This window comes from Pteronotus mesoamericanus, unplaced genomic scaffold (assembly GCF_021234165.1).
Source record: "Pteronotus mesoamericanus isolate MK-2021 breed Mesoamerican mustached bat unplaced genomic scaffold, CSHL_Meso_final contig_436, whole genome shotgun sequence".
Classification (NCBI taxonomy): Eukaryota; Metazoa; Chordata; class Mammalia; order Chiroptera; family Mormoopidae; genus Pteronotus; species Pteronotus mesoamericanus.
Genome location: NW_026555164.1, coordinates 747,071 through 812,001, shown reverse-complemented (window position 1 = coordinate 812,001; position 64,931 = coordinate 747,071). Strand labels below are relative to the sequence as shown.

General features: G+C 67.3%; 5 protein-coding genes across 8 annotated transcripts in view; 4 read left to right on the top strand and 1 right to left on the bottom strand.

Annotated features, from left to right (window-relative positions):
* The window catches only part of NTSR1 (neurotensin receptor 1), an 18,008-nt gene extending 15,228 nt beyond the window's left edge, over positions 1 to 2,780 (top strand). Inside the window, exons 3-4 of the mRNA XM_054577499.1 lie at positions 1,588 to 1,678; positions 2,531 to 2,780. Coding sequence (XP_054433474.1) covers positions 1,588 to 1,678; positions 2,531 to 2,780 — 341 coding nt within the window. The remainder of the gene's footprint in view (positions 1 to 1,587; positions 1,679 to 2,530) is intronic.
* An 11,366-nt stretch (positions 2,781 to 14,146) lies between these two features.
* On the top strand, positions 14,147 to 17,672 carry MRGBP (MRG domain binding protein). Of its 2 annotated transcripts, none has more exons than XM_054577498.1 (5): positions 14,147 to 14,350; positions 14,711 to 14,832; positions 15,534 to 15,615; positions 15,891 to 15,965; positions 16,546 to 17,672. In XM_054577498.1, exons 1-5 carry the CDS (start codon positions 14,203 to 14,205, stop codon positions 16,731 to 16,733), a joined length of 615 nt encoding a protein of 204 aa, XP_054433473.1. In that variant the 5' UTR covers positions 14,147 to 14,202; the 3' UTR covers positions 16,734 to 17,672. The 2 variants fall into 2 exon arrangements, with proteins under 2 accessions (XP_054433473.1, XP_054433472.1); XM_054577497.1 differs by lacking the exon at positions 16,546 to 17,672 and adding an exon at positions 16,143 to 16,517 and having other exon boundaries at positions 14,203 to 14,350.
* Positions 17,673 to 19,884: 2,212 nt separating this feature from the next.
* Positions 19,885 to 27,825, top strand: OGFR (opioid growth factor receptor). Of its 2 annotated transcripts, none has more exons than XM_054577496.1 (7): positions 19,885 to 20,250; positions 23,408 to 23,476; positions 23,959 to 24,037; positions 24,791 to 24,869; positions 25,443 to 25,509; positions 25,933 to 26,081; positions 26,600 to 27,825. In XM_054577496.1, the coding sequence occupies exons 1-7, from the start codon at positions 20,194 to 20,196 to the stop codon at positions 27,597 to 27,599; spliced, it is 1,500 nt and encodes a 499-aa protein (XP_054433471.1). In that variant the 5' UTR covers positions 19,885 to 20,193; the 3' UTR covers positions 27,600 to 27,825. The 2 variants fall into 2 exon arrangements, with proteins under 2 accessions (XP_054433471.1, XP_054433470.1); XM_054577495.1 differs by lacking the exon at positions 19,885 to 20,250 and adding an exon at positions 21,229 to 21,431.
* Positions 27,826 to 30,092: 2,267 nt separating this feature from the next.
* COL9A3 (collagen type IX alpha 3 chain) lies at positions 30,093 to 45,093 on the top strand. Its single transcript, XM_054577556.1, has 27 exons — positions 30,093 to 30,167; positions 30,608 to 30,676; positions 32,069 to 32,140; positions 32,727 to 32,780; positions 34,168 to 34,221; positions 35,770 to 35,826; positions 36,138 to 36,191; positions 36,700 to 36,753; positions 36,972 to 37,025; positions 37,393 to 37,446; positions 37,896 to 37,949; positions 38,443 to 38,496; positions 39,215 to 39,268; positions 39,364 to 39,417; positions 39,554 to 39,598; positions 39,706 to 39,759; positions 39,838 to 39,891; positions 40,368 to 40,421; positions 40,534 to 40,605; positions 41,298 to 41,333; positions 41,649 to 41,693; positions 41,967 to 41,999; positions 42,150 to 42,296; positions 42,393 to 42,447; positions 42,879 to 43,061; positions 44,220 to 44,297; positions 44,906 to 45,093. The coding sequence occupies exons 1-27, from the start codon at positions 30,093 to 30,095 to the stop codon at positions 45,091 to 45,093; spliced, it is 1,857 nt and encodes a 618-aa protein (XP_054433531.1).
* Positions 45,094 to 45,809: 716 nt separating this feature from the next.
* On the bottom strand, positions 45,810 to 57,010 carry TCFL5 (transcription factor like 5). 2 transcript variants are annotated; one of them, XM_054577493.1, is made up of 6 exons: positions 56,346 to 57,010; positions 55,667 to 55,853; positions 55,024 to 55,186; positions 53,243 to 53,486; positions 51,412 to 51,553; positions 45,810 to 46,444 (listed from the first exon to the last, which is right to left on the bottom strand). In XM_054577493.1, exons 1-6 carry the CDS (start codon positions 57,008 to 57,010, stop codon positions 46,322 to 46,324), a joined length of 1,524 nt encoding a protein of 507 aa, XP_054433468.1. In that variant the 3' UTR covers positions 45,810 to 46,321. The 2 variants fall into 2 exon arrangements, with proteins under 2 accessions (XP_054433468.1, XP_054433469.1); XM_054577494.1 differs by having other exon boundaries at positions 53,243 to 53,483.
* Between the last annotated feature and the right edge of the window lie 7,921 nt (positions 57,011 to 64,931).

Here is a 64,931-nt window from a genome sequence, read left to right as displayed (position 1 = left end):
CGGCCATTCACTCTCTCCCTTGCTCACCGCTTCATGCACCCGCTCAGCGGTCTCCTGAGCGCCGACTCTGGGTCAGACAGCGGCTCCAGAGCCGGGGTGGCAGAGGCGGGGTCACCCAACATTCCAGCGGGAGCCCGGGCTCCACCAGAGGAAGCGAACCCACGTCGCGCGTGTGCAGACAGGGGCGCGCCTGAAGGAGAAGAGGAGGCCGCGCGCTGGCAGCCGGGCAGCGGGGGCGGGGCTCTCGGAGGGAGTGACCCCCGGCTGAGAGCAGCAGGACAGGAGCCGCGGGCTGAGGGCGCGGCCGGGCACAGGTCCTGGGCTGGCGCTGGGCGTGCAGTCATGTGCTCGTGCTCTGGGGCTGGCTGGTGTCACAGGTGCGTCCGCGGGGGCTGTGTTCGCCGCGGGCTGGCTGGGGCCGCCCTGGTTCCAGCGCTGGGAAGAACCACCGCGCTGGTTCCCAGAGTGGCCCCGGCGCGGTCCGTTCCCACCGGCAGGGGACAGAGTGTTCTCTGTGTCGTAGCCAAAAATCGCCGCTTCTCCGGCTGGTCTGTTTCTCTTCGCAGCAGCCGCCTTGGCGGGGGGCGGGGGCGGGGGCGGGGGAGGCCGTGTCTCCCTGCGGCTTGGATTCACGTTTCCCTGATGATCGGTGACTCTAGTCGTCTTTTCCTGGGCTTGTGGCTACGGGTGTGTCTTCTATTGTCTATCCCCGCCCTTTGTGGCCCATTTTTGAAGCGGGTTTTTGTTGCTGTTGTTTTGTTCTGGAGTTTCAGAAGCCCTCCAGGTATTCTGAGTAGGGACCCCTTGTCAACACGCGGCCCGCGAGCGCCCTCCCGCTCTGCGCTGCCGTGTCACTCTGGGCTGTGCCCTCTGCCCCACGGTTCTTCATGTCAATCCACAAAATACCTGTTTTTTTTCCTGTATCGCCCGGGCCTTCAGTGTCAAGGGCGGTGTTGCCAAGGGCGAAGCTGTGAAGCGTTGGTCCTGTGTTTTCTCCGGGGAGTTTCGCAGCGTTACGTCTCACATTTAGGTCCTTGATCCGCTTCGAGTTAATTTTTGTGCGCTTTGTATATTTTGGGATAACCTGCGTGTGAGGTCAGGGCCCAGCTTCATGCTTCTGCGCGTGGGGGCCCAGGCTCCGCAGCCCCGATCCTGCAAAGCCCGTCCTCTCCCCGCTGAACGCGCTCGGCATGGCCACGAGTCACGTGCCCCTCTGCGCGCCGGGTCCTTCCGGGGCTCTCTGCTCTGTCCTGCCGGCCTGCGTGGCTGTCTTTCTGGTGGGTCGCTTCGTCTGGCTTTCTCAGCCTTTGTGGGTACGTTCTGAAACCAGAAGCTCAGTCCTCCAGCTTTGTCCTTCTTTCTCAGGATCCTTTTGGCTCTTGGGGGCCCCTGCAAATTCCACAGGGATTTCAGGATGGGCTGTTTTCTCTTTCTACAAGAAACGCCGTCAGGATCCCAACAGAGGTGGTGTTGCACCTGTGCGTCTCCATGGGCGGCGCTGACGTCTTCACGGCGCTCTGGCTGCCGGCCCGTGACCGCGGACGCCTGCCTGCCGCCCCCTGAGGCCTGTGTCTCTGTCCCTCTCAGGCGCTGTGGTTGTCGCCTTTGTGGTCTGCTGGCTGCCCTACCACGTGCGGCGCCTCATGTTCTGCTACATTTCCGAGGAGCAGTGGACCCCGTGAGTACCGGGAAGCTGGGGCGGGAGTGTGTTCCCCAGAACAGGTGAGGGTCGCTGAGAGGGGCAGCTCAGGTCAGGGGTGTGGGTGGGTGTCCCCCAGCGGGCCCTCGGGCACAGCTGTGACCGGGCCGGGGAGGGATGGGAGGCCGCGGGGAAGGAGGGCGGGTCCCAGGGGCTCCCGCGCTGAGACAGGGTGAGAAATGTCCGTGGAGGAATGGGGAAGGGCCGGCTCCCCTGGGTGAGGGCAGAGGGGCGGCCCCTGGCCGGAGGAGGCCAGGGACTCAGAGAGAGCCTTGCCCTTTGAGACGCAGCTGCAGGCCCCATGTGGGCGTCTTTCTGCTGAGCAGGCGGCCAGGCCGGGGGCGCCGGTTCTTCCCAGTGGAGGGGAACTGTCAGGAGGACAAATGAGGAGTCCCAGGGACCCCCAAATGAAGGGCTCCTGAAACTCGGGGCATCCTGTGGTGAAGTGGGCGGGTTGGTGAGGGAGTGAGGACCCTGCGGGCGGAGGCAAGCAAGCGAAGGGCGAGGGCCCGCTGCCCCGGAGGCCTGGAGGGGTCCCTGCCCTCGCTGTCTGGTTGAGGCCGGGACCCACAGCTGCAGGGCCTGGGATTCTGCTCACAGAGGGGCAGGCGGGGGCGGGGGCGACCCAGCAGAGTGGCCACGCCCGGCTCGGGGCTCAGCGCACCTGACAGGTGCCAGCGGCGCTTCCCGCCTCTCGCGAGAAGCCAGAACCTGGAATTTATTAGGAAAGGCCCTCACGCCCAAGAACCACAGCTGCGGTCTCGGGGACGCTCCCAGGCCGCGGCTCTGCCGCCGGCTGCGGGCCGCGCCTTCAGCGTCCCATCCCCGCAGGTTCCTCTACGACTTCTACCACTACTTCTACATGCTGACCAACGCCCTCTTCTACGTGAGCTCCGCCGTCAACCCCGTCTTGTACAACCTCGTCTCCGCCAGCTTCCGCCAGACCTTCCTGGCCACGCTGGCCTGCCTGTGTCCTCTGGGGCGGCGCCGCAGGAGGGGGCCCGCCTTCTCCCGCAAGACCAACAGCGTGTCCAGCAACCACACGTTCTCCAGCAACGTCACCAGGGAGACGCTGTACTAGGGCTCGGGAGGGCGGGGGACGGCCGCGCCAGGGCGGGGACAGGGCGGGGGCTGGCCTGCCGCGTGGCCTCCACCTCCACCTCCACCCCGCTGCCCGGCGCCGGAACGAGGGTCAGCTGGAGGCCCGCGCGGGGGCGCGCGAGGCCTGGGGCTGCGCCCACGCCCACGACCCCTCTCTCCCTGCGGCCCCACCCCTGCCCTCCCCCGCCCTTCCCACCCCTCCCTTCTGGCCTCTTTCGAGGAGGCCGGAGATCGATTCTCTCCCAGACCCAAAAAGAACCTTTAATGAGAAGTTGGTGTTCGGCGAAAGGCGGCCTTATCCCCACGCTGAGGGACATTCACGGAGCAGAGCGGAGCCGAAGGCCTGGGGGCAGCTGGGCGGGGCCCTGGGGAGGCTGTGACCCCCAGATGGGCCGGGGGGGCCAGGCTGGCAGGGTGTCCGTGTGCCTCCCCCCTCGCCTCCAGTCCAGCTCAGGAGCAAGTCAGCCCCTGGGGCAGTGGCCCCCCCGGGGACCCCGCCTCTCCTGGTGATTCCTGCAGAGCTTGCATGTGCCCTAAGGGAGAGCCGAGGTCAGGCTGGCATCGCGGGGCGGCGGGTCCGGTCCCTCCTCCTCCTCCCCCTCCCCCTCGCCAAGGCTGCGGCGAGGCTCTGCAGAGATACCACATGGAGGTGGAAGGGAGGACCGGCGGGCAGCCCCTGACGCTGGCCTCTCGGTGGGCCGGCGGGCCCTGGCCCCCCCCGCACCTGCCCGGGCGGCCCGGCCAGGCCAGGGACGTGCTCTCTCTCCAGTGGCGCAAGTGAGCCCCAGCGGGCCGGCGGGAGTGGACGGCCCAGCCCCAGGCTCGCGACTCCCAGCAGAGTGGGCGCCTCCTCAGCCTGTGGGAGCCGGTCTCCAAACAGAATGAGAGAGCCTGGCCCCGAGAAGGGCCCCCGTCCTCCGAGCAGGACCAGGCGGGTCTGGGGGGAGCTGTCCTAGGGCGGCCGGGGCCCCGAGGGGCAGGCAGGGCCCAGAAAACAAGACGCAGGCATTTTTGTAGAACTTTCTCCCTGGGCGGGTATGGGGAGCCTGTTTGCCCAGAAGGGAGGCGGGCAGGCAGCACGGACTCGGGCTTTGGGGGGACGTCGTCCTAGCCCGGGGCCCCAGGCGCAGTCTCCCCGTCCGTAAGCTCAGCGAGCAGGGCGCCCCTGTGGCCACGGCCACTGCCGACCTGGCCTCTCGGCTGTGCTCCAGTGTGTGACTTGTGCCCCATGAGGTCCTTCTCTGAGCCAGAAGGCCCTTCCGGAACAGGGCCAGGGAGGTGGGCCCACAGGCCGGTCCTGGGCCAGGGCTGCGTGCCTCTGTCCCCAAGGACCCAGCCCGGGACGGACAGAGGGCTTCCCCGAGGCAGGGCGCCGCGGACTCAGGGCGGAGACGCCCTGCCGCCCCACACCCTCCCGGCGCAGCCTGCGTGCGCCTGCAGCCGCAGCCCCGAGTGCGCTTTACTGTCCCCGTCTGTAGCCCGGTCCGCGCACACGTGTACGTACGGCCACGGCCAAGCGCCGTGTGCAGCTTCCGTGTTCCACGTTGGCCCCCAGCCTCGTCACGGTGTCAGTCCCGCAGCCAGTTCCATGTGCCGTACACGGGTCCGGTCTTGCAGTCCAGTGTCCCCTGTGACGGGTCAGTAGCTCTGTCATTTCACCGCGCCCCCCCCGCCCGCCACCGCAACGTACGGCCGGCGAGAGGACCCCTGCGTCTCTCCATAAAGGAGACGGCAGAGCCCGTGGCTGGGCTCCCGCGTGGAGGGGCCGTGGCCTGCGCGCCTCCCCCCGCTCACCCATCGTTCACTCGTTCAGTCAACAGAGAGTCCCGGGCCTCGTCCCCTGGGGCCACCCGCACACCTCAGATCCGGGGCCATGGGCGCCGCCCGCGGCCCTCCCTCTGGGCAGTGGGCGCCCCCGCCCTGGTCGCCGATGTGGCCGAGCACGCGTGGAGCCCCTGGCCAGTGTCCCTGCGAGTGGATGAGGGACCCCGCCCCGCCCCCAGGGACGCGCAGGCTGCCAAGATGCGCGACGCAGGCGGCATCTTGTGTCATCCTGCCGCTCGGCCGGACGGCGAGCTTCTCCCCGGGGGCCGTGCCGGCTGGTGCCCACGGCCCTCCCGCCCCTGCCTGCCCTCACCCTGCGGGGGTGCGCGCTCCTCCTCTGGGCTGGGGAAGGCTTGGGCCCAGGGAGCGGAGGGGGAGCGGGCCCGGGCTGGGCCAGGCTGCCGCGCACCCTGGCTCTGGGCCCCAAGCCAGTGCCCCTGCCCGGCCAGCTTGCTGTGTGCCCATGACCTTTCGAGATAAAACCTTTGTCTTTCATTTTAGAAGCGATTCATTTTCTCGTGAAAATCTAAGTAGCACGCAGTGGTGTGTGGCGCAAAGCGAGGTCTCCACGGGTCCCGCCCGGAGACAGTCGCGCTGGCAGATGGGCCGGCATCCGGGCGACCACCTGCTGCCGTCGGGACACAGCGGTTCCCGCCTGACGCGCGCACGTGCACACGCAGGCTCGCACGCATGCGCGTGTGTGCACAGAGACACACAGGCACATGCACCGTGGGGCCACGTCAGCGCCCCTCCTTCCTTTGTGTGCACACTCACAAAGCCCTTTTTTTCAAGATTTTATTTATTTATTTTTAGAGAGAAGGGGAGGGAGGGAGGAAGAGAAAGACATGTCAGTGTGTGGTTGCCTCTCACCTGCCCCCTACTGGGGACCTGGCCCGCAGCCCAGGCCTGTGCCTTGACTGGGAATCGAACCCGCGACCCTTCGGTTCACAGGCCGGCGCTCAGTCCACGGAGCCCCACCGGATGGGGTGCAAAGCCATTTGTTTTAAGCACAGAATTAAATGCCTGACATTCCGATGCTGCCAACACCCACCTGGCCCACCCTGTGCAGCCTGGAGGGTGCTGTCCCCAGGGCGCCCAAGCGGAGGAGGGGCGGGTCTCCACTGGCCTCGGCTGCCCCCGGGAGCTCGGGGACAGGACACCATGCAGGGCACGGAGCCGAGCCCCCGCCTGGCGCCCAGGCCGGCCGTGGCTGTTAATCCACAGAGGCCACTTTGAGGAGGGAGCGGGGGGCACCTTGACCTTGCTCCCGAGGCCCCCCCAGCAGGTGGAGTCTCGTGGACAGAGTTACCCGGGCTCCCGCTGGGTGCCAGACCCTGCCGTGCGGCGGGGCCCGTGGCAAGCAGGGAGGACCCTGGGGTGCTCGTGGGGTGTGGGTGGCGACAAAGGGAATCAGGAGGGAAGACAAGGACCAGAGACCGTCAGGGCGAGGGCAGAGGGCGTGGCAGGAGGTCACGCCTCCCTCAGGGGACGCTGCTGAGGCCGGAGCTGAGCCGACTCGGCGGGAGGCAGAGGGCTCCTGGGGACCCCGGGAGACCCCCCACCGCATCCCGGAGCCGGCCCAGCCCTGCCCACGGGGCCCTGGCGTCCGACTGGGCCGGCGGCCGGGCCACGTCTGCCCCCACCCTGCTCGGGCCCGCTCCCCTGTAATCACGTAATTGCTTCCCCTCCCGGCAGCCGGGCTCCAGCCAGCGGCCCTGTCGTTCATCTCTGTTACAAAGCGACACGTCCAGCGAGCAGTGAGCTCCCTGACCACAGAGCCACGTCCCGCCCCCGGTCCCGGGGGCGGGCCCCCCCGATGGCGCGGCCCCCGGCCTACCAGCGGCGACCCCAGAGCGGGGTCCCTAAGCCCCCGGCACCCGACCACCGTGTCCCGGGGCCGCTGCCCCGCCCGCCGGCTCACCCCGCCGGCCTGTGCCCGTCTCCTTCTCCCAGCACAGTCGGCGAGCACCTGCGGCGTGTGCCCAGCCCGGGAGGAGCAGCGCTTGGGGGTCCGGGTGGGACGGCCCGGCGGCCGCCGTTCAACCCCCTCCCCACAAACATCAGGCTGTCTCTCTGGGTCTCAGGCCCCCGGGGCCGGGCCCGGGAGGGAGCCTTGGAGGCTGCCCTTGCCCCGTGGCCCTGGGGCCCTGGCTGGGCTGGCCCCACCAGGAGGTCCTCCCCGCCCCCCCCATTGCCCTCAGTTTACAAATGGGCGGGGCCGAGGCAGGTCAGTGTCCCCCTGCTCCTGTGGGAATCCAGTCCCGGCGGGGGCTGCTGGGAAGGGAATTTTAAGGTCCACCGTCCATCCTGGGGTCCTGACCCCCTCCCCGTAGGCGGCGTGGCCCCTCGGAGCACCGAGAAGCGTACGAGGCAGGCTGTCCCATGGCCAGGCAGCAACTGTCCCTCTGGGTCACCGCACAGGGTGACCCCAGTGGACCCCGGGATGTCCTGTCCTGCTGCTCCCCGAACCTGCCACAGCACCCTCCCCCGCCCCACCCCTCTGCGTGGCACCGGCCCCCCCGCAGCCCCCCCCCCCCCCCCCCCCCGTGCCCAGCTTCCCCTTAAGTGTGCGCTAGGGCTCGGCCCCGCCCACGGACCTCGCAGTGGTGACCAGCAGCCGCATTTCTGGGGTGTGCCCTCCGCTCTCCGGCCTCCTGCAGCTCCGCCCTCGCTGCAGACAGGGAGGGAGCCGTCCCCACGGCCGTTTCACCGGGCTCCCTGGCGAGGCTCCAGGGCGGCAGGCAGCCCGGCGGGGCCCCGGCCACCCTGGGCCCTGAGCCCACCCTCCCGGCGGCACCCGTCCCACCCGTGTGGGTGCTCAGCGCCGGGGCACCAAGGCAGCAGCTGGGCTGGCGGGTGCCGCGCTGCCGACCCCACCAGGAGGACAGGCGTCGGGAGGGGAAGGCGTGAACCCTCCCCGGTGCGGGAGCAAAGCGCCTGCCTCCCCTTAGCTTTCAGCGTCTACTTTGGAGAACACGTAATTGCACAATTTTCCTCAAAGGAGAACTGCACATTCCCCCGAGAGGGGCGTAAATCTTGTTAAAAGGTAAATAAGCTCCTCGGCAGCTGCCGGCCGCGGACCTGCTCTCTCCAGGGCTTGTCTGCGGAGGATCACCCGCGGGGCTGGGGGGCCTCTCCCAGCCCCACGCCCCTGGGGGCCTCGCTGCGAACCACCTCCTGTGCTACGGCGACGAGGGTCCGTTTTTGCTTCTGCTAAAGCCAATTAGCTGACACAGAGGGTCGCCCCAGCGACCAGGGTTAGGGTGGGGCGTGCGAGCGGCGGTGCCGGGAAGCCCCCGCGCAAGGCGCGCTGCTTTTCAGCTGGACGGCAGCGGTCCAGGCTGCCTCTTCCGGGCTCTGGAAACGGCAGGGCTTCCCCCCCGCGTCGGGTCCCCCGCGGGGTGCTGGGGTGCACATCGCGCCCGCTCTGACGCTCACTCGACAATAGACTCCTCTCCCTCCTCTCCCTGTGGGCAGGTTTTGCCTTGCGTTAGAGCTCCCCGACGCCTCGACCTCACACGCGTGCCGGGCACTCTGTCGCCTGCGTGTTCTCCAGCCTGAAGCTGCTAAATCGCCCGGTCTGGACTTTTTCTCGCATCCGTGGGCACGGCGCCTTCTCGGAGGAGCCCCACAAGCCGCCGAGGGGTGCCGTCCTGAGATGCGGTCGCTCCTGAAAAGACCAGCCCACCCCGGAGGCCGGCCACGCAGGCAGCTCCGGGAGCCAGGCACCCGCGGCCGGCCGCCCGCAAACGCCAGGCTGAGCGTGGGCGCTGGGGAGGCGGGCGCCCCGGGCGACTTCGAATGACTTTCCATTCATCCCTTCGCAGGCGGCCCCAAATAGCTCCCCCGTCTGCAAGGCTGTGTGGGCCCCGCCAGGCTCGCTTCCAAGTCTTGTCTTTTCATTTTCTGTGTTTTGAAAATGTGTCATTTTCTAATATATGTAGTTTTCAGAGAAGGAAAATGTACACATGGCACAACATAGCAGGTGAAGCTGACACTGGGAAGCGTCCCTGTCCCGCCCCCTGCTCAAACCCTCCCCGAGGCAGCCCCGGGGGGCCGCCCTGTCCTGGGGAGGGACAGGCAGCAAGCACAGAGACGGGGGGGGGGGGGAAGGGCAGGGGGGCGGGGGGGAACGGCAGCCCTCCGGCCGGCCCGGCTTCTGTCAGCCTCCAGCTGCCGCTCCCCGGGAGCGGCTCAGCGTCTGTGGGGGCAGCTGCTCATGCCCCAGTCCCCAGGGCCTGGGACGCATGTTGTGTGAAGTGACAGGGCAAAGGAGTCGTACCGACATGCTCAAGGCCACACGCATCAGGATCGGAAGGGTGTCCTGATTACCCGGGGGGCCCCGCAAAGCCACATGAGCAGCTGAAAGCAGAGCACTCGCTCCAGCGTCCCCGGAGCCGGAGGGGAGTCGGAGAGCCTGGGTGGGGGGCCCACCTGCCTTCGCAGGTGGAGGAAGGGCCGAGCCCGGCGGGGATGAGCCAGCGGCGGTGGCTTCTCCGGGCGCTCTTGGCCGACACTGCGGTGTCCGCGTGGGACCCTGAGCGGAGGGCGCAGCCACACCGGCCCCCCACTGAGCTGCACAATGAGGCGGCACAGCTCTGGGGTCTGAATCTGCTACATTTGTGGCCATCGGTGGCGCGGTGGCAGGAAATCGATCCGGAGCAACTGCTCTGTGGCTCTCCGTGCCTACGCCGCGCGCACGCAGGCCCACGCGCTTTTGAGTCTTTCGTCGTCAAGAAAGCTTGGCGCTGCTGCCCCCGCGTGTGTCTGTGCCCAGTGACACTTGGTCACCATCCGCGGGGCGGGAGCTGGCTCGGCCAGTGCCAGGAACGCCCAGGGTCCCCTGCAGGTGCCGTCTGATGCTGGGAGTTCCGCGGCCACCCCGTGCAGCGCCCCGAGCAGGCGGCGCCCCGGCTCTGAGTGCCAGGCCACCACATGGTCTGCAGGGAGTGGACAGGTCTGCGCTCCTGAGCCAGCGTGGCCCGCACCCTGTGGGCTCCTCCAAAGCGCAGGGAAGCAGTTGGGCCGACATCCTGCTGGGGCCTGTGTGCCCGCCAGGCTGGGGGTGGGAGCCCGCCCCCGGCCCGGTCCGGTCTCCTGGGCTCGCCGCTCGAGGCTGCTGCCCCCTTCGGCGGTCGGCGGGGCCCCAGACCCCCCGGAGGCAGCGGCAGAGCTAGGACAGGGAAGCGCGTGGGGGGGAGACTAAATGGCAGCTCTTACAGGAAACAGTTCTCTGCGGCGGGGGGTCGGGCGGGGGAGGAAACCGTGGCACGCAGACGGGGCTGTGGGTGCCGTTCCCCACCACGCTGCGGGGAGCTGAGCAAACTGGGTCCACCTGGCTGTCCGGCCCAGCCGGGAGAAGCAGCTCTCGGGCGTGCGGAGGCGTGAGCACAGCAACCAGCCGCCGCTGGGCCGTGGGGACTCCCACCGACTGACCGCCCCTGCGGCCTGACTGCGTTTGTCTGCCACCCGGGCTTGATCTGTTCTCTTATCACTTTGCCCCCCGCCAACGGGAGCCATCAGGCTGTGCTCGCTCCTCGGAGCCAGGCACACAGAGAGCGGGAGCCCGGCAAATGCCAGTGGGCTGGAGAGGTGGATGGGGGCGGGTAGTGGGTGAACAGAGAGAGAGAGTTGGATGGACGGGTGGGTGGGTGGAGGGATGGCGGGAGGGGTGGATGGGCAGTGAAGGAGGCAGGCAGCGCCCCACAGGTGGGTGTCGGGGGCGGGGCGCAGGGCAGAGCGAACTTTATTTCAGGGAGACCTTCCCTGCCTGCAGAGAGAATGCCCGCCCTTTACAAAGAGGGGACCTGCTGCTCCCCCCGGGACCCGGAGAGCTGTTTCCTCCGGTCGCGCATGCACAAGGAAGCAGAGTGGCCTTTGGAAGCTGATTAACAGGGCAAGAGTCTGTCTTTTCAAAAATAGATTCAGCCCTTGTCAGCGTCCTTGAAACTGACGAGAGAGCTGAGGCGATCAGCGGCCAGGCACAGCGCCCGCGGCTGCCGCAGCCCCGTCCTGCGGCATTTGAAGCGGTCCCTGTCCCGGGGCTCCACGAGGCCCGAGGAGGAGCGAACGCAGCGGGACGCGTGCGCGGCACCCACCCGCCTCCCACGGGGGGGGTGACAGCCGTCATCTGTTAAAACGGAGTGGACAGGGCAGGGCGGCAACAGGGCAGAGGCCATGCTGGGTTGGCTCTGAGTCCCCTGGGGGGAGCGGGGCGGGGGGTGTTCAAGCCGACATCAATGAAGTGCCAGCCTCTGGAGACCGAGGGGGCCGGGCCACACCGAGCCGGAAGCTGCAACTGGGTCCCCATCGCTGTGGCCGCGTGGCCTGCACAGCCACCCCCCGAGAGCTGCTCTCCCACTGAGGACAGCGCACCCGGCCCCCAGTGAGGCCCCTCGCCGGGCAGGCTCCTGCCCCTCGCCCCCTGCAGGGACGCCCCGCCGGAGGAAGGGCTCCCTGCAAACCAGCCCGCAGGCTCCCTGGGGCCCGCGGGGCGGGGGGCGGGCAGCGCGGCTGGGTCAGTGCGTGACAGCAGGGAAAAATGAGTGGTACCCAGGGGACCCCCACTCTCAAGGGAGACAAGAGAGCGGGGGGGCGCCTGGGTAGAGTGCAAAGCCTGGCACTCCACTAGGCACAGTGAGCCAGTTATGCAGCGGTCCTGTGCCTCGGTTTCCCCAAGGCGAAGGGAATAATAATGACCCTCCTCTCGGCTTGGCCCCTGCAGTCACAGGCGAGGCAATCAGGTCTCGCAGTCACCGTTCGCCTGCTGGACAAAGGTCCTTCCCGCAGGCCCAGCCCTAACGTTAGAGGCCATGCATCCCACAGCAGGCCGGCCTCCCCCAAGAAACTGGATAATAAAAAGACCACCAAAAGCGGCTCAGCCCACCCCTCCCCTGCCCCCTGGGAGACAACTCCAGAGTCGCCGTGAAGGCAGCTGGGCGGCATCTCGCCCTGTGCCCCTACCGCTGGCTGGCTTGGCAGGGCCGGGACTGCGTGCGTGTGCTGACATACGTGTGCCCACACGGACCCATGTGCCGCAGCTGGTGTGGGGGCTGCAGGCAAGGCCAGAACCTGCGCCTGGTCCTCTCCTTGGCCCGTCCCAAGCCCCCAGGACACGCGGTGCCCACGTGGACGCGATCCCAGCACAGCGTGGCTTTTCACGGCAGAAGCGCATCCATCGACACAGCAGGTGGCGAAGTCGATTCATGTGCGCCCTTCCCCGAGGGTCTTCTGCACCCACAAAAATCATCCCAGGGCAGCCAGGGCCTGAGGTCACCCCTGGCCCATCACAGCTGGGTCACTCGCTTCCTCTGCAAATCCCAGGGCCACCTGTGCCTCACTCACACGGCTCACCCCAGTGAGAGGCAGGCAGGACACTGCCCGCCTCCCAGGCCCCGTGTCTCGGGACAAATCAAGCTGCCGACCAGGAGGTAATCCGGCAAATCTAGGAGTAGGGTCGTCAGATGGAATGCAGGGTGCCCAGTTAGATCTAACTTTAGAGTAATTTTTGACAGAAGCATATCCTATGACATATCTGGGACTGCAAAGTTATTCATTGCTTATTTGAAATTCAAATTTAACTGATGTTAAAGCTGGCAACCCCAGAGAGAAGCTGACCCCCCACACCGGTCGGGGTGGCCAGCAGCTGAGCCCAGCATCCCGGGGCTCCCCACGTCCCCTGGGCGCGGCCTAGCCTTGCAGGGGCTGTGGCAAGAGCCGTAACAGGACCAGGACAGGGGGCTGTGAGGATCCGTGGAGCTGGCTGCACGGCGGCGTTCCCCCTGCGGGTCAGACGTCCCCAAGGCCATCACAGTGATCCCGCGTATGTCCCTTCTAAAGAACTGGACTTCCTTTTCAAATGCCACGACCGGTAGCCTCTGGGTGAGCCGGGTTGCCAGGGAACAAGCCTGCCTTTGGTTCCTGCAGGTCCGTTTCTGAGCAGCCTTAGTTTGGGTCCAGTGGGCGGGAGACGCCCCCTGGAGGTGGGTGTGTGGACTGCAGGTCCCAGCTGGTGCCGGAGCAGAAATCTTGTCGCCCTAGCTGGTGGTGCCTGGTGGGTCCCCAGGCGCCTGGGAGAGGTTTTCCACTGGGAAAAGGCAAGGATGGGGTGAAAGTGGCCGAGGAGCAGGGACCCGAGGGCGTCCAGGCGCAGTAAGGAGACTAACAACAGAGAGGGCCGCCCTCCGCGGAGCACTGGCAGCGTGAGGAGCCTGGGGTACGTGGCCGAGCTTCACTCCGCCCTTGCAGCCTCCGCTGAGCCAAGTCCCCCTCTGGGTCAGGGCAGAGCACAGGCCCGTCAGAACGCCCAGCCACCTCGGGCTACCATGACAGCTAGTGGCCCTGCACCACTGCAGTATCCTCTCTGGGCCGCCTGTACCCCCGGAATTGAGGGGGCTGGCATCACCGGCAGCCCCCCCGCACAGATGGGAGGTGGAGATTCGGGCCCCAGGCAGTTGACTCCGCTTTGCGTGCACCTGGCCGTCCCAGCAGGAGAGGCTGACCAGCGCCTGCGCCGGCCAGGCAGCAGCGCTCAGCTGTGTGGCTCCAGCTGTTTACTTTGCAGCCCGGCTGTGTGCGGGGCAACGAGCAGACGCTGGCGGGACAGCCCACCCGCACAATGCCCCTGGGGATGCGCCCTGCTAGGTCCCATGCACGGAGAGGAAACTGAGGCCTAAAGGGGTTCCGCGCCTTGCCGACTCACACTGCTTTCGGGCCGCGGAGATGCGCACCCTGAGCCCGAGTCTACACCCGGGGGAAGGCGAACCACTCGCAGGGCCAAGCTAGGGGACCGCGGGGGGCGTGGCCCCGCGGGGGTGGGCGGAGCGGGGAGGGACCGGAGGCTGGGCGGCCGTGATTGGATGCGGCTTGGAGCTCGTCACTGGGCTGCCTCCTAGTCGGCGGCCCTGCCTTGGCCCCGCCCCACCGCGCGCCGGGCGTAGACCTGCCGGGAACCTCCGTCTGGCCCCGCCCCGGCCCTGCCCCGGCCACGCCCCGCTGAGGACTGCAGTTAAACCGCGCGGGGCCCTGCCTGCGCCGCAGCCCAGCTTAACCTCCCAGGGGATCCCCAGTAGGTCGCCCGGAGGCCCGCGGTCCCGGCGTCTGGACCCGGGTCCTGCCCCGGTGCGCAGGAGCCCCTCTGCGGAGCGCTCAGGCCAGAAGTTAGCGAGAGGCCGACGAAGACCTTTAACGCACACAGTCGCAGAATTGACTGCGGCTTGTGCTTGCTCTTCTGAATCGGTTTACTGACGTGTAACGTGCAATTCCGCCACTTATATCCAAGGGGGGTTTACCCAGAGTGGTGCAGCGATCGCCACGACCTAATTCAGAGAGTCTCCATCCCCCTCCCCACAGCTGCTCCACTTCCGGAGGTCCGCGGGATCTGACCGCGCTGCGCTGCGAAGCGGACCGCCAGGGGGCGCTGCGGGCGCGCTCCGGGACCGACCCTCAGCTGCGCCTGCGCCGGCGCCGCGCGCGAACCCGAGCGCAAGCCCGCCGAGCGCGCTCCCCCGCGACTGCGCCTGCGCGGAGCCCGTGGCCCCGCCGCTCCCGCCGGGGGCTCGTCGCTGGGCGGCTGGGCCATGGGGGAGGCCGAGGTGGGCGGCGGGGGCGCGGCGGGCGACAAGGGGCCGGGGGAGGCGGCCACCAGCCCAGCAGAGGAGACAGTGGTTTGGAGCCCCGAGGTGGAGGTGTGCCTGTTCCACGCCATGCTGGGCCACAAACCCGTCGGTGAGCGGAGCGCCGCGGACCCGCGTGGGGGCGGGGCGAGCTGGCAACGGCCGGGAGCGCGCGGCCGGGGCGCGCGGCCGAGCGGAGGCCTCCTACACTGCATCCCGCCGACCCTGCACCATCTGCACCCCGCACCCTGCCTCCACGTGCACCTGCCCCCTCTGCACCCCCGCCCCCTGCCACCGCATGCACCTGCCCCCTCTGCACCCCCACCCTCTGCCACCGCCATCCCCACCTCCGCCCCCTCTTTACCACTTACCCACCGACGCCTGCCTCATTCTCCCCTCACCTTTGCCCCCCCACACCCCACGGACTCCTGACCCCTTTTGCACCCCCTCAACAGATCCCTTCCTCCCGCAGGTGTGAACCGGCACTTCCACATGATCTGTATCAGGGACAAGTTCAGCCAGAACATCGGCCGGCAGGTGCCATCCAAAGTTATCTGGGACCACCTGAGCACCATGTATGACATGCAGGCGCTGGTGAGCTGGACCCCGCCCTCCCCGGGCCCCAGACCAGTTGGCAGCAGTGTCCCCCCTGTGCCTCCTCCAGTCAGTGCAGGTCCCGCCCTCTGAGAACCTGCCATCCCCGTGGGGCCAGTCACAAAACGAGGTAGCTCCGGACGGGTTTCCAGAAGGCACAGAGCTACTGATGGCAGCAGGTCACTCGTGCTGAACCTGCCTAAGGCGGCCAGGGAAGGTCTCTCCGGGGAGGTAACCCAGGAGCCCAGGCTGGAGCAAGGGGGCCCTTGCGCCACCATCGTTCTTACGGGGGAAGCCCCAGAGTGCTCTAGGCAGGCAGGTGACTGTGTCCCCATCAGGCTAAGGTGAACGGGATGCCCACGAGAGCCTGGCAGGCGGGGCCCCAGGTTTCATGGGCTTGCCAGCCCTGACTCCCAGGTTTCTCAGCCACTGAGCTGTGAGGGCCCTCTGAGCGTGAGACAGCCCTTGCCGCTCTGCCCCTGCAGGCAAGTGCCACGAACCCAGCGTTCCTCCCCTCCTGGGGTCTGTTGGCTGCGCCCGCAGGGGAACACAGGAGGGAGCCATCCTCGCCCCTCCGAGTCCACCGTGGCAACCCTGGGGCAGCTCTGAGGGTGCTCCCGAGCCGGATCTCATACACGTGGAGTCACTTGCTAAAGTCACGCTTTTTTCTTAAAATAATAAAACTCTCTCTTGGCCACCAGCACGAGTCTGAGATTCTTCCTTTTCCGAATCCAGAGAGGAACTTCGTCCTTCCGGAAGAGATCATTCAGGAAGTCCGTGAAGGTGAGACTCGGGCGAGTTCGGGGTAGGGGTTAGGAAAGGCCCGCGGAGCGGGGCTGGGGGTGGTGGTGTTGGGGTGAGGTCATGAGGGTCAGGGAGGAGCGGCAGTCGCAGGCCTGTGATGCTCAGCCCACCGGGATGGGAGACATGTGTTCAGGAACAGGCAGCAGCTGGCAGCGGCCGGGGCCGACGTGTGCTGCCCGCATGGGTAGCAGGCCCGGCCTGGGCCGCCCGCCGGCGTGGGCTTCCAGTAAATGCCCACTGTCTCTCCCCCACAGGAAAAGTGGTCATTGAAGAGGAAATGAAGGAGGAAATGAAGGAAGACATGGACCCCCATAATGGGTCCGATGACGGTAAGTGTGGAGCTCGCCCCGTCCCTCGGCTGGGGCCCCGGGGGACGCAGCACCCCGCCCCGGCAGGGCCTCCCCGCAGGGCGCCACGCAGGCCCCCGCCTGCATCTCAGCCCGCTGCAGCCACAGCCGCTCTGTCTGGTCCAGCAGCTGAGAGGCAGCTTCCCTCTGCTCGGGCAGGAGCCTCACCGGGCGTGGACGTCGTGCGCGCGGCCAACACCACGAACGGACCACGGGGCAGCCTCGGGCACCGGGCGGGCCCAGTCAGGTGGACCCAGTGTGCAGTGCCGGAGGTCTCAGTGCAGGACAGACCCTGAGTAGCAAAGCCGGCTCCACCTTGCGGGACAGGCGTGAGTGGCGGCCGGGGCGGGTCCTGCAGCCGAGCGCGCGGTGCCCGAGGCCCCCGCGGCGGGCACGCTCTCAGAAGGACCAGGCGCTCTGCGGGCCGGGCGGGCGCCCCCAGCTCAGGAGCCGCTCGGGGGTTCAGAGCGTCATACGTGTAGATGGAGAATTTTTAACGGAACAGGAAGATGAAATAAAACTCTGGATATTCTGTTTTCAGCCAAATGATTTTGTCTCCCAGTTTTTTCATCTTCAGGAAGCTTGGGGAAAGCAGCCGAAAAGTCCGGCAAAGACAGAGACAAGAACTCCTCAGACTTGGGGGCCAAGGAAGGGGCGGACAAGCGCAAGCGCAGCCGAGCCGCCGACAAGGTCCTGACGGCCAACAGCAACCCCTCCAGCCCCAGCGCCGCCAAGCGGCGCCGCACATAGGCACCCGCGAGGAGGGCCGCGGCCGTGGGCGCCAGGCCGTCGCGGTCAGGGGTCCGGCCCCTGCTGTCAGCCAGGACCAGGGGCTCTGCGGCGCCCACTCACTGCCTGGAGCTGGACGGCCCAAGAAGCCAGGACCGCCGGCTCAGGCTGAGGGCGCGCCCTGTGGCCGGCTCAGCGGCTCACTGCCTCGGCGGCACCCGAGCCACCGCCTGCGTGGGACGCCTGGCGCAAGGAGCAATAAAGCCCACCATCCCCGCCCTGCTGGAAGCACCAGCTTCCCGTCGGCCTGTCCGTCTGTCCACCTGTCCGCCCGCCGCTCTTCGCTCTTGCTCAAGCGACTGTGACCTCCAGAGAAAGGCCACCAAGCCACAGACGGCGGCCCCTCCGTGCTGAGAAACTGAGAACTGGATATTTGGCCTCATTCACTTGTACTGTAACGATGTATATAATTTGGTTGATATTTCACTATTTAATTTCTAAGAAGCCTATTTTACTAGTGTTTTATATGAAAAAAGCACTGCAGAAGTTAAAAACCTGTGTTGTATTTTTTCCGAGATGTTTTGTTTTAAGGTAATGACCGCTGAGATACTTTTGGCTCAGTTTTTATATGCCAGACACAGAGAATTTGTGGTTATTTTTGTATTACCGAGTAACTCGCAAACAGACCAAACGCGTGAGTGGAGGGCGGCCCGATGGGGCTGTCGGCTGGGCCAGGGACTACGCAGCATTAAAGCGCAGAAAGCCACCTGGACTTGTGTGATTTTCATACCAAAGTCAGTCACCTTTTGCTACAGTGGGAAGCTTTTATTTTTCCAAGATTGCTAACTGAAACGTACACTCAGATGTACCTGACTCACTCGATACAATGTAGGTACAGACTGGTGACGGCCGGCGGGGAGACAGGCCCTCGGATCCAGGCCGGGAGACCGAATGAGGCCAGCGGCACCTCCTTCCCGCCGGACAGCTGCGTGTGCCCGGGGCCGCGCCTGCGCAGGCCTGCCGAGCGAACCGAGGCTGGCGCGCCCCCTCCTGGCCCGCCGCCGTGCGACCTCCTCATTGGGACCAGCGGGAGGACATCGCATTCCTGTCCCCTGCCCAGCGTCCGGGCCAAGGCGGGCCAGCACCCACCCGCTCACATCAGGGCCTTGAAGACATCGCCAGCCCCACTGCCCCAGCAGGCCGATGGCACTCGGCACAGCGTCGTGGGCCAGGGCCTGCCAACCCTGAGCGGCGGGTCTCGGTGTCCGCCCCGCACAGGAACCCGCAGCTGAAGCCTGCCGTCCGGGCTTGGGGCCCTGTGGGGCGTGTCTCCAGGGGAAGACACCCCCACCCCCCGTCAGGTCAGAGCACCCTGTTGCTGGGAGCAGGAATCCAACGCAGCCCCTCCCCGCACGCCTGCCACTGGCCTTCCCCTTCTGAGGTGAGGTCCCATGAGGTCCACGTCCAAGCACAGGACACACCACGCGCCCCCAGCTGCCCAGACACACGGGGTCTGTCGCCGTCCCTTGCAGCAGAGCGGTGATGGCCCGTCAAGGCAGGAGAGCAGCGAGCGGCCTGCCTTCCTGAGAGTTCTAGAACCGACAAGGGGAGGACACATGCCCCTGCCTGCCTCTCACTCGCTGTGTCCACTACCCTCACGCAGTGCCCACTCTGCCGGGTCCCGGAATCAAGGCACATGAGAGAGACCTGGCCCTGGGAGAGCCCGCCCACAGCACACAGCCCTGGGGGGCACACAGGGTGGCTCCCTCCACCAGGCTCCCTGGGAGATCATGTCCGGGGACCTGGGGACCTGCTGGAAAAGCCTAGTTAATAAACCAAACCTGCCTCGTTTCTGTTGTTCAGCATCTTACAGGACTTGCAGGAGGGCAGGAGGGCGGCAGGGGAGCAGGCGCCCCGCCCCGCAGGCCTCCCGGGATCCTCGGCTGCATGGGGTCTGTGCAGGTCACACGTGCCACGGGGTGTCTGCAGCCTAAGGGGCCAACCTGTGATGCAGGGGTCTTGGGTGTGCCCACCACGTCACGGGCACACTGTGTCTGAACAAGGACACAGGACACGGAGTGAGTTTGGGACTGGGGTGGAGGGTGGGGCCTAGAGACTCCAGCACACACACCCAAAGCTGCAGAACAGAAAAAAGAAACGCAGTCTGCGTGCAACTGAGACTGGAAACCGCGCGCGTGTCTGTGCCAAGGACGCAGGGGCCTGACACCCGCCTGCACTGTGGGGGGCGGGGGGAGCTGGGAGGGTGTAGTCTCAGCGCTCCCTGCTCTGACCCGGCCGCCCGAGGGGGGTCTGGAGGGACTCCTGAGAACTGTCGAGCGTACGCTGCGTGGCAGCGGTGTGCAGCCGGCCCCCCACCTGGCTGGTGCAGTGGGGATGGGCAGACTTTGGCCGAATAACGTGGCCACCGCTAGTTCTGCCTGAGGAAAGCGTTAGGGCAGGTCTGACCTGAGCCGCCTCAGCCAGAGCCCTCCCAGGAGCTGCACCCCCTCTGGGCGCGGCTGACCGTGGGGGCGCATGGCCGCCTGTGCGAGGGCCTGTGGGTGCAAGGCTGGTGCGGCGTGCGGGGCCGCCCCGTGCACCCTGGGCAGCATGCCACCCAGGGTGCGGAGCCCCCAGCGGCCGGCCCCCAGGCGCAGCTTGTTCCTGCAGCCGAGCCCGGGGTCCAGGGTCACCCGCCCATGGATGTGAGCTCCATGCAAACCACACGCAAAACTGCTCAAGGGGCAACCGGGTGTGATCGCGGTTCACAGAGCAGCAGCTGGGCAGCGTCCTGAGAACTGGCTGGGAAGGCGGGCTGCCCTCGCGGCCCAGCTCTGGGTCAGGCTGGGCGGGGAGGCCAGGTGTCTGTCCTCCATGGGCTCTGGGGGGGTGGGGGCGGGGCTTCCCCCTGCCCCCGGGAGCTCCCACATCAGCCAAACCCAACGCCCCTCCCACCGAGGTTCCCACCTACCCAGTGTCACAGCCAGGGTTTCCGAAGCCCGCCACAAACCAGCTGGCGAGGCCAGGCCTGTGGCCGCGCTCCCCGGGCAAGCCACCCCGGCCGTTTCTGGCAGACGACTTGCAGAGCTGCCCGCAGCTCCGTGCCTTTGGGGGAGTCGCCGCTGCCCTGGAAAGTGAGCTGCGTGTGCGCAGGTTCCAGCCAGGCGAGACCGGGCCCAGAGCTGGCGAAGGCTGGCGCGTCTGCCAGCCCCCAGCACTGGCCCCAAGGCCAGCCCTCCGCTGTGCTCGGTCCCGCTGTCCCCCGCTGCACAGCACAGGGAGCGTCACCATCCCCAGGCACAGGCAGCCGGAAGCCTGCCAGCTGGCATGCAGGGCCAGGAGGCGCCAGCGTCCCTTGCAGGGCTGGGCTGCGGCCCTCCCCATCGGCCTGGTCACCCACGGGCGGGCAGCTCTCCCCGTGGCCAAACCTAACAGCCGGGCTTGGGTCTCAGCTGCGTGCCCGCAGCAAGACCACGGACGCATGGTGACAGCAGGCGGTTTTGCCTGGCGTGGGACCCCCCAGTTTTCACTTCGAAGGGTGAGTCACCCGCTTTGCTGGAGCTCTGTATCTCACAGTGGAGTTGGGGGCAGAGGATGAGTAAGGGACCCAGCGTGGCCGGGAACTTCAGAGCGGCAGGCGATCTCAGCTGTCCGAAATCGGCCACCGCCCAGCCCCCAGAGGAACCCCCCAGGGGCGCCTAACTGGCATGGGTCTGGGCCGAACACCCGCGGGGACCCCCAGTCACTTTGGCTGCCTGGGGCCCGGGCCACGTTGGCTGCCCCCGCGCGGCAGGCACGCTCCGCTGGCCGGGGTGTGGGGGGCCCCCGCTGCCCGTCCTTCTGCCGCGAGGCCGCGACCTCTGTCCAGAGTCTGAGGGAGCTGGGAGGCAGGTGGCTGTCCAAACAAGCCCCTGACAGGTCGTAGCCCAGCTGACGGCGGGAGGACATCCTGAGGGGACCATGCTGGAGGGGTCGCCTCCGGGGGGTATTCATCTGGAGGGACAACTTCCAGGCGGCCCCCTCCTGGGGGCGTCCTCCAAGGACTTCTCCCAGGGCCGCTGTGCTGGGGGCATCTCGGGGCGGGTCTCTAGGGGGTGGGCGTCCTTCAGGGCAGGGCGTTCTCAGAGGGGAGAGCCCTGGGGGGGACCCTGGGGTGAGGGGGAACCCTCGGGGTGGGGGGACTCTCGGGGTGGGGGGACTCTCGGGGTGGGGGTCCTGGGGGCCGGGGACCCTCGGGGTGAGGAGGGCTAGGGGGGCTCTGGGGACACGGCCCGGGGGCTATGCTCGCTTCAGGGGCAGCCTCCCTGCGAGGGACCCCCGGGCGGCCTTTGGGGTCGCGGGGGGTCCCGCGGGGCCGCGTTCCGGGCGAGGGGAGAGAGATCCTCGGGTCGGCGGCCGCGCGCGCCCGCAGCCTCCGGCCACATCCTTCCGGGAGGGCGCCGCGGGCGGGCGGGGTCGGCGGCCCCGGGGACGCTGGACGCCCCGCCCCCGCGCTTCCTCCCGGGTTCGCGGTCGCTTCCGGCGGAGCGCGGGCCCCGCCGCCGCTCGAGCATGGACGACCCGGACCGCGACTCGACCTGGGAGGACGACGAGGAGGAAGGCGAGGGCCCGAGCGCCGCGGGCGACGGCGATGACGAGGCGGGCGCCCCGGGGGATGCGGAGGACGCGGACGAGGAGGAGGAGGAGGAGGAGGAGGAGGTGCGGCCCGGCGCCTCGCAGGTGCGGCCCCCGCGCCCCTGGGAGGCGGGCCCGGCCGCCGCGGCTCCCGGGGCAAACCGTCCCTTTTCTCGGGGCCGGAGACGGAGGCAACCCCTGGGCATGCGGCTCGGGGCCCAGCCCCCGCTCCGGCGGCCCCACCCCGGCCTTTGGCCCCCTGGAGCGCCCCCTCTGTCCGCGCGACGCCCTGAGGTCGCGCCGGCTCGGCGCCCCGGGACGGGATCCGCGCGGTGCCGGCGTTTCCTCCCAGGGAAGTCCCCGCGCCGCCGTGACCGCCCTGCCTCCGTCACGTCCGCCTCCAGGGCTGCGGCTCTGGGCTCTGGGTCCCGCATCTCAACCTCCTGGCGCCCCGCAAGGAGCGCCTCGCCCTGCTCCCCCTTTCCCAGGACTCCACTCTTCGCCCAGGCGGCCAGCCCCCGTCTGCGGTGCCCCTGCTGTTCCTCCCGGGGTGCGGCGGCCGCTTCCCCCTCGGCCCGGGGCTGGCCTTGCGCCCCCGTGCAGGTAGCCTTGGAGGCTGCATTAGGTGACCTGCCTGAGCCCCGGCCTGCCCACGGGTTGCCTCTGGTTACCGCTGGTTACTTGTTAGACCACTGGTTACTTTGTTGCCACCCGTTACTTGTCTTGCCCCTGGGTACTTGTTAGCAGGGATTACTTGCTGGCACTCAGGGGGCTGTGGGTGCCATTGTCCCAGCTGGGGCCCCAGGAGTTTTGGGGGCCTGGGACCCAGAATAGTGGCCGTCACACTGGGTCCCGGCCGCTTCTGGACCGTGTAGCGCTGACAGCACGTCTGGAGGACCGGGAGTGCGCCTGTGTGCTCTCCCGGGCGGGTTCCCCCGAGCAGGTGAGAGCGCTGGTTTTCAGGGCTCTCCCTCAGGGGCAGGACGGGGAGGGACCCCGAGAGGCTCCGGCGGGTGCGGCGAGGGGCAGGCGAGAGGACGCTGTCCTGCCGCAGGTGCCCGAGCACCCCGTGTCCGCTGCCACCCAGGGCGGGGGCGCCCTGACCTGCGGCCCCTTGCCCCGCCCCCAGGACCCCGTGCTGCTCCCAGCACCCGCTGGCCCAGGGGCAGGAGAAATAGAAACCGAGGGAGAAGTGGGACCGGCTTCTGCTGAGTTTCGGTTTTGCTCCCTGGCCCTTGGCCAGAAGGGGAAGGCGGAGCGGCCGGCCCCGGCGTGGAGGCCGGCAGAGGGCAGTTGCGGGCCCAGCCTGCCGCTCAGACAGGGGCCTGCGGTTGGGGACGGGTCGAGCCAGGGGACACAGCCAGAGGGTGCAGCCTTCTGACCTTCCCGCAGTGTGCTCCTCCCAGCTGCCCCCTCCGCGCGCCCCAGAGCTGCCTCTGTCTCGGCCCCTCGTCCTCACCCAGCCTCCAGCTCGGTCAGACGTGGGGCTCGGCCCCCCACCCCCTTCTCGGGACCCCAGCGTGCTTGGCCTGTGGATGCTTGGCCACAGGGCTACCGGGGATGGGGGGCAGCGAGGGGTCTCTGCCTTGGTGCGGGGAAGCTCCCAGCCCCACTCTGAAGGGGCTGTTGGCCCAGAAACACGGGGTCTGGTCACTGAACAGTGGGTTCGGGCCGGAAGGGACTGGAAGGGACCGGCTCCTGGGGCCTTGGACATTCATTCCTTCATCAGCCCCTGCGACAGGTGTTTGGGGCCCCTACCAGGGCCATAAGTGGGGACACAAGCCTGGTGACCGCTCAGAGCACAGCGCGAGGAGGAAGTACCAGGGGAGGGGGGCCCGCGAGCACGGGAGGAGGAAGGGAGGCTGGAGCTGGAGGCCCGCACCCGGGAGGGTTCGTGTGCGCCGGGGCGTCCTGAGGGGGGCCTCGCTCCAGCCACTCGGGGCCCCCCCAGCTTTGCTGACCTGGGGCACATGTCCCACCGCCCCTCCAGAATGCGGGCGCACGGGGTGGGTCCTGCCTGGTGGCCTCAGGGAGAGCGAGGGTCTCCCGGGGGGATCTCACGCCCCGCCTTCTCTCCCCAGTCTAGGACGACCGGGTTCCGGAACTGGCGAGCCATGCGGGACACACGCAGGTACCGCCACCACTACCCGGTACGTAGCCACCCCGGCGGGCGCCCTCGCACCTTTGAGCCCACCCGGGACCACCTCGGCACCCGGCCTCTGCGGGCCTCAGCGTCCTTGCCTTCCCAGGTGGCCACGGGGCCGGCTCTCGGCACATCCCCCGGCCCACACCGCCTGCCCCCCACAGCGGTCCCCTGTTGTCCGTGGCCCCTGCCCTCTGCACCCGAGTCTCAGGCGGCGGCAGCCCTGGGGCCGCCTCTGGGTGCAGATGAGGGGGCGTCCCAGCGCGGGCCCGCATTGGCGGGGAGGGGAGGAGGGGGTCAGAGGCGGATGCGGGCCCCACGGCCAGCGGCCGCTTGGCAGCCTTCAGGGCGGCGGGAGGTCTGTGGCCGAGAGCAGGCACCCGCCCGCCGCCCCCAGGACCGTCCAGTCAGGGGGCTCGGGAGGCGGCAGCAGGCGGCCTGTTTCTGCTTCCGACGACGTCCTGACCGGGATGCGCTCTGGCTCCTCAGGATCTGATCGAGCGGGACAGCAACGGCGACATGCCAAACCTGAGCTTCTACAGGAACGAGATCCCGTTCCTGCCCAATGGTGCGTGCCGCCTGCCCTTCCCCTCCCCCGCCGCAGGGACCTGGGCGGGGACTGAAGGCAGGGCCTGTGGCTCTCGGGCAGCCCCACAGCACCCCCTGGGGACCGCTGAGGGGACACCAGGGCCCAAGGTCTCCCGTCACAAGCTCTTGGTGCTCCTGCGGTAGCGGGAAAGCCACACGTGACTGCTAGGTGTGGATTTTACATTTTTAAATGGTGGGGGGAGATTTAAGGAAGAATAATGTTTTGTGACTTGAAAACGATATGAAATTCCAATTTCTGCGTCCGTGACTGGAGCGTTACGGGGACCCACGGTCTGCGGCTGTTGTCCCCGGGACGCAGCGGACGTGCCACGGGGCCGCCCAGCCTCAAACATTCGCTGCCTGGCCCTTTGCGAGGCAGCGGGCGCCCGGCGGGGGTGCAGGTGGCGGGCGGGGGGGGGGGGTGCTCCACCGCATGTTCTGTGTGAGGGTAGGGTTTTGCTCACAAGGCGCGGTGCGGGGAGCAGTGAGGACCCCTCCTGCAACGACGGGCAAGACCAGGAACACGGGCCCCGTCCTTGAGGGGCGTAGTTGTCTCTGGAGTCCCCCTGCGGTCAGCAGGGGGTCCCCGCTCCCAGACCGCAGGGGGGCTCGGGGGTGGAAATGCCACGAGAGGTGCAGCTCCCAGCTGCGCCGCCCTGAGGTCCTCAGCAGGGCGGGGGGAGCTCGGGGCTCCGAGGGGCTCCGCGCTGACGTGTCTCCACGGGGCTCCTAGGCTGTCTCATTGACACCATCCTTCAGGACTGGAAGGGCAACTATGACGTCCTGGAGGACAACCACTCCTACATCCAGTGGTGAGTGGGGGGCGGGGCCCCCGCAGCAGACGCATCAGGTCCTTTCCAAGGTGCTCACTGCAGGGCCCTGCCGGCCAGGGGCTGCGGGCGGCAGGCGTGGGCTCTTCAGCCCCGAGCAGGCTTGCTGCGGGCAGCCCCGTGAGCCCGAGGACGCCGGGCGCCGGCCTGTCCTGCGTGGCGGGGGGCGAGGCGTGGCTGGAGGCAGCCCCTTGGTGTTGCCCAGCAGACATCGCATCTGCGAGGACAGCTTGCAGAGGCCCCTCCTGGGCGCGGGAGCATCTGTGACCAGAGAAAAAGAACTGAGGACAAAAGGGGCAGCTGGCTGCCCTGGGTGGAAAGGCCGGTGCTGACCCTGGCCGCCGAGCACGCTTGCTGAGGCCCCGGGACCGCACGTGTGCCCGTCCTGGGCCCCGGTCTGTGACGCCCTCCCGGAGCTGTGCCCTCGCGCTCGGCTTTCCCGTGAGAGCCCGCGGCGTGTGCGCGTCCAGCCCTGGCCCGGGTTGAGTGGTGTGCCCGGCGGCGGGGGTCAGCCGCCCGGCCCGCCTGCGCCTGAGCAGCCTCTCCCCCCCGCAGGCTGTTCCCTCTGCGGGAGCCGGGGGTGAACTGGCACGCCAAGCCCCTCACGCTGCGGGAGATCCAGGTGAGCCTCGTGGGGGCGGTAGGCGGAAGCCCCCACACGCCCCGCCCCAGCTGCCTTCCCTCTGCGGTGGCCCTCGGCTCCACCCCCGGCACCCCCTGGGGCTGCCGGGGAGTTGGGCTCCGCTGCGGAGTCGGGGCAGGAGTGAGCCTTTCTCTCCCCGCCTGGGGCTGGCAGTGGGGCCGCAGCATCCCCGGAGCTGCTCCGGGAGGTCCCCGCGGGGCTAAAGCGACACGTCCGGCCCTGGCCGCTTTGTAGCAGCTCAGGGTCAAGAGGCCGTTAAGGGGACACGGCTCGGCTCCTTCACCCTGTCATTGCCCTGAGCACCTGTGTGGGGCGTCCGCTGGCCCGGCCCGAGGGAGGCGTGGGCCAGCCGCTTGTCTGTGTGCGGGGACGGCCCCTGAACCCTCCCCGGCTGCTTTCCAGGAGTTTAAAAGCTCCCAGGAGGCCCGGGAGCGGTTCGTGCAGGCCTACGAGCTCATGCTGGGCTTCTACGGGATCGAGCTGGAGGACCGCGACACCGGCCGGGTGCGCCGCGCACCCAACTACCAGAAGTGCTTCCGGAACCTCAACTGGTGAGGCCTGCCCCGCCCGCTGGCCAGCCCGCTGGGGCGAAGGAGGGAGGAGCGGGGCTGGGTTTCAGGCAGGGGTCCCGGAGCACGTCTGGGGATGGGGGCACATGGCTGAGGCTCTGTGCACCCTCCTCCTTGCTTGCAGGGTGGGGTGGGCCCTGCCTGATAGGGTGTGAAGGCCTAAAGAAGGGGCCACTGGTCGTGTGGCTTCTCAGCTGTGCCCGGCTACCCACTGGGCGGGTCCCAGGCACCGCCCGTCAGGCCTGTTGGGAAGCATGGGGTCAGTGGAGGCGCAGGGAGTGAATTTTCCCCATGGCACAAACTACAGAGGCCCCTCACTAGCCGCGCGGGGGCGGGGCGTGCTCCATGGGATCAAGGGGACAGTCCCCATTTAGAGGATAGAGGACGTGTCACCACCCCCTACCGCACGCTTCTGCAGGTGGGGTCGGGCAGGGCCGGGGGTGGGGGTGGGCCTGGGCTGAGAACCGCCCCCCCAGCGCCCTCTGCTTGCCCTCCCCCAGGCACAGCCACAACAACCTGCGCATCACGCGCATCCTCAAGTCGCTGGGCGAGCTGGGCCTGGAGCGCTACCAGGCGCCGCTAGTGCGCTTCTTCCTGGAGGAGACGCTGGTGCGCGGGCAGCTGCCGGGCGTGCGGCAGAGTGCGCTGGACTACTTTGTCTTCACTGTGCGCTGCCCGCGCCAGCGGCGCGCGCTGCTGCGCTTTGCCTGGGAGCACTTCCGGCCGCGGCGCAAGTTCGTCTGGGCGCCGCACGACAAGCTGCGGAGGCTCAGGCTGCGCTCCCCTCCGCGGCCACCCTCGCCAGCGGCCCCCAGCGACGCCGACGCGGAGGACAGCCCCCGGGATGCCCGCCTCGTGGCCGGCGCCTCTGGACCCGGGAGGGGCGAGGGTGGGGAGAGTGTGGCTGTCGGCCCCCCGCCGCCAAGCGCTGAGCCCCAGGAGGAGGAGGAGGCCCAGGAGCGGGACCAGGGAGAGGAGGCCCGGAGCCCCGGGGAGGAGGGACCCGAGCCTTCCAGCCCCAAGGAGAGCAAGAAGAGGAAGCTGGAGGCAAAGCGGCGGGAGCAGGCCCCTGGGGACGCAGGCCCCCAGAGCACCTCTGAGGTGGAGACGATCGCCCAGAACCTGGAGGGCTGTGCCCTCAGCCAGGGCAGCCTGGGCGCGGGGGCCCTGGGGGTGGGCAGCCAGGAGCCCGATGGGGACGAGCGGTCCCTTCCCCCACCCCCGGGGGCCAAGGCGTCCGACGACGAGGTGAGGAAGCGGAGGAAGGTGGACCAGACGCTGGCCCCTACCTGGCCCCCGGGTGGGCCAGGGCGCCCCGAGGCCACCGTGGGCGAGAATGGGGTGGAGGAGGCGGAGGGCGAGGGCGCGCTGGAGCGGGGCGCCCCCCAAAGCCCCCCTGAGCAGGGTGCCCCACGGAGCCCGGCCCCAGAAGAGCCTGCCTTGGACCCGAAGGCAGAGCCCGTGGAGGCGGGGCTGGCAGCTGAGCCCCAACCGCCTTAGGCAGTGGGACCCCAGCGGGCGTCCCGCCAGGCCCTGCACGGGGGGAACCACGTGGCCCGGGGCCTCCGCAGCCGCGGGAAGCACAGGACTCCAGGACCTTCACCTCACCTGCTCTGCTGCCTCTCTCCTTGGGGCACGGGCCCCTCCTTGTAAATTGACCCTTAAGTGTCTGGGGGTGGGAGTGGGGCTCGTTTTCTAAGTCTGGTGCCCAGGCCTTTTCTGAATAAACTCGTTTGACGTAGAGTGCTCTGGCGTGGGCAGCGGTCCTGGGGGGTGGCCGGGTGGGCTGGGACCGATTCCACGAGCCGCGCTGCTCTCCAGACGGGCTGTGCTGTGGCCCCCTCTGCCCACGTGTCACACGTGTGGGCGCAGACGCACCCCACGCAACGCACCCTGACCACACGGCCTCCCAGGGCCCTGGCGCTGGACGTGTGGTCCCTTGACCGCCTGTAGTCGCCGGTGCGGGAGCAGGTCTGGGGTCTTGGCACCTCCCTCCAGGCGGGCAGAGGGAAGGCCGCGCCGGAGGGTCCCAGGGCCTGCACCAGGCCTCCGCCGGCCCCGTTGGGGCGCAGCGGGGTGCTTCGGCAGCGTCCTCTGCGGCACTGTTCCTGCCTGCCAGCCACAGCTCCCGGCCCACCCTCCGTGGGAGGCTCAGTCTTCCAGGGCCCCGCGGCCCGTCCGGCCCTCCCCACAGGCGGGGCCGGCCCCCACCCCAGGCCAGGTCCCTTCTCTGCCTCACACGCTCTCCTCTGCACAAAAGGACGGGCTGCCGCGCTCCCGGGGCAGGTGGAGGGAGCGGGCGCCCATCTGGCTCCCTGTCCCTGAGAAGCGGCGGCGATCACCCCTGTTCCGGGAGGGGGGGCTGGGTGCGATGGGCACATGGCGGCCCTGGGGGGGAGGTGCTGGGTGCGCGCCCACCTGCACTGCCGTGGGGCCGGCGCCAATCTCGGTTTCCACCGCAGGGGAGAGCGGCACAGACGGGGGGTGGGGGGGGGCACGAGGCGTCCAACACTGGGTCTCCGGCCGTGCTCGTTCCTCAGGCGGAGCCTGTGCGGCTCCGGCGCAGATGGAGGAGCTTGAGGCCGGGCGGGGAGCCCCACGGGAGCCGCCCTGGGGGTGGGGCCTGGGGACAGACGCCACGACGGGCAGCTCCAGGGCACCGACCCCAAGCTTTGGCCCCTGTCCCCCAGCCCCAGGGCACTGCAGCTGCCTGGGCGTGGGTTTGCTGGGGCAGCGGGGCAGAGAGCCAAAGACCCGGTGGCGCCCCTCGTGGAGCTGTGGGGCCAGGCGGAAGGGACTGAAGGGTCACCTGGAGGGGACCAATCTTGCTCCCCAGGTCCTGGGGTGGGGTGCGGGCGGCTCCCCCAGCCCCCTGCGTCTCTGAGGTCATCCTACTTTGGCTCAGATTCTGCAGGAGCACAGGTGTTACCAGCTTCTGGGCTTTTCCCGGTAGAGTTCACACTCCTCCCTCCCACTTGAGGGCCTGAAGGGGCAGCTGCGCCCAGACCCTGGGGAAGCCTGCCCGGCACCTGGGGGCCAGGTGTGTCCCTGCGGCTCCCGGTTCCTTGGCTCTCCCACCGCCTCCTGCGTTCCTGCCCGAGGAAAGAGGCTGACGCAGCGGGTCCCGAGCCCCGGGGGCGGGCCTGTCGGTGCCGAACCTCGGAGAGGCCCCGGCCCTCCAGGCCCAGGCGCTGCCCCTCTCCCCAGGGCGGGGACCCCTGAGCTGCCCGAGGCCAGGAGAAACGAGGCGCCCAACGCCAGCCTGGGGCTCCTGTCCCTCGTGGTTTCTGCTCAGGCCCCAGGTGGCCCTCCCGCCCCCTCCACCGGGGCCACCGCTCTCTCAGGGTGAGGAATGCCAGGGTGCAGCCTGGCCTCTGCCTCCAGGGTGCACGTGTACGGACGGCCGGTACCGAGTTTGGGTCAGGCCCTGGGGTCCAGAGACTGAGCTGGCCCGAGACCTTCGCCGATGGCGGGGCCCATAGCAGGGGCCAGGGCCGTGGGGGGCCTGTCCGGGCCCTGGAGCACCGCGCTCCCCCTCTCTGGGGGTCTTCCTGGGCCATGGGCAGCCGGGGTCCCGCCCAGGGCCTGGGGAAGGGTAGGTGGCTTCCAGATCCCGCTTCTGGACGAAAGCTGCCCCTTCCCCACTAGGGCCCTTCAGCGCGGGGCTCTCCACCCCCGGGGGGAGGGGCCGGGGAGAAGAGAGCATCTTTCTTTCTCGCTAAAAGGTGTATGTGTCTAACTCACCAGCCGGGGATAATTTTAACTCAGGGGCCGGCCAGAAAAATGCCACTGGAGCTTCCTCCGCCCGGCCGGCTCGGCGGGAGCGCGGGCAGCGGAAGCCCCGCCCGCCCAGGTGGGCCCGCTGAATGGGGGGCTTGTGCGCAGCCGGAGGGGCGGGCGCTGGCGACCCGCCCGCCGCCCGCCCCGCCCGCCCGCCGAGCCCCGAGCCCAGCCCGGTCGCCGCCACCGGCGCCACTCAGAACGCATGCAGCCATGGCCCGAGCCCCAGCCCTGGTCCTGCTCCTGCTCGGGCAGCTCCTGGCCGGGACGCAGGTGGCCGAGGCGCAGGTGAGCACAGGGTTGCGGGGGACAGCGGGCCAGCAGGCGAGCCAGCGAGCGAACTCGAGACGCCGACGGTGCCGGGGTTTGCGCAGCCGCCCGGCTGAGCCCCCATGGACGCCGGGGCCGCCCCGGAGGAACCCAGGTGGCCGCCTGGCCGTCTCCAGGCGGGGGCCCAGCCACGCCAGGGCTGCCGCCGCCACGGAGACGCACAATGTCGCCTTTGTTCCCCGAGGCGCCCCGCGGGGCCGGCGGGACCCCCCCACCCCCGGCTGCCCCGATGAGGCAGCAGACGGGGTCTCCGAGGCCCCAGCGCCAGGCCCCAGCGCGGCTCGCCCTGGGGAGAAGGGACGCTCCGTCGGGCTGACCCGACAGCCAGCCGGGGGCCGGTCGACCTCGAGAGGAGGGATGGAGAGTCCCAGGTGCCTAATGACGTTTCTCCATTTCAGAAAATGGGACCGCGCGGCCCCCCTGGCCCCCAAGGGCCGCCTGGGAAGCCGGGCAAGGACGGCATTGATGTGAGTTCGGGGCGTGGGGAGGGCCCGGGAGGGTTCCAGCTTCGGACCCCGCAAGCCTCCCCAAACCCCCGGGCCTGATGGCAAGAAAACTAAGTCCCACCCCCCAGAGCTGGGTGACGTCAGGGTGATGCGCCTGCACCCTCGTGGGTGTGAGATGAGACAAAGACGACCCCTTGCGCAGCTGGGCCCACCCCGTGGGGTCGCATCCCCGGGAGGGGCTGGCAGCAGGGTGGTCCTTGCGCCCGCAGGTGGGCCCTGGGGTCCCGGGGCCCTGCACCCCTGTGTTCTGGGGGCCGTGCCAGGGCTGCTGGGGGCTGGAGCCAGCCTCGGAGGGGCCGGCCTGTGGGGCAGCCCCCACCAGTGCCCCGTGCCAGCCACGTGGAGGGGCAGCTGACGCCCAGCCGGCTGGCCCGCCCCCCCAGTCACCCCCACCGAAGGCAGGGCCCCCCCAAGGTGTCTCCTCACCAAGCCTCGCCCTCAACCTGGACCCCACACGTCTCCCACCGGGCGGGGCCCCTGGCACCCCAGGGCTCCCAGGCCAAGCCAGCGGGGCCTTCCGTCTGGCTGGGGCCGGGGCCGGGGCCGCCCCCTCTGCCCGGGTTGGGGCAGGGGGTCTCTGAGCCGCCCACCCCCCGCCCCCTGGCGGAAGCTTTCTAGGCCAGTGGCAGGCTAGGGCCTCAGACGCGTCCCCTTCCCCTTGTTTCTGGGGGCTGTGTCCCTGAGCCCTCAGGGTGACCGACCTCCCAGGGCCGGCCTATGCCCGGCCTGGGAGAAGGGAGGTGCCCCCCAGTGGGGACGAGGGGGTGAGGGGCTCCCATCTGGGGTGGGGCCTTCAGGGGCCTCCAGGTCACACAGGGCGTCTCCCCTCTGCAGGGAGAAGCTGGCCCCCCGGGCCTGCCCGGGCCCCCGGTGAGTGTCCCGGCTGCGGTGGGGGAGGGCAGGGCGGGCCTGAGACGGAGGGGTCATTGACACCGCTGCCCCTGCAGGGCGGCCGGGGGCGCCGGAGCGAGGGCCGCAGCAGGGGCTGAGCCGGGGCGGGGGCGCGGGGGGTCCAGGCCTCTGTGTGTCTGCAGGCTCTGGCTTCGGAGCTTCCGCTGGGCCAGGAACACAGCCCTGCAGGGCGGCCGGTCAGAGGGCCGCAGAGGGCCTGCCAGCCCCGAGCCGGCCAGGCTGCAGCGCCCAGGTGGGCGTCGTACAGACAAGACCGTGCGAGGGCACAGAGGAGAGGGGGGCCCTCCCGGGGCCGGCGGGAGTGGGCGGCACCCCCGCCGGGCAGGGTCTCGGGACACACACGGGGCTGCCCCCGACGCAGGGGCCCCTGTCGGATTGCGGGGTGGCGCCCCCGCCGGAAAACGCTCCACCGCTTCCTCACGCCTCGCCCTCCCCCCACAGGGACCGAAAGGGGCCACGGGGAAGCCGGGGAAGCCGGGAGAGGCCGGCCTGCCCGGGCTGCCGGGCGTGGACGTGAGTGTGCCTGCCTCCCCAGGGCCCCCCGCCCCCGAGGGCCCCTCCCCGCTCCCCGCCCGGCCTGGGGGGCTCCTCCCCAGCCCCCGGAGTGAGGGCTGACCACCCTCCTCCAGCCGGCCGGGCCCAGCAAGAGAGCCGCGTGCCCCGCGGGGCCCCCTTGGCCTTCATCCCAGAGTGCAGACCGGCAGAGCTGGCGGGGACAGAGCCTGCCCACCGCAGAGGTGGGGGCCCCGGCGCCGTCGCTGGTCTGGGGACGAATGCCCATCACCCAGCCCCGTGGGCCGGCCACCAGGGCTCGGGGCCTGGCCCCAGGGCCTCCGAGCTCCGAGAGACGGCAGGCGTCGGGACGTGCGCTCTCCCGCCGGCTGGGCCGGCTGAGCCCCTGGCACAGGCCCCCCACGGGCTGCCCGCTGTCCCCAGGGGCCCTGTGTGCCCCCCGCGAGAGAGAGGCGCCCGGCCGAGGTCCCCACGGCAGCTCTGGGCTCGGTTTAGTTAGGGAGGGGCCGTGGCCTGTCCTTCCTCTGCATGTGGGAGGGGCCGCCCCTTCCACGTGAGCCCTCGAGCTCTTCGCCTCCCTCCCCAGGGTCTGACCGGGCGGGAAGGACCACCTGGACCCAAGGGGGCCCCCGGAGAACGGGTGAGTGCCGGCGCCGCGGGAGGCGGCTTCCGTTGCAGGCAGGGACAGCGCCAGGTGGCCAGGCTGACGTCCCTCCGTCCATGGGCCGTGGCGCTGGGGGCAGCTGCCGTGACTGGGACAGTGTGGGCCGCCCTGCGGGGGGTGCAGGAGGGCGGGGACCCACCGGCGTGGTGCCCGCCCCGCCCCACCCCCAGCTCCGGCCAGAGCTGTCCTGGCGTCCAGACAGTGGAGGGGGAGGCTGACCCCACGTGCCCCTCCCCGGGTGGACCCCTCCCACCCTGTCTCTGTGCCCACCCGCGAGGCGCACGGCCATCTAGGTGGTGCCCTACGTCTGACCACCGTTTCCTGAAGCCACTTCCTGGCCAAGCAGAGCTCTTGGGGAAGACTCTCCAAGCCCACACGCTGTCCCCTTCCCCTTGCGAGCAGTGACCTCCTACCCCAGCCCCAAGACACGGGGGCACAGCCCTGCCGTCGGGGGCTCAGCTGCAGGCATGCTGGGGACAAGCGGCTGCTGTGGCCCGTGGGCCCTTTGGAGCCCGGGGGATGGGGGGAGGGGGAGGGGGGAGCCCCGGGCCTCCTGCGGGAGCCTCAGCTGGGTGGGGACACAGGAGGAGAGTGGCCTTAGGCCACGGACAGTGTCCTCAGGATGCCAGGCTACAGGGGGCCCGGGCCGGGCGGGCAGACAGTCTGAGTTCTGGGCTCCCTCCCATGGGCCCAGGTCTCAGTGGTCCCTGCAGCAGCTGATCTGGAGGGCTTCCTGGTGGAGGGGGCACAGGCCACCAGGGGGCCAGAGGTCCCCCCACGCCCAGGGCCTCTGTGCTCTGAACAATGGGGCCCCTCCTCGGAGGAGCTGCAGGGTAGATTGGGGGGCAGGTTTGCGAACAGGAGGGTGGCTGAGCCCAGCCCACCCCTGATGCCCCATTTCCTTCCGCAGGGAAGTCTGGGCCCCCCAGGGCCACCTGGGCTTGGGGTGAGTCCTGTCTCTCTCCCGGTGGGAGTTTGAGGGGCTAGAGGGTCTGCCGTCCTTCTGGGCCGGTCCTGGGCTCAGTCTGGGGGGGGTCCTCTTCCCCAGGGGGTGGGGGGCGGCGCTCTTACCCACACCCACTGGGCCGTCCTGTTCCCAGCAACTCTGACCCTGTGGTTGGCTTTGCAGGGCAAAGGCCTCCCCGGACCCCCCGTGAGTACCCTCGTGGACCCCTGAGCATGCACCCCCTCCCAGGGCCAGCCTGGCTTCTAGGGCCCAAACCGGGGCTGGGGCGGGGCCTCCGTGGGGGGCAGAGGCCTGGCCAGCCATCCAGGCCTCCGTCCCCTCTGTCCGCGAGGGTGGAGCAGCCCTGCGTGGGGGTCCAGGGCCCTTCGTGCCGACCCCACCCCCCTCTGTCCCCAGGGAGAGGCAGGAGTCAGCGGGCTCCCAGGCGGACTCGGCCTCCGGGGCCCCCCGGTGAGTGGCTCCCCCAGAACCTCCTGCTTCTGGGAGCGGGCGCCCTGCCCCCAGGACCCCCCGGGTTCCACCGCCAGGGGCTTCCCCAGCCTCTCCCCTCCCTCTCTTCTCTCCTCCCACCATTCCTTTCACGATGGACGCCTCCGGCTGACATCCAGGGACAGGGACAGTAGACAGAGCCAGGCCGGGCGGGGATGGAGCTGGGGCGGCCCCCACGGACGCAGTCCAAGCGGCTCCTCTCTGGCACTCGCTGGTGCCCCCGTCCGGCGGGGGCCGGTCCTGCTCCACCTAAGTCGTAACCCACCCCCCAGGGACCCTCTGGACTCCCAGGCCCGCCGGGCCCCCCCGGACCTCCAGGACCCCCTGTAAGTACAGGGCAGGGGGCTGCCAGCGTGGATGGCTCCCCTCCCCCGCCCTCAGCCCCCCGGACCCCCAGAATCCGTACTCACACCCACTCTCCAGACACACCGAGTCCAGGGCCAAAGCAGAGACTTGGGGGTGGTCAGGGTTCTGGCCCCGTGGCCACCCGCCCCCCAGGGCAGATGTTCTGTCACTGTCACCTGCCCTGGGGACACCAGGCCCTGGCCTCACGGGGCTGAGGGGCCCGAGTCCCCTGTGGTCCCCGGGGGGTGGCTGTGGGGAGGGGGGGAGCGGCGGGCAGGGTCACAGTCGGCCCTCTCTGTTCCAGGGCCACCCGGGGGTCCTCCCCGAAGGCGCGACGGACCTTCAGGTGGGCGTCCTTTGTGAGGGGGCCTGTCTCGGGGTGGGGGCGGGGGGCTCCGGCCCGATCCCGGACCTTGGGACCGCCTGGAGGCCGGCTTGTTCGTCCCCGCAGGGCGGGCAGGGACAGGTCTGGGCGCAGCCTCCCGCTCCGGCAGGGCCCACTCCGCCCCTGCCGCTGTCCCGCCGGCACAGGCCGCACCCAGCAGCGGGAAGCTGAACGAGGCACAGCCCAGTTGTCAGCAGTCCGGCTCCTGGGCTCAGCCACACGCCCAGGGTGCCGGGCTGCACACGGCCCGTGTCGGCGGCACCGGGCGCCGCCGACGGAATCGCAGAAGGTTCCGGACGAGAGTCTGGGGCTCCCTGTTTTCTTGGCCTTTGTGCTTCGTCACCTGTGTCCCCGAGTCGGGGGCGTCTTCCAGGATGGGGACAACGGCTGAGCCAAGGTCGACGGGCCCAGCTCTGCCGGGTCAGCGGTGGAATGATCTCGAGTCCTCAGCCCCCACCCCCGCCCCCTCCCGACGTGGAGCATCCAGTCTGTGCCCGAGGGACGCACGTCCCCTCCTAAAGCACGTCTGCGCATGAGAAGCCGCCTCCCCCGCAGCAGGGAGCGGGCTCGGATGAAGGCCCCTTTGTCCAGCCAGCAGACGCTCGCTGACCGCGCCACCGCGTCTGCACCGAGGCTGGGAAATCGGAGCCGGGCCGTGAGGAGGGGGCCGGGGGCCTGGCGGCCTTGGCCTGGCTCCCACAGAGCCTGCGGCGGCCCCAAATGAGGCCCTGTCTGGGCTCCCAGGAGGCCCCGGGTCTGACCACTCTGTTTTCCAACAGTGCCCAGCCGTCTGTCCGCCAGGGCCCCCTGGCCCCCCAGGAATGCCAGGGTTCAAGGTGAGTGGTGGCCACAGGGTGACTCAGCCTGCAGCTCACCTCTGTATACCCCAGGAGGCCGCCAGCCCCCACGTGGGCTGAGATGGGAGCAGATGGGGGACCAGCCAGGGGGGCTGGCCTCCCGCCCGGCCCGAGGGCCTTGCTCTGAGCCCCCTCCATCAACCCTGCCGTCGGCTGGGAGCTGGCCTGGGCTGGCCCCGAACCCCGCCCCTGCCCCGCTGCGCCCCCGCGACCGGCCTGTTCCCCGGGGGCCTTGGTTCGGGGCGGCTGGGGGTGCAGGTCAGGCTGAGACTCATCACCCCCGCTCTCAGGGACCCACTGGCTACAAAGGGGACCAAGGAGAAGTCGGCAAGGACGGCGAGAAGGTATGCGGCTGGCGGCGGGCTGCCCACTCGGGCGGTGGCAGCTGAGGGGCACTTGGCGGCGGCGGTGAGGAGAACAGGGCGGGGCGGCGGGGCGAGCGAAGGGCTCCAGCGGCACCGAGGGCACACCCGACGGCACGCGTTCCTGGCAGCCTGGCCGCCCAGGGCCGCGTGGTTAGGGACAGGGTCCCTGCCGAGGCCCCGCCCCAGCCAGCGCGGGTGGCCCCCGCTGGTGGCGGCTTCCGCAGGAAGTGTCCCCAGCAGTCTCTGCCACCCGCCTGTAGTCGCTGCCGAGGGTCTGCCCTTCCTCCCCCACAGGCCTGGGTGAGGCCGGGCGCCCTCCAGCGCGGCCGGAGTGGCCAGGCCCCAGTGTGGGCAGCAGGGGCCCTCCCCAGCCAGGAGACGTGGCCCTGCCTCGCTGGGGGAGGGGGCGGGGCCGGTGGGCGAGGGAGGGGCTGGGAGGGCTGGGGGCTGCCCTCCCCCCACCAGTGCTTTCCCCGCCTCCCTGCAGGGTGACCCCGGCCCCCCTGGGCCCCCCGGCCTCCCCGGCACAGTGGGGCTGCAGGTGAGTGGGGGGCAGGCTGGGCGGGGGTGAGGGTGCGGGATGGGAGCCCCTTGGGCCGCTCGGGCGTGGGGGACGGCCACCAACACCCACAACAGGGCCGGGGCCGGGGCTGGGGCCTGAGCTGAGGCTGCGGGCTTCTGGGGGAGCCACCGGGGTCCCCCCGTGGATCCTGGGGCAGGGCGGCCCCGGGCGCTGCATCTCCAGCTCTCCGCCCACAGGGCCCGCGGGGTCTCCGAGGACTGCCAGGGCTGCTCGGGCCTCCCGGGGACCGGGTGAGTCTGCCCGCCCCCGCCTGCCTGCATCGTGGGCACCTGTGGCCTGGCCCATCAGCTGGGGCCCCCCCACCTCTCCAGTGGCCGCAGCTGGGCCGTGGGGCCGGGCGAGGCGGTCTCCGGGCCTCCCTTCCCTCGCCCTCCCCAAAGCGGGGCTGTGAAGGCGCCCAGGGCCCGGGGGGATGGGGCGGGGCGGGCCTTGGCTGACGCAGGAGGGGGTCTCGGGACCACTGGGCGGCCGACCCAGGAGGGGCCTGCAGGGGCGCGGGTCAGGTGGGGCCTTCGAGGCAGGGCCCCTCCAGATGGAGTGAGGTGCTCTGCGGGCTCGGGCTTCGCAAGTGAGGCCAGGTGCCCCCCTTCTCCGCAGGGTCCCATCGGGTTCCGAGGACCCCCCGGGATCCCAGGAGGCCCTGGGAAAGCGGTACGTGGGGATCTGGGGGTGGAGGGCGGCCCTACAAGCTCCCTGTCCCCTCTCCTCTTGCTCCCGGAGACACCTGCCCAGCCCCAGCGGGCTGCGGGGGCCCCTCCCGTCCGGAGCCCACCTGTGGGCTACCGGGCAGAGCCCCCGGGGGCACCTGAGCAGGGGCCAAGGGCGTCCCGGGGGCAAGTCCACCCAGGAGCCCCTCTGTCCTCCAGGGGGCAGCCACGTGCAGGGCAGCACGTGGGGTGCAGGGCGCAGGTCCAGGGAAGACCTGCCTTCTTTCTCTTGCGGGCGTGGAGTGAGCTGTGGCGACGTCCCCCAGGCCCTGGGGACCCTCGGCAGCATCGGCCTCAAGCCTCTGAGCACTTCCGGGCCGACCCCCACCCCCCACACCTCAGCCCGGCTCTCCCACCTGCTTGTGTTGTGAGCTCTGTCCCTTGTCATTCCAGGGTGACAGAGGCGAGAGGGGCCCGGATGGGTTCCGTGGCCCCAAGGGCGACCTCGTAAGTAAGAGACCCATGCGTCCTCGGGTCCCTCCCCATGGGGGACCGGCCTGTGGGGATGGGGGACACCCGGACGGCACAGGGCGGGGGGCCGCCCCTTCCTGGCGATGAGGGGGTGAAGGGGCGGGTGAGCCACTGCAGCCCCGACGTGCACCCTCCAGAGGCCCGGGCAGCGGTGCTTGACCCCGAGCCACGGCTGCCGTGAGGGAAGATGGCGCAGAGCAAGTGACTCTGGGGTTAAGCCAACATAATGAAGCCGAGAGGTGATTAAGCCACTGGAGTGACCGTGCCCACACTGGCCTTTGCCTGCGGACGCCCCCAACAAACGGTTCTTTCCCTGGCCCGAGCCCAGCGGCCAGAGGCCAAGGGGCGGCTGTGCAGGGCCCGGCGGGCCGTCCCCGGGCTGAGCACAGCAGCCGGCCGGGAGCAGGAGAGGGACCAGGGAGGGACATCTCTCCAGGGTCCCAGCCGCAGCGGCGTTCCTGTCTTTTAGGGCAGACCGGGCCCCAAAGGAGCCCCCGGCGTGGCCGGGCCGGTCGGAGAGCCGGTGAGTCCTGCGGCTGCCACGGCGCAGACACGGTGCCACTGCCTCGCGGTTGCGCTTCCTGTCGCCTGCGCCTGTGTCCCTCGCTGGGCTTCGCGCTGCGCTGTCCTCCTCCGGAAACGCAGAACAGCGGCCCAACAGCCCCCCAACAGCCCCCTGTCCTCATGCCACGGGGCCACCGCCCCGGCCGGCGCCGGCTGAGGCTGTCACTCCAACTGGTCTGTGCGGGGCGGAACGTGGGGTACAGGGGGCTGGGTGGGAGCAGCCCACACTCAGCCCAGGCCCCTGGGCCCCTCCCCGCCCGCCCCGGAGGACGGGCCCTGGGGGTGGGGACACAGCGCTGAGGGCCGCGACGGGGCAAATGCTGCGGTCCAGCCGCCGAACTGGCTGGGCCCTCAGCTCCAAACAGTCCGAACTGTGGGGCCAGACAGGCCGGGCCCAAAGCCCGGCCCCCAAGCCTCAGTTTCCCCGCCTGTAGAACGGGACTCTCAGGGCCGTGAGGGGTCGGGGCAGAGGTGGAGGGTGGGCGGCACCTGGGGGCTCTGCGGGCAGCCCCAGGGTAACCCACAGCCACTGAGCCGTGAGGCCGGTTCGGGGCCGGTGGCTCAGGAGGCTGAGTCCGTGCGGGGACAGGACGCGCGCCACCTGAGCAGGTGGCCCAGAGGGCGATGGGGCCGGGAGGACACCGCCTGTCGGGCCTCACGCCCCCGCCTGTCCCCAGGGCATGCCAGGCAAGGACGGCCGGGACGGCGTGCCAGGGCTGGATGGCGAGAAGGTGCGTTCTCGCCGGCGGCCCGCAGGGGCGGGGTCTGCGGGGTCTGCGGGGGGCACCCCCCGGCCCAGCACCCCTCACACCCCCACCCCCCGCAGGGAGAGGCTGGCCGCAGCGGCGCCCCAGGAGAGAAGGGCCCCAACGGGCTGCCGGTGAGTGCGGTGGGGGCTCCCAGGGCAGGGCCGGCTCCCATGGATGCCTGGGTGGGGCCCGTGCGGGGGCTCTGCCTCCAGCCCGCGTTCTTCCGCGCGCATTCGGCAGCTCTGACCCCCGACCTCTGTGCCCTAGGGCCTCCCTGGAAGAGCAGGGGCCAAGGGTGAGAAGGGAGAGCTGGTAGGTGGCTTCTTTCTCCAGAGGGGAGGGAAGGGGCGGGCGGCCCAGGGTCCTGGGCCGAGGGGTGCGGGCGGGCGCTCAGGGCTCCCGTCCGTCCGTCCGTGCAGGGCCGAGCTGGAGAGCTGGGCGAGGCCGGCCCCTTAGGAGAGCCCGGCGTCCCGGTGAGTGCCCCCCGCCCCCACCCTGCCCCACCGCACCCGCGGGGCGCAGACCCCGCTGACCCCTCCCTCCCTGTGCAGGGAGACGTGGGCGTGCCCGGGGAGCGCGGCGAGGCCGGCCACAGGGGCTCCGCGGTGAGTGGGGACGGGCGTGGGGAGCGCGGGCGGGGAGGCGGCATGGAGCTGCTGCCACCCTGAGGCCCGGCTTCTGTGCGGGCCGGGGCACGACACCCCCGGTGAGGGCCAGGCCTGAGCGGTCCTGCCCGTGAGACCTCTGTGCTGAAGGGACAGAGCCTCGGGCCCCGTGGGCGCCGTGGAAGCTCCCACGCCATGTGTCCCTGCCTCAGATGGAGACCATGGGGACCCCAGCGAGCGCCCGGGGCCCTGGCCTTCGGGTCCGGGCACCGAGTCTGGCCGATGCATGAGCCAAGGGCGTGCCTGACCAGGCCTCCGGGACCCCCACCACCCGTAGGACACCCCCACCTCCCTGTAGGGCACCCCCACCTCTGACCCTTACAGCTGGGCCACAGGGCTGGGGACCAACCAGCTCCCGGGTCTGCCCGGCTCCCGGGGCGGCCGAGCTGCGCTCACACCCTCGTTCTGACCCTCAGGGGGCTCTTGGCCCGCAAGGCCCTCCCGGGGCTCCTGGCATCCGAGGCTTCCAGGTGGGTCGGGTCTGGGGCCCGGGTCTGGGCCCAGGGAGCTCCCGTGGGCCAGTGGGGGGCCAACCCTGTGGGGCCCCCTGGTGGGTGCTGACCAGCCGGCCTTCGTCTGCAGGGCGCCAAGGGCAACGTGGGGGACCCCGGCCTGCCAGGCCCCCAGGGCCTCCGCGGCGGCATGGGCGACCGGGTGAGTGGGCGCCCGGGCCAGCAGGGGTGTCCCGGGGACCGCGGGGGACGGGGTCACTCAGCACTGAAACGAGCGTGAAAACCAGCACTCTGGACCCGTGACCATCACTGCGTCTCACTTTCCGGACTTACCTCGTGGCCTCGTGACAGCCAGTGGGCTCGCTGTGGGGTCCCTGTCGTCCGGGACAGTGTGGGGGCACAGAGGCCCCAGCCGGTCGGCGGCCCCCGGGCCCGTGGGCGCCCTGGCGTCTTCCTCGGCCGCCCGCCCTGCGGTCGCACTCGGCGCGTGGGCCGTTCTCACGCGGCCGTCTGGGCAGAGGGGGGCCGTCTGTGGGTTACGTTTTAGCGTCCAGCCCGCCATTCCCAGACGCGCCCCTAATGTCCCCCTCCGCTGGGGAGGCCACCGCGATGCGCTCTCCACCCTCGGGCTCGGCGATCCCGGCGCTGGGGCGTCCGCCCAGGGCTGCGTGGGGTGACGGAAGCGAGACCCAGTCAGAGGCGCCTGCGAAACAGTCGTGCGACACTGCGGAGCCCCTAAGGGACAGGCAGTGCCGCGGGAAGACCCCGAGACGCCGAGGGGACAGGCGCACGGAGGGGTCACGCGTGGCAGCCTGGCCCTGGGCTGAGCGTCCAGGGAGGGCGCGCGCACCTTCAGTCCCGGCCCCTCTAACGCTGTGCCTTCTCTCCGCGCAGGGCCCGGAAGGAGCCACCGGCCCCAAGGGCGACCAGGTGGGCCGAGCGGCGGTGGGGCGGGGCGGCCTTCTCTCTCCCCTCCTCGTCTTTCTCCTTGGCTCTCACCTGCTCCTCCCTCCCTCCCGGTGGTGACGAGCACGCTGGGTCCCTCTCGGGGAGGGCGTGCCCCCTGCGGGCCCCGGGCAGGGCAGGTCTGCGTTTCACCTGCTTCTCCAGGCAGCCCAGGCCCTCCCATCCCAGCCGGGGAGCTGTCCGCGGCCACAGCCGGCGTCGGCCTGGTCCCGTGCCCCGGCCCCACCGAGGTCTGGGAACAGCGCGGACAGTTCCTTTAGCGTCTGGGTGTCGTTCCAGGGCATCGCCGGTTCCGACGGCCTTCCCGGGGACAAAGGCGAGCCGGTGAGTGTGACCGCGCCGACCTCGCTGTTGCAACAACCGGGCACAGGCCGGCCCGGTTCGGGGGCGTTCCCCGCGCGGGGAAGGGCCGCCTGCGGGTCCCGGGAAGGGGGAGCTGCGCCGCGTGTGCCATCCAGGTGGGGTCACGTGGCGGATTCACGGATGGTTTGACTTCATTTCGTCCCCGACTAGTAACATGCTAGGTGGCTCCTCGGCAACCACTTCCCCCCAAGTAACAACACGTGAGTCACTGAAATGCTCACCTTCTCTCCGCAGGGACCCAGCGGCCCCGTCGGCCCCAAAGGAGAGGTGAGTGGCTGCCACACGGCCTGACGACAGACTGCGAAGGGGCCCCCAGGCCACCCGGGGGGGGCTGCGCGTCGCAGATCCTCGCTCCCTGCGGGAGGCGGGTGCCAGCTGGGGGTGCTGCCCGGCCACGTGGCCCTGCTGTCTCCCCAGCCCGGCAGTCGAGGGGAGCCGGGCCCGAAAGGCATCCAGGGTCCCAACGGCACCAGCGGCGTGGAGGGCGTCCCGGGCTCCCCCGGGCCCGTGGGCCTCCAGGGCGTGCAAGGCGTGCCTGGCATCACCGGGAAGCCCGGAGTCCCGGTACGTTTCCCTCCTTTCAGAGCGTGACAGTCGGGGGCCCTCAGCGCGGGACCAGCACGTGGCCCGCGTGCTGACCGACTTCGGGGTGAATTTCAGGGGAAAGAGGCCAGTGAGCAGCACATCCGGGAGCTGTGCGGGGGCATGATCAGCGGTGAGCGATCCGCCCGCCCCCGCCCCCGCCCCCGCCCCCACGGTCCTGGGGCGTCCGGGCCACACGCGGGCCCCAAGCACAGGGTCCCGTCACGCCCGGCACGTGGGGATGTCCCGGGTGTCCACTGAGCAGTTACAAGGGACGCACAACTGTGCCCCTTCGGCTTTGGCGGACCAAGTGGACATCTCTGGCCACTCTGAGACCGCGTTTCTGGCAACTTGTCCCAAAAACAAGAGTCCCCTGTGCAGCCTGTGATTTACCCCTCGGCGCGCGGAGGAGATGGGACGGCAATTGTGCCGGGTCCCCGAGGCACCAAAGCCGTTTCCGGTCCATAAGCTCCCTTTCGGGAAGGCAGGGCCGGTGTCCCCGCCTCGCACAGGGCACTCCTGGTCATCCTCTTCGACTGACCGCTTGTGTCTTTGTTTCCGAAGAACAAATCGCACAGCTGGCTGCTCAGCTGAGGAAGCCGTTAGCGCCAGGAGCCATCGGTCGGCCCGGACCTGCGGGCCCCCCGGGCCCCCCCGGGCCCCCGGGTTCCATTGGTCACCCCGGCGCTCGGGGGCCGCCTGGATATCGTGGCCCCACCGGAGAGCTGGGAGACCCCGGACCCAGAGGTGAGAACAGGGGGCCCCACCACAGCCAGGCGAGGAACCCCACACGCGCCACCGCCCACTCCCCTCTGCGGGGATGAGGGAGGGGAGGGGCCCCAAGGGAACGCGGGCCCTGGCCTGGCCGGTGTCCCCCACACGGCCGCCTGAGGCTCTGCGGGCGGCGCCTTCCCGAGGAGCCGCCTCGGGCCCAGCCCAGCCACTTCCCCGCCCGCCCTGCAGGCCCTATGCCGTTTAAAACGCGATGTTCTTCTCAAACACCGCCAGAGCCACACCTGGCGGACGAGTACGCAGGCCCCTTTAGGGAAACGCAAATGCTGCCGTGGGAAAAGCCGGAGTCCAAAAACTCCACATCCACGGACAGAGAATGAGGGGGCGTAACTTAGGAAGGAGACGGAACCCCCCGGCGGCCCCATGCGGTGGCCTGTCGCACACACACACCGCAGGGCGTGCGGGGCCGCAGACCGTGCTGGATGCCAACCTGTTCCCAAGTGCCTTTAGCACTGAGCTCGCCGTAAGACGCAGAGTCTGCCAGCGCGGGGGCCGGCAGCGCACGACTCCCACGCGCTCCGCCTTCTGACCCCACGGTTTTGTTCTAAAAGAGCTGGGACGCTGCGCAATTCAGCCCTGGGGGGCGGACGTCCGGGGCGACGCTGGGCCTCTGCGAAGGCTCCGACCCCTGCGCGTGAGCGGCGTGGCTGGCCCCCGGCCCCGCTGTCTGCCCGGCGTCCCTGTAGCAGCCGGAGGCCCCCCTTACCCGGGACGTGGTTCCAGAACGGGCTGCGCCTCTCAGCTCACACTCGGCGACACAGGGCACAGAGGCCAAGGCCGGCGGGGGCAGGTGGCTGGGACCACACACGACCGGGGAAACGTTTAAAAACAGCGCGGCAGAACTCGTGGGCTCGAAGCCACATGGGAAGCAGGGACACGCTCGGTGGCGTGACAGGCCTGCATGTTTCTGAACAGAACTGAGATGCGGCGACAGGCGGCCGCTGGGACGCGGGGGTCGCGCGCTGGCTTCCCGTGTCCCGTGTCGGGGCCCCGCAGGAGCGGCGTGGGCCGGCCACGCAGGCCACGGCGGTGAAGAGCTGGGCGCCGGGAGCCTGGCGGCCCACGACACCGCCCCCAGCCCCTGAACCCGCGCTTCTCCATTCCCCCCGACAGGGCAGCCAGGTGACAGAGGGGACAAGGGCGCGGCCGGCGTGGGCCTGGACGGGCCCGACGGGGACCAGGGGCTGCCAGGTACGAGGCCGCTGCCACCGCCCGCTCTGTCTCGCATGCCTCCCCCACCCCCGGGCCTCCCCTGGGTGGGTAACGCGCACCCCACGGCGGTGACCCGCTCGGCAAATCCAGTTACATTCGATTTAACTAGCGCCATCTGGTATCCACATCAGTTAAATTCTAACAGAATCTTCTCCTCGTTGACCCGGAAGTGCCCTGAATGTTTAAATTTCAATGTCAACCTAAGTGCTGTCCCCAGTTCAAAGGCCAGCCCTGCCACGTCCCACCCCAGCCTTCTGGGGGCCGGGACTCGCTCCACGCCCACCCCCCCTGCGCCTTGAGCCACAGCCCGGCTCCAGGGCCCCGCCCAGGTGGGGGTGCACTGCTGGCCCCCCGCCCCGTGCATCCCCCCATCCCCACCACGTCCCCCCCACCCCCGTTCACCCAGATGCATTCTCCCCACCCCACCAATTCACTCGAGTCTGAGCCGCGACCCTCGGGACAAAACCAGACCCTGTGGACACCTTGCCCGGCGCTTCTCCCGGGGCCAGAGACAAGCCAGGAGCACAGAGGCGGGGTGGCTGCCGGCCGGGCCCCGGCGTCCACTCACCTCCCTCATCTGTCTCAAGGACCGCAAGGCGTGCCTGGCGTCGGCAAAGACGGCCAAGACGGGGCCCACGGTGAGCCCGGGCCGCCCGGAGACCCCGGCCTTCCCGGCGCTGTCGGCGCCCAGGGGACCCCCGGCATCTGCGACACCTCGGCCTGCCAGGGGGCCGTGATGGCCGACGGGGAGAAGTCGGGTCCCAGGAGCTCCTAGAACGCAGCCCAGGCAAGGGGAGCGGTGCCGACGGAGGCGGCGGGCTCTGGGGCGACCGCCGGGCTCGGCAGCGCCCGGGCCTACAGCGAGGACCGCCCGCCGAGGATGACCCGCTGTGCCGACACCCTGCTCAGCCTCGCTGGCCCGCCCCCGGCCCCCAGCCCCCGGCCCCGCAGTGGCAGCAGCTGGACACCTGTTCCCGAGCGTCCTTCCCCGGCTGCTGGGAGGGTGACCTCCTCGGGGGTCCACGGGGGCCTGTCCGGCGGCGGCTCTGGACCTCAGGCGCAGCAGCGCCCGGAGGCCAAGAGAAAGATCAGCAGCTTGTTTACGTGGCATTCGTGTAAAGACTTAGGTAGGACCCCAATAAAACGATACATGAAACCCTCAGATGCATGGCCGCCTGCGTGTGGCAGCAAAAATGAAGGGCTCCCGGCCAGCACCCCCCGCGCCCCGGTCTGGCCTGGCCCCCCTTACGGACTTCAAACTGCTTCCGACCGGCTTCCAACCAGCAGTATTTATTGAAGGTGACGTTGCATTGCACTAACCCTGTCGGTATTACCTGTCGGCGTAAATAAAGCCACTCGTTTGAACAACTCAGTTCTGAACACTATAGTTTATTACATGGAAAATAATGGCTCTCGGCACGGAGGCGGGCTCCGCGAAGCGACCCCGGACAGTATCTCTTCCGCGGACGGAGGGGCTTCGGCGGGCGGGCCTGGGCGTCCCAGGCCGGAGGCGGGGACAGGGCCGCGCTCCGCAACGCCGTCTGTGCGCCCAGGGGTCGTTACAAGGGGAGGCGATAAACAAATGAAATAAATTTCCAAACTACTTCTAGTGAAGAACATTTTGACTTGTTCCAATTGCTAAGGGGGCACATTTAAATGTCAATAAAATAAGTAAAAGCAATGTACCTTGTAAGACTAAAGAAATTATGAAGGATGTTAATTCTTTAGTTATCATGTTAAGAAAACATGATGGAATCAGACAGATAATTGAAAAAGTACTTACTAATTGCCAAGGTGTCTTCATCCCCAATGGTCTAAGAGGACATTAATGGACAGATACTCTGTTTTAGATAAATACTTTCACACAATGTGCTTTCAAAGTCCCCCCTGGAGTCCCACTGGAGCCGTGCCCTCGAGAGTTGGTGGCCGGCGGGGGCCCCAGGGCTGCGGGCTTGCGGGGCGCGGGGGGCTGCGCGCTTCCCAGGAACCAGTGTCCCCTCGGGTCACTTGATCTCCACGGCGGGGCTGCTCTGTAGACTCTCCTGCGCGGGGCCTGTCACCAGCGAGTCTGGTCTGGTCAACTTTAGTCTCCTGCCAGTTTTCCCGCAAAACACACTCTCAAATTCCTAAAGATGAGAAAAGTGCACCGACTCAACACGGGAACTGCCGCCTTCAAAAACACGGAAGGCAGAAATTCAGAGCCGACCCACGTCCGCACGCCCAGCTGCCCCGGGGTGCCCCACGCCGGCTCCCACCCCTTCCCAGGAGGGGTCTGTGCTAAAAACAGTCAAACGTTGTTCTCACATAGTTACAGTCACAGGCATTTTTACTTTGTTTTCCAACAGCTTCTCAAAATGCCTGGCCAGGCTGTAAAGCCATCTTATATTTTACTGATTTTATTTTTTAGAGAAACAGACTGGTTGCTCCACTTAATCGATGCACCGTTGGCTGCTTCTTGTATGTGCCCTGCCTGGGGATCAAACCCGCAACCTTGGCCCATCGGGGTGACGCTCTAACCAACTGCGCCACCTGGCCAGGGCAGAATTCACCTTTTAAAGTCACTAAACAGGAGTCAGAAGCAAGCCAGCCCGTTCTCAGACAGAAGCCAGCCGGCGGGGAGGCTTCCAACGCCGCCCGCACATGCGAGGCCAGCCCGGGCGCCGCCTTTGTTTCTGGTACTTGGCCAGAGGGGGCCCAGCTGTGGGGCCCAGCTGTAGCTCCACCTGGACCCTCTCGGTCCCGGGGCCAAGGCCCTGGGCGCTGGGGGGTGACCGCGACACAGGGAGACGTGGGCCCCCCCAACCCCTCAGCCGAGCTGGTGGTCAGCTAGTCGTTCTCGTTCAACTCCCTCAATCAGCGTCTGTTTTAAATAATCGGTGAAAAACCTGAGTTCTCAGAGGTTTTCACAATTTATCAAAACACCTCGACACAGCCTGGCCGGCGCTGGCATCCCGTTAGGTCTGCGCACAGGACGCCGACAACCGGCGCTGTGCTCCTCAGTGGGGGAGCACGCGGGGCCCCATGACACGCGCGTCGGGAAATGACACCAGCGTTACGACGAGGCTGCGCTGGCGCCAGCGCAGAGACAAAGGGTTCAAGCCACGGCGGACGAGGGTCTTCGAGACAACAGCCACGTGAAGTGGACGGAACGTGGACCTCACAGAGCTCTGAACGGGGAGGCACATCCAGAGCAAACACAAGGCGGTGTCCAGTCCGACCGCCAGAGGGGACAGGTTTGAGCCACGACTCATGACCTCGACCTAACAAACACGGGCTTCACCAAATGAAAGACGCGCGTCCTCGCCACACGAACACGCAGCTGCGCGGAGCTGACCCCGCAAGAGCCCTCGGTGGAGTCGCGATGAACTTTGCAAGACGGCTCTTCCCGCGGCCTGTCTCCCCCCATCACGGCGTGAGCAGCAGACGAAGGACAGAAGTCCCCACGTCTGGGGACAACGAAAAGCCGCCTCCAGGGAGCGAGGCGAGGCTGGGAGAGGGGAGCTGTGCGGAGACAGGCAGCCCCGCCCCACGCGGTCGGGGGCGGGGGGCTTCCCCGGGAGCGGCGAGAGCAGGCTGCCGGGGCTCACGAGCAGGACAAGGGTGCCGATCACCGAAGTGAGCTTGCAACTCAAGGCACCGGGAAAATCAAACTTAGAAAGGAAAACGGGAAAAAGGAAAAGGTTTAAAAACAATGAACACAAGAGCGAGTTAGGAGAGAACGCAGTTGCACGGGCTCCCCCGTCCCCAGCGCGGAGGGCGGGCAGGCCTGCGAGCCCCGCGGAGCCCGCGGGGTGGGGGGGGCGGGGGACGGGGGAACGATGAACGAACAAGGGAGGGGCGCGCTCGTCAGGACAGAGCTGCCACGTGGCCCCCGGGAGGGTCTGCGCACACGTGCCCTCCCACCGCGCCAGGCGACCGCCCTCCTGCCCTGGGAGCCGGGGGTCCCGTCGGAGGGGTTGGGGGGTCGTGTGCACCCACTGACCACGGGACCAGTGGACCCTGCACATGACCGGTGACCCCCGGCTGCCCCACCTGGACGTGGGTGAATGGGGGGTGCCCTCCCTGGGGGGAGGAGAGGAGGTGCCGGGGAGAGCGGGGGCGCCAGGCAGGGCCTGGCCTGGCGGCTGGCAGCGGAGGCCAAGGCCAGCACGGTCCCCTCTGACCCCCGCCGGCTAAACAGGCGCCGGCGGTCAGCGGCTGCTGGAGACGGGAGACGGGCCAGGCAGCTCCCCAAGCAGCGTGGCTGACGCAGCACGCGGGTGGGCAGGTGCTGGCAGGGGACCCCGGCGCCGGTCCTCACGGGGGAGCGACTATGGGACACGCGGCAGCACCTTTGCACCTGACAGCCGGGCGGGCGCCGAAGGGAAGTGGACACCGGGCAGAGCCGCCCCGCCCCCAGCTTCAGGGGGACCGGAGGGAGGCACAGCCCTGCTGCCGTCCCACCGCGGCGCCGTGCGCCCGTGACGCTGGCCCGTGACACCCCCGGGACCACAGGCCGAGCGGGAGCGCTGCCCGAGCGAGGTCACGGTCAGCACCCAATGCCCTGCCTCGGACCCTGGGCTCCAGTCGCACTGACACAGAGGCGCCAGGGGCAGAGGCGTCGCGCCTGCATCCACTGTCAAATGGGTCGGGAACACAGAGACGCTGTGCAGGACGGGGCAAGTGGGGTGACCCCTCAGCCTCCGTGGCCCCAGGGGAGGCCGGGAGGGCACACGAGGGGCTCGCAGTCCCGCCCCTGTCGCTGCCCCTAGTCGGCGCGCGCGACCCTGGTCGACGGCCGCACCTGGTGCCGGCAGGTCGGAAACAGCGCGGGTCCCGCCGACCACCGCGCCTGCCTGTCCAGCGGGGGCTGAGCAGGAAGCCCGGGCGCCCCACGCCCCACCCTGACCGGGGTTCCGCCTTCACTCCCGCCCCAGCCTCTCCCTCCCGCAGCCCTGGCTCCCCGCACAGCAAAGCATCCACCAGGTCAACCAGACTGTGCCGCTCGGCCTGACCCCTCCGACGCCCGCCGCCGCAGGGCCCCCGCGGCCACGCCGCCTCCTCCAGACACTGGGGACAGCTGCCCGCAGGCCAGCGGAGTCTCTGCCTCATTCCAAGTGCCGGGGTGGCCACAAAGTTCATTTAGTTTTTCCGTAAAACGGGAGATGCCCTTTCCGTTTCACCGAGAGCCTTTTTGATTTGGATTTGTGAGTAGGTCGGCTCTCCCCCGCGCGGTAGAACATTGACTTGTCAATTAACGTCTCAGTGTGATCCCTGTCGACCTCAACGGGCCTGTCCAACCAAGGAGCGCGGCCCAGCGAGCAACCTCCAGCGTGAAACCTCGCAGACACGCGCCGTCAGCCACAGCGCCTTCTCCACGCACCGCACAAATGTTTTTGCATTTTTATGTTTCTTGAAATAATAAAGCATAATATGCTGAAAACTGCTGTTTTCTTCCAACTTCAATATTAAAATGGCTACACAAAAGTTCACCCACTTCCATGCTTTCTTTTCAAATGTAGCCAAATTGACAGCTGTCACAATACAATCTAACGAAATTGTTTCAAATGAAGTCATAAAGACACTAAGCGCTACCAGAGCCGCTGTAGGGAAAAAACCAAACCAACCTTTTGGCCAACCCAACGCGCCTGCCCAGAGCCGGTCGGAGCAGGCAGGGCTCACGGGGAAAACCAGACACGAAAGTACCGCGGGAAAAGCACTGCAGCCTCACGCGACGTATTCGAACAACAACATTCAGGCCAGTGAGGGGGGAGTGACCGAGAGCGAGCGACGCCCGTGTGTTCAGGCCGCCACTCCCTAACCCCACGCGCTGCTGACGGACCTGCTGCAGCCCACGTCTCTGCGGGCCCTGGGCCCAACGCGGAAAGAATGTCCGGTTCGATGGAATTAAATTTCAGATACACCCAGGAAGGACGACACCCGTAAGTTACTGATCTCGTTGACCTTAACGTGTGTGCGCGCGCACGCGTTAAGTTAACAAGGTTTAGTTGTCGTAACACCTTCGTTGTACTTAACAAATTCTAGCAACGATTTTCTAATAGGTACGCAGAGGCCAATGCTAAATGATTTAAAAACCGTAATGGCTTTGTCTTATTAAAGTAACCAGCAGGCTTCCTCTAACGAGAGCGTTAAAGAGGAGCGAATCCCGACACACAGGGACCCCACTGGGGGTCTGCCCTAAGCGCCGCCTGGAAACGCAGCGAGGCAGTGAGAACCAGGAAGGCAAACCCACTGCGAAGCTCACGTGACAGACAAGGGACACAGCTACCTGGAGCGCAGCCCGGCTGAGCTCCTGGACCGCCCGGCACTCGAACATGGGCGTCACCGCGGGAGGCGGCTCCCCGTCCCCACCGCCGGCCTCAGCCCAGCCCTTCGGCCACACAGCAGCGTGGACGGGGCGCGCGGCTCACGCCACTGAGGCCCATCCCCCGCCACACTGCCCGCCCGCCCACTCGGCAGCCAGCACCTGAGCCGAGGTCCCCGAGCCGAGGTCCCCGGCAGAGCCCAGAAGCCACAGCCGCCGCCGCCTCCGCGCTCTCCTCTGAGCCTGGGAGGGGGCGGCAGGACCGGCACCGACCCCCCGGCCCAGCGGGAGCCGGGCCCGCGCACTCGCGGGCCGCGCGAGGGGACCAAGCGCGCAGGCCCCAGCGCCCCGAGTCGTTCCGCGGCCCAGGCCGGGCAGCTGTGCCTGGCCTCTGCCCTCCCAAGTCTAGACCGCCTGTTTGACGTTTACCTGCCTTTTCTTTCGGGGCGGGGGGCGGGACTGTTCTTGCTTCAACCCTTTGGGTTCCCCGAGGGCAAAACAGAAGCCCTGCCCCCCGGGCCCCTGCAGCCCCTTCGCGCCCGGCACGGCGCACGGCGCACAACAGGGGCTCGGCCCGCACGGCCCTTTGCCCGGGTCAGGGCTGCTCTGCCACCAAGTGAACGAGCCTGGCTGCGGCCGCCACGGTAACCACGAGTCACGCTGTCAGGGAGCAGAGCTCTGCTCGCCCGGACTCCGCTGACGTCAGGCTCCGGGACTCACGGGGCAGCTCGGGGGGAAGCACACAGGGCCCGCGAGTGGCCGGCCCCGGGGGCTCGGCCCCAGACCCACCTTCTTCAGAGAATCCCCGTGCCGCTCCTGGATGTACTTCAGGAAGGCGGTGGTCCACTGCAGGGTCGTGGCCTTGTCCGTCTCGGCGTTGCAGAACGGGACCAAGAGGTTCAACTCGTCACAGCAGATGCGGATTCTGCGCCTGCGGCAGCGAAACACGAGTGACCACGCGGAGAACGGGGAGCAGAGCGCGCAGCAGAGCCGCCACCGGTGGCCCTCAGGGGCCTGGCGCCCGCCCCGGGAGCTTCCCCGCTGACTGCTCGGGGCGGGTGCGAGTGTCCAGACCAAGGACGGAGCCACACCCCTGAAACCGGCGGAAGTGCCGTGTGGTTGTTCTGGGCAGGTCGTTCTCCCGCTCGGGGTCACGGCCTGCCCCCCGCAGGTCCGGGACTAGGTCCCCCAGCTTCGTTTCTCCAGGGGCCTGGCTCAGAGGGCCACGGACTCCCGCCGGTTACTGCCTGGAAACCCGGGCAATTTCAGAGACAATGTAAGTCACAGCTGGAGTGACGATGAGGCCACTTGTAACTTCCACACGTGCGTGCAGAGTCCCACCTAAGCCGACACTGAACCACTTCAGTGGCACAGCCCTCGCGTCTCGGCCCCGCGGGTCACGCGGGCCTTTCCGCAGACAGCGGCCGGCTCTCCCCGGCGCCCACCCCGGCAGCACCCCGCCTTGTCTCAGTCTGCGCAGGGGCGGCCCCTCCGTCGGACGGACAGAGGCTCAAGACGAGGTGGAAAGAATAGGCGGGTGGTTAAACCAGAAAATGGCAGAGATAAGAACAGAAACTTTCACTATGAACACGTAGGGTTTGCACGTAGTAGGTGTTCGGTAAATGGCTATTAAATCAACATCAGTAGGAAAATGCACTTTGTCACCCGCCGAGCTCAGTGAGGTGTGCATGCGCCGCACTGGAGGAGTTGGGCCGGCGAGCTGGCTTTACTACGTCCAGTTAGAAAGAGAGCACCTGCCTCAGCCCCACCCGGGGCCCCGAGCCGAGCGCTTGCCTTGGTCCCGCGCCCACGGGAGACTGGCCCGCGCGCTCGGTGCGCACCGAGGCCAGTCAATTCTGTGTGGACACCCCGCTGCCAGAGAGGAAAGCTGATCGCCCTTTGATTCCACACAGAATAGCGCAAGTGAGCCCTACAGGCAAAAAGACTTAAATATAACAGTTCTAACCGCCTCCGTCCCCAACATTCTTAGAAGAACCAGGACAAACTGGTAGCGAGGGTGCAGGGGAGCTGGCCGATGGACTGACCGCCCGTCAGGAAGCGCCGCCTGTGAGGCGGGCCCGGCCGGCCTCTGGGAACGGGGCCGGGGCACCGCCGTGGACTAGGTGGGGCTCCCCGGGCCGAGGCGGTTGGCTGAACTACGCTGGTTTGCAGGAACATGGGCTTTCCTTCTGGGTCTGGCACCCAGCTGAGAGCTGGGCAGGGCACGCCCACGGGACGGGCCCCCATAAAATCGCGGGCCCTGAACCTGTGCGCAGCGGACCTGATGTCCCAGAACTCTTGGCTGGGGGTCAAGTGCTCCCACGAGACTCCCTGGGTGGGGGCCCTGGCCGCCTCCCCTTGAACCTTTGCCAATTTTGCCCCGTTCTCTCTCTGTAATGAATCAAAGTCACGAGTCCTCCTACTCCATCAGGAGGCCTGGGGGTGCAGAGGACCTCGATCCACCCAGCAAAGCCAAGCCCGCATTCACGCGAGCCGCACTTCCTCCCTCTGGACACGGACGGGGCTGCCTGCCTGTACAGCGGGGTGCCCATCGTTCCTGACGCGCGTCCAAGGCCGGTGTCCGCTGACGAGCCGGCACGCGGTCCAAACGTGCACCCACCTTCTGTCCCTCTCCATGCGGTTGTGCCTCTCCCTGCGCTGCGACCTCCCGCCCGGGGCGCTCTGGGCCTGCTCCCCCGCGTGGGGCTGCGACGGCTCCGCCGACTGCCAGGGGCCGGGGGCCGCAGGCGCACCGTCCCCCACGTTCTGAATCTCTCCCAGGGCTCTCCGCTCCACGCTTGTGTCCAGCTGCCGTATCCGACTCCGATTCCTCTTGTTTATTGCTTGTTTGCACAGCGCTTCTTCTTTGCAAAAGAAAAAAGAAGAGGCACTTTAATTTTTTATTTTCCTTAACTGATCTCTGTTAATGCTGACTGCATTTTTTCGCATCTTCAATCCAAGGCATAGGCATCGGCGAGCCAGGGGCACGGAGACCCGCAGAACGCGAGCCAGGCCCGGCGGCCGCTCCGCGTGTCCAAGCACCGGACAGGGCATAAACCCGTAACTAAACCCCAGCACGCCGGGCGCCACAACACGGCCTTGTCAAGGCCCCCTTGCTAACCAACAGGCGTTACCTGTCATCTACGAATGGAAAAAACTAACAAGGTGCCTGGTTTTTCTGATATTCAGAAGAGGACAACAGCTACGTGGCTCAGGGTTCAACACACTGTCCCCTGACAAGTGGGTGTCCCCACGAGGAGGAATCTCATCAACGCTCCCGCCCGGGCTATGGAAATACGCCGACGTCCCCCCAAACACAGAGCGGCAGACGTCTAACTGCTGTGCGTGGGGCCGTACACCCCTGCGAAGCCACACAAAGCCACGCGTGCAAGAACCCTCAGTGCAGTTCCGCGCATGGACAGCTTTTCCAGGGAGACAGACTCACAGGCACTCGTTACGTCTTACTCCTTACGCTGCAGTCAGTACAGGGGCTACTTCAGGGTTAACCTTCATATCTGACAGCGGGTAACATACACTTTTGCAGAAAATGTCACAAAAACAAGGGAAAAAAATAGCCCTGGCTGGTGCAACTCAGTGGATTGAGTACCGGCCTGAGTACCAAAGGGTCACTGGTTTGATTCCCAGCATAGGACACAGGCCTGGGTTGCAGACCGGGTCCCCAGCAGGGGGCACAAGAGAGGCAACCACGCTGGTTTTTCTCTCCTTCTCTTTCTCCCTCCCTTCCCCTCTCTAAAAATAAATAAAAATTTTTTTTTTTTTTAAATAAATCTTTGCCATGGGAGAAAACAGCAGCCGGCACCCCATGCTGTATTCGCTGGCTCTCAGAGCAGCTCAGTAAAAGCCGTGCTGTCTCTGTGGGTAACGTGACACATGATTTGTTTTCAGGAAGAAGGGGATTGGGAGTGAACATTCGAGGAAGCGGAGTTTGCCTGCAGCAGTGTCTTATTTCTAAAACTTTCTGAATCGCCCCGTGCCCACTCGCTCCCACCCCAGGCCTTGGGCCCCTGCAGACCGTCTCCTGAAGCGTCCGGCCGACGTCAGGCCCCCGCCTCATGCATGGAGTATAAAATAAGAGGGAAAAGTGTGCTTTGATGGCTCGAAGGTAACTGAACACTTATATAAGTCTCTTGTTTTTGTGTTAAGCTGTTTACTATTAAGAAGAAGCAGCCCCGCACTCAACGTTTCCATACCCGGAGTAACTACGACGTTTGTAATCCAGAAGAATGCGCCAAGTGAGGTGATGGGGGTGGGGGATGGGAGGCGCCCCAGGACAACACTTTTGAGACCATTCGTGTTCGTAAACCCCTCCCCTGCCCCACAAGGCCACAAGGACAGGAGGGCAACGGTCAGGTGGCAGTGCCCTTCCACTCGGTGGCTTACCTCCCACTTTGATCCAAACCTGCTCAGGCAAAGCTTTGTTTCTACTACCTAAGGTCTGCTTAGTGGATTCAATTTCTTGTTGGTAACAGAACGAAAACGCTCTGGGCAGCCCGATGTCCTGATGCTTGGCAGCCTCGAGGACAGAACAGGAGTTGCTAGAACTCTGGAGAAAACAAAGCAACGGGAGCTTTATCAATGCGTGACTTCTCTTTCCTGCACAAGTAAAAAGCACAGAAGCAGAAGTGACTTCAAAGCTATTCACGTGCACCCTGGCAGGTGTGGCTCAGTGGACTGAGCACCGGCCTGCAAACCACAGGGTGGCCGGTTCGATTCCCAGTCGGGGCCCAGGCCTGGGATGTGGGCCAGGTCCCCAGCAGGGAGCGCACATGGATGCTTCTCTACCTCTCTTCCTCCCTCCCTTCCCCTCTCTAAAAAATAAAATCTTTTGAAATAAATAAAATCTTTTGAAGTAAATAATAAAATCTTTTTTTTAAAAAAAGAAGCTATTCAAATGCAGCAGGAAGACCTGAGGTGCACTGAGGACTTCTAAAAATCCCCAAACCGGTAAATGCTCTCAATTTTAAAATAAGCTCAATGGCAATTAAAGGCCCTAGAGCCGCAGGTGAGGAAGCCGCTGTCGCACCTGAGTCTGCGCCAGGGCGGCGCCTGCCCCCGAGGAGCAGGCATTGGCCGTGAACAGGGGGTAGGTGAGCTGCAGCGTGGTGGCCGCACCGGCCGTCTTATTTTTCACTAACGTTGTGCATTTGTTTTGTTGCTGATGAAGAGGAACGTTCATTAACTCGGACGGGTGTCGAATAAGAGTCACCAAACTGCCAAGAGAAAAGAAAACCCAGACACCTGGGATGCGGTGGGAACGCGCCTTGACACCCGCCCCTCGCGATGGGGAACGCGGCGTGTTCCTGACAGCAGCGCCCCCACCTCGGAAGCCTCCGCAAAGCAACTGGCAGCTAGTGCGGGGACAGCTCCAACCTTCTCCGGGACGGAGGGAGGGGCGGTGTGTCGCCGCCTTTCCTAACCCCCCCTCCCCTGGACCCCAACCTCTGAGAGCCACCCTCCAAAAGTCAGGACTGTGCACAACAACACGGGGTGGGGTGGGCAGAAAGCTGAGGGGTTGCCGCGCTGCCGGGGAAGCTGCGTGTTCCACTTAGGGCCTCGCTGCGCGTCTCCCGCACCCAGACCGCGGGCCTGCTCCCTGGGGGCTGGCGGCCAAGGGGAGCGGGCGGCCCCGCACAGGACCCCTTCCTCCCGCCACACCCAGGCCCGGCGGGGCCAGCCCCCCGCCCCCAGCCCCGGGCACCCACTTGTTGAGCGCCACGCCGGGCTCGGGGGGCTCTGCGCCGCGCGGGGCGGGCGGGGGCTCGGCGGGGATGCTGTTGAAGCGGTCCTCCAGGCGGACGCGCACCGCCGACTTGGCCCGCGCCTCGGGGGCGCCCTCCGCGGCCGACGCGTTCTCTTTGCCGGCGGCGTCGGGCGCCTTGGACCGCGCTGCGCCCGGGCCGTCGGCGCCCGGCGTCTTCTCGGCGGCGGCGGGGGGCGCGCCCGCCTCGCTCAGCAGCATCATGCGCAGCTCCTGGAAGTCGATGTGGCCCAGGCACGGGTTGGCGCCCGCGAAGCCGCCGTCGGCCAGCGCGGGCGGACACAGCAGCGGGTACACGGGCGCCGCGCCCCCCGCCGCCGCCGCCGCCGCGCCCCCCGTCGCCGCCGCCGCGCCGCCCGCCGCCGCGCCGCCCGCCGCCAGGAAGGCCGAGTTGAGGCGCGTCTCGAGCTCGCCCTCGGCCGCCGCCTCCATGTGCGAGTAGAGGATGTGCTGCAGCTGCGTGTACTCGACCTCCGTCATCTCCACCAGGCTCAGGTCGGTGGTCGTGAAGCTCAGCCCCGCCTCGCCCAGCGCCGCGTCCGCGCCCTCGGGGCCCGCCGGCCCGCCCGCCTGCGCCTGCGGCGGCCCCCGCGGCCCGGGGCCCGACATGCCGGCGCCAACGGCGGGGGGCGCGCGGCGGGCGGGCCGGCGACGGACGCGCTCGGGCGGACGGCGCGCCGGAAACCGCCGGGCCAGCGCGCCTGCGCGGCCCCGCCCCCAACGGCAGCCCCTCCCCCTGCGCGCCCCTCGCCCGCGGGTCCCGCCCTCCAACCGCCCGCCGCCCCGCCCCTCGCCCGCGGCGGCCGGGTCCCGGCTGCGCGCGCACGCGGGGGCGAGGGGCGGGGCCAGGCCGCCCGGGGTCAGCGTCCGCGGGCGGGAACCCCTCCGTCGCCGGTTCCCGGAGCCGCGTGGTGCGTGTGGGCGCACGCCGCCTCCGTGCGCCCCAACAGTAGGCAAATGAAACGGGGCCCCTCGTGCAGGTGTGCCTGCTGGGGAGCCCGACAGATGCACACGGCCGTGGCTCCAGTTCCACGCCGGGCGGCGCAGGGCGTGCAGCGATGCCCCCGCGAGTGCTGGCCGGGGAGCGCAATTCGAGCAGCTTTGCTGAGATGACGCCCAGTCCGTACCGCTCGTCCACGCGGGCGTGCGGTTCAGGGACTGGTAGTGCTCACGGCGCGGCAGTGGCACCCCGAGAGGGCGAGAAGCCGGTGCCCGTGAGCACCGTCTCGCCTTCTCCACCCCCGGATGGGCACTCCTTTCTGTCCCTAAAGGTTTGTGTACTCCTGCATCTCGTATCCTGTGTAAGTAACACTATATACAACAGGTGCGCTTTCACACAATTACTTTTGCAGGCTCAGAATGATGACTGTATCCACCATCCCACCTCTACCCAGCTCAGCAGCGTGGCTGGTTTCGTGTAAGGCAAATCGGGGTCCGAAAGGCTCCTGATGGAGGGCTTCCTCCCCAGCAGGCTCTCCAGCTCGCTCCTCTGCCCCCCCCCCCACCTTAGACACCAAGGTCTTGGGATGCGACCCGTGTCTTTTCCAGTATCTTTGCTTTGAACAACTACAAGATCGTTATTTGTAGGATGGGATTTTGTAACTTGCTTTTCCTTATTCCTGCTCAGTGCGCCGCCACTAGAGAAATGATGGACTGGCTGCTCAGTAAAAGAGACCAGGGCCACTGATTAACCATTTAGAAAAAAAATTAGAGCACTCCTTCACGCCTAATACAAAAATTAGTTTGTGTTGATTGAAATACCTAATTTAAAAAGCAAAATTATGAACCTGTCGCAGGTGGGCACAGGTAACCAGGTTCTTGGTGATTGCGGACAAAGACTTGAACCGAACCCACAGCGGGTTTATAGCAGAAAGAGCGCGCCCCACAGAACACGGAAGCGGGCCGACTCCAGGCAGAGAGGGACCTCGGGGGCCGCAGGGATTCTGTCCTTACAGGGCGGATATTTCCTGGCTAGTTTTAGTGTCGTTTTATTGCACAGGTGCAAGTAGTTCTATTACGTTAAAGCTACTGCGCTTGCGGCCTCCCAGGATTTTCCTTGATTGGCCACCGGGGAAGAGGGTCCCACAATGTTAATTATAATGCTGTTATAATGACGCAGGGGTCACGGAGCACCTTCTGTGCAAATGCATTCCTTATTCACTGGGATTCAACGCTTTTCCAGGAAGCAGGGGCAACCGGTCTTAGAACAGGGCCTCTGTTTAGTACCAATGTTCTTTATCTTAGCCCTGGGGCACCTCCAGAGTTTCTCCCCCCCGCCCCCTATCTCCTGCCTCAATTCCCCCACCCCCTGCCAGAGACATGGTTCTCAAAAATCTTCTTGGGGTTGTTGAAGGACAAAGGTCATTCTTCTGCAACTTCTTCCGGTTTAGATGGAGCAGTAGTCTCTGCCTGTCGGGGAAGTTGCGCCCTATTCTATCTGGAGGTGAAAGAGGACGTCCTGAGGCCATCATGCAAGCTGTCGGTCAGCTTCACCGGCACCCTCAGGCATGGCTGGAAGCCCTGGAGCAGCATCAGTTTGCTGTGGAACTGCTTAAGTCTAGAAGATGCTCGTTTAACAAGTAAATTAAACAAGCAAGGTCCTAAAAGTAATAGGAGCAGCCACGTTATTAAGGGACTGGGGGGCGGGGGTAGTAGCCATGTTAAGCTAGGAAGCCAGGGGGTCAGGGTATCCCTAACTCCTTGGCCCTGTTGATGCTATTTGTGTAGCCACTCTGCCTGCTCGTAAATTTTCCTTATCCTTGTCTCAACCATTACAGAGTTATTTGCATAGGTGCAGCAGGTTTTATTGATAACAGCCCATACCCCACCTTGTTCTGCTAGAAGATAGTAAAGGGCGAGGCGGTTATCCACGCCTACATTTGCCGTGAGTCTGCCGATCTTGATAGTCCAGCTAGAGCATGGGCACTGTCTTTGGAGACTTCTGTAATCTTAGCGTGGTCCCTTAGGGGGGCCTCCCTGGGGGCTGCAGCGGCTCTCGTGGCAGCAGCTCCAGCCACTCCTAGAGCAAAAGCTCGTTTTTTTCCTGCTGAGAAATGGACTTCCAGGACCCTGGGTTCTGTTTATAACAGCAAGGTCTTGGGGTGCCAAGGTCCCTAAGGGACAGCCACACCCAGGTTTAGAGTTGCTTGGATGTGTGTAAGCAACCGCTTCTTGAAGCGCTGACTGATCTGTTGGCCGCTTACTGAGGGTCCCCCGTAGCCAGACGAGGCCCGGGGTGCCGCAGTGACCGTGGCTGCGGGGTTGTGTTTGTTAAGGAGGCCGTATGGCAAGGGGGAAAGGCAATGCTTAAGGGCCCTAAATTATGTCCCTGATCTGCCCCTCCTGCAGGGGGTGGTAGGAATTTTGCGAATACTCCTTGAAGGGGTTGGTTCAATTTCCAACGAACACATTTCAAAGCGAGGTGGGGGTCTGCGTCATGAGCTTTGTCAGGGCAGCGGCAGGCTCTCTCAGGAATGCAGCTGGAGCCGTCGCTTGGATAGCTTCCTACACGTGACCAGGGCGAGGGTTTGAAAGCGCCCCCCTCAGGAAGGCCCCCTGGAGAGCTGGGGCTTGAGAGGGAGGCCTGGCCTCGAGCGGGTTAGCGGGGCGTGAGCCCGGTCCCAGCGTGGGGCGCGTCCTGTAGCGCTTGGGAGAGGTGCTGGAGTAATCGAGTGACCTGAATCCTAGCGGGGTCACACGGAAGTGCCAAGGAGGGCTCCGCTCCCGCCCGACTCCTAAAGAAGAAGAGGAATGTGTGTCGTGGGCGGAAGAGTTCAAAGCATTGACTGAGGACTCGTTAGCTGCTGGGTCGGCGTTTCTATGCGTGCTGTATCTGGAAGGAGTTTCTGCGTTAGGATGACATGTCTGGCGTCGGGCTGGATTTTCTCCGGCTGCTAAGGCACGAGAAGCGTTTACTAAGAAACGTTCCTCCCGTCCCCCTGCGCAGGGGGTGTGTAGGTGCGCAGGGAACGGTGAACAGAAACAACAGAGGGATCCTCGTGTCGGACAGTCACAGACACGGGTCCGCCCGAAGGAAGCCAACAAGCCTTCACACAGAGGACCAGCACTAACAGAAACCGTCCCAGGAGAGAGACGCGGTGATGCTAGCGCATGGTCGATCGTCACTTGCCTCGGAGGGCTTCCTCCGTTCGAACAGGACCCCGAGGTCCTCCCGGGGCTTGCAGGTGTGGTCTGGGCTTCCGGCCCCCAGCTGGTCCTGAGTCAGGTCGGGGACAGCGGGAGCCGGCTTCACCCCGGAAATATGAACCCAACTCTCGAGCCCTGAGAGTTTTGCAGCTGAGGGGATGCTGAGGACCACCCGGTCGGGCCCCTTCCATTTAGGGTTTAGCTGGTCTGTGGGGGATCCCTCCTTCCAAGCTGTACGGAGTACCCAGCCCGCCGGGGGTATGGTAGTTCGAAAGTTCCCTCTCGGAGCTGGTAAAACTCTATTTCCATATTCCTGTAAAGCTTCCTGCCCTTGCCCTAAGCTCAATATCTACTTAATTGACGGGTCTCTGTATCAAATATTAGATCTAGAGTGGGGGGGTCAGCCATACGGCATTTCCAAAGCGCTGAGCTCAGTACTGGCCTCGGGGGCACCGCCCGTCCGCAGGGGGCCCCAGGGGCGACGCAGCGCGCCTCTCGGGAGTCTCCTGACGGCGACCCGTGGGTGTTCTTTTTAAACGTTGACTGGCCCGCTCCACCTTCGCAGAGGACGGCGGCCGCCAAGCGGAGTGGAGGTGGCATTTTATGCCCACAGCGTCAGAGGCTGCCTGGGCGGCCCGGGGCGTGAAGGGCGGCTGGCTCTCACTCTGGGGGGGCCGCGGGGGGCCCAGCTGGGGCATGGTTTCCTTTAGGAGCGCCTTTGCTCCTCCCGGGCCGTCTCTGTCCGTGTCGGAAAAGCCTCAGTCCACCCAGGAACGGGGTCCGTCCGGGCTCATAAACATTTGCATCCTCTGCGAGGCGGCATTTTGGTAAAGCCAGCTGGCCCATCCTCTCCGGGACAGGCCCCTCTGGCTGAGCAGGTCTGTCGGCAGGGACAGGGACAGTGTGGACTCAGAGAGCACAGGCCCGGAAGACATTCTTTACGGTAGTAGCTATCGCCCTGCCGGGGAATGATTTCTCACCTGCTCACTGGATGTCCTAGCGCCCCTTCCGCGGTGGAAGGAGTCGTGCAAAGCCTTTAAGAATTTCTCCTGCGAGGCCTGGGGCTGGAAGAGCCCTGGCCAGCGCACGCCCAGGGTCCTTCAGGGACACCCCCTACCCCAACGCCCAGGGTGATTCCTCAGGCGTGTAGTTGGGCTTGACATCTGAGTGGCCGACAGAGGGGAACAAGGCCATTTGCGTGCCGGTCCCTAGTGCTGCTCTCCTGTTTCCCGGAGAGACAGGGGACATGCCCTTCTGGTGGCCTTTGCAGCGCGCGGCTGCCACTGCTCAGGGAGCCTGGCGGTGCTCACCAGGTCTAGGGTTTCCGGCCCATGTTTAACAGGGGCCTCTGAGCAGCGAGGAGCCGTCTTTCCACGCAGCAGCGCGCGCGTGCAGGACACGGAAGGCACAGTGGTGTCTGTGTAGACATGAGCCCCTTGCCCTGTCCGAGGGTGACTGCTCAGGTGAGGGCCGCCACTTCAGCCTTTTTAGGCCAGGGGTGGACGGGGCCGTGCCTCGGTGGCGCTGTGGAAACGAACCGCTGCACATCCTGCTTATCGCTGCCCGTGGCATAGAAAGCCGCGCCCATCAGCGGCCACTCATCGCCCGCGTCCTGCGGGGGTTGGTTCAGCCGGTCGGTCCCGCTGGAGTGAGCGAGGTTCGCAGCGTCTGAGTGGGAATGGGCCACAGCGGGGGCGAGTCTGTCGGCACGAAGGAGGCTGGGTTCGCGGTGTCCCAGGCCTCTGCAGCCGCTTCGGGACTGTCCAGGGGGAGGGCCCGGCGTCTGGCCGGCCTGTCTCCTCTCGGCCAGAGACGCGCTTTCATCCCGATGCGCCTTGTGCTTGCTGTGCAGTTCAGGTCTGGCTCCTGCCTGAGAGCGAGTTTGGCAGCCTCCTTGGTGAGCATGGCCGCGGCTGCGGCTGCTCTTAGGCTCGGAGGCCCCCCCGGCTGCTACAGTCTCCAGATTTTGAGAGAAACATGCAACCGGTTGAGGTTCATTCCCTGGTGTTGGACTGAGGTCCCTAAAGCTCCTCCTTGCTGCTCTGCTCTGTACAGAGAGAAAGCCTTAAGTCAAGGATCCCTCCCCGGCTGGCGTGGCTCAGCGGAACCAAAGGGTCGACCGTTCAATCCCCAGTCGGGGCGCAGGCCTGGGTTGCGGGCCAGGTCCCCAGCAGGGGGCTCACAAGAGGCAACCACACGTTGATGTTTCTCTCCCTCTTTCTCCCTCCCTTCCTCTCTCTCTAAAAATAAATAAATAAAATCTTTAAAAAACGCACGCATACATATACTTAAAGAAAGAAAAAGTTCGGGATGCCTAAGGCGGGGCCTCAACCGGGCCTGCTGATTTCGTTAAAAGCCCGGTCGCATGCCTTCTCCCATACAGTGGGCTCGGTGTCTGCCCCCTTCGTGGCTGCGTACAGAGGCTGGGGTGTTAGCCCCGCGTCGGGGACCCAGGCCCTGCAGGACCCTGCCGCCCTGAGGAGGAGCGGAGCCGCCGTTTGGTGGCAGGCGGCGCTGAAGGGGCCCGTCCAGTGATAATCGCTGGGACCCAGCAGTCAAAACGCTGGTGGCCCCGTGAACCACCGAGGGGGCCCCAAGACGACCTCATTGTAAAATGACTCTTGTCCAAATCCCAAAGAGGACACTCGGGCATCCTTCTCTCTGGTCCTTCCAGAGCTTTGAGACGTTGTACCTGAGCCAGACGTTTCCCCAGAAGGGACGTCAAGAGGTGTCCAAAGGCTCCTGTTCCTCCTCCTGGATCTCAGCAGGATGATGGGCCAAGAAGGGAAGTTAAAACACCCCTAGAGAGTCAAGTAAGCCGCCTTAGAATTTTGAATTCAACTAACTGGTTATCAGTGGCTCCACTTGGCCATTTCTGGTAACAAGCGACCAGCAGCAGGCGCCTGGCAAGCAGCACCGGCCAGTGTTGCCGCCAACCACGGTAGAGTGTACATGCCCAGGACAGGAGCGACTCGTTCCTGCAGCTACACTCAGCAAGGGGGCTGTCAGCCGCCCCGAGGCAGGTGCTCTGGGGGCAAAGACAGCAGGAACCCCTCCCACACAAAAGGCCAGCGGGGTACGAGCGCAGGGGTGCAGGCCAACGCCGGCCGGGGAGGACACGCGTGACCGACGGCCCGTGGGCCTGAGGAGGGGGCTGCCGGCAGAGGTCACGTGCAGGCGAGGCAGCGACTGACACACCTCACACCGCGCCGCCTCCGGGGGAGCAGCCGCAGGGCGGGGCGCTGTCTGGCCGTTCTCACTGCGTGCCCGACCGGGGAGCGGGCGTTTTCGTGCACCTGGTGGGGCCGAGCCAGCCCCGTCCGCTGCGCCTGGGGGCTCCTGCCACGGGCGCCTCCAAGCGGCGGCGCCCTCGGCGCTCTCACCGGCCGACCTGTGCCTGCGGCTGAGCGGCCGGCCTCCCTTCGGGGAGCATGAGACTCACCACAACGCAGCAGACGGCAGTGGGAAAGGGCACCCGGGCAGCAAAGGGGGCTCCGGCGTCTTCTCCTCGCTGGCTCACCAGCAGCTGCCGCCGCCGGGGGCACGGCAACCCAGTGCGTGGGGGCGGCAGACCGAGGGCTGAACCGAGCCCGCAGCGAGTTTATAGCCGAGAGTGAGCGAGTGGTGGGTGAAGCGGCAGAGCTGGGCCTCAGCGCCCGGAGGGGATCTGTCCTTCCAGGACGCTGGTTCCTGGTTGGTTTTGGTGGGTTTTATTGTGCATGTGCAAGTAGTTATGTTACTTTAAAACTACTGCCAGGATTTTCCTTGATTGGCCACCAGGTCCCACAAGGCTAATATATTATAAGGCTGCTGTAGTGACGCAGGGGTCCTGGAGCACCTTCTGCGCACGTGCATTCTTGATTCACTGGGTTCAACACTTTTCCAGAAAGGAGGGGCAACCAGTCTCAGAACAGGATCTCTGTCTTGAGTCAACATCCCTTGTCTTAGCCCTGGGCGCCTCTGAAGTTTTTCCATTCCTGGGGAACCAGTCTCGGAACAGGGTCTCTGTCCTGAGTCGATGTCCCTTGTCCTAGCCCTGGGCGCTTCAAGTTTTTCCATTCCTGGGGAACCGGTCTCAGAACAGAGTCTCTGTCATGACTCAACGTCCCTTGTCCTCGCCCTGGGCGCCTCTGAAGTTTTTTTATTCCTGGGAAACTGGCCTTAGAACAGGGTCTCTGTCCTGAGTCGATGTCCCTTGTCCTAGCCCTGGGCCACGCCCGCCGGGGCTGCTCCTGGTTTTTACTAACACCCCCGATGTCCTCCCGGGCAGGAGGTGGCCCTGGACACAGCCTGGCCGGCCTGAACGTGGGACGCGGACAGCGTGGCAGGCGGCCCCGCAGGCGTCCGCGCTGCAGGCCCGGGCCCCTGCCGAGTGTCGGGGCCA

Bases quoted from the DNA above. Each gene is read 5' to 3' on its own strand.
- MRGBP (XM_054577498.1), top strand. From the start codon at position 14,203: ATGGGGGAGGCCGAGGTGGGCGGCGGGGGCGCGGCGGGCGACAAGGGG. The intron at 14,351-14,710 runs GTGAGCGGAGCG...TTCCTCCCGCAG, and splicing joins GCTGGGCCACAAACCCGTCG to GTGTGAACCGGCACTTCCAC. The intron at 14,833-15,533 runs GTGAGCTGGACC...CTTGGCCACCAG, and splicing joins TGTATGACATGCAGGCGCTG to CACGAGTCTGAGATTCTTCC.
- OGFR (XM_054577495.1), top strand. From the start codon at position 21,264: ATGGACGACCCGGACCGCGACTCGACCTGGGAGGACGACGAGGAGGAA. The intron at 24,038-24,790 runs GTGCGTGCCGCC...CGGGGCTCCTAG, and splicing joins GATCCCGTTCCTGCCCAATG to GCTGTCTCATTGACACCATC. The intron at 25,510-25,932 runs GTGAGCCTCGTG...GCTGCTTTCCAG, and splicing joins TCACGCTGCGGGAGATCCAG to GAGTTTAAAAGCTCCCAGGA.
- COL9A3 (XM_054577556.1), top strand. From the start codon at position 30,093: ATGGCCCGAGCCCCAGCCCTGGTCCTGCTCCTGCTCGGGCAGCTCCTG. The intron at 39,269-39,363 runs GTGCGTTCTCGC...CACCCCCCGCAG, and splicing joins CAGGGCTGGATGGCGAGAAG to GGAGAGGCTGGCCGCAGCGG. The intron at 39,892-40,367 runs GTGAGTGGGGAC...TCTGACCCTCAG, and splicing joins CCGGCCACAGGGGCTCCGCG to GGGGCTCTTGGCCCGCAAGG.
- TCFL5 (XM_054577493.1), bottom strand. From the start codon at position 57,010: ATGTCGGGCCCCGGGCCGCGGGGGCCGCCGCAGGCGCAGGCGGGCGGG. The intron at 53,487-55,023 runs GTAAGCCACCGA...TCTTTTGCAAAG, and splicing joins GGTTTGGATCAAAGTGGGAG to AAGAAGCGCTGTGCAAACAA. The intron at 51,554-53,242 runs GTGGGTGCACGT...TCGCTGCCGCAG, and splicing joins CGCATGGAGAGGGACAGAAG to GCGCAGAATCCGCATCTGCT.